The sequence below is a fragment of the Scyliorhinus torazame genome, chromosome 15, assembly GCF_047496885.1.
Source record: "Scyliorhinus torazame isolate Kashiwa2021f chromosome 15, sScyTor2.1, whole genome shotgun sequence".
NCBI classification, from domain to species: Eukaryota; Metazoa; Chordata; class Chondrichthyes; order Carcharhiniformes; family Scyliorhinidae; genus Scyliorhinus; species Scyliorhinus torazame.
In genome coordinates, this window is record NC_092721.1 from 187,294,954 (window position 1) to 187,367,042 (window position 72,089).

General features: G+C 51.3%; 1 long non-coding RNA gene across 1 annotated transcript; it reads left to right on the plus strand.

Annotated features, from left to right (window-relative positions):
* The first annotated feature begins 7,804 nt into the window (after nucleotides 1–7,804).
* LOC140391464 (uncharacterized) lies at nucleotides 7,805–50,854 on the plus strand. Its single transcript, XR_011935084.1, has 2 exons — nucleotides 7,805–7,914; nucleotides 50,546–50,854. It is a non-coding gene; the product is annotated as an uncharacterized lncRNA (long non-coding RNA).
* The last annotated feature ends 21,235 nt before the right edge of the window (nucleotides 50,855–72,089 follow it).

Here is a 72,089-nt window from a genome sequence, read left to right on the forward strand (position 1 = left end):
AGGATAAGGCTGGAGAGGGTGGGATTTGGGTAAATAAATTTTGAAGACACTCTTGGTCTGCTGCTAGTTCACCGATGACCCGAATAAATAATGACCACACCACAATAGACATAGGAGTTGTTAGACGTTTTAGTTGCTGTGATATGAAGAATCTAAAGTTCTGTTCCTTTTTCACAAACACACATTTATTTCCTTCCAACAGCCTTCGCACAAAACTCTAACTATACATCACCTGACAGAGGCCACCTGAAGCCCCTTTACATATCAGTGTCAATTAATGGATACTTAACATAAATGAGGCAACTAATTGCAATGTCTCTTAACCCATTACTTAACAGGAGTAAATGGTATTTGAAAAGTACAGTCAGGTTTCTCTTAAAGGGCTGCCAAACCTTGCTAAAATTAAAAGAGCTCTGATGACCTAAAGCTAAATAGACCCATATGAGCCAAAAATAAGCCTTTCAAAATGCTGTACATGTTCGAATATCTTTGCCCGGAACCCAAAGGTTGCTTCAAAGACATGGAAGCAGGAAACAGTGTCCGTGGCATATTATGGCACTCAATCCAGCTGTTGGATGGCTGGCGTGGTCGATCCACTGTTGCGTGAGATGGGTGCGAGCACGAGTGCTACATTTGCCACTTTAGCGCGCTTCTACAAAGCACAGCAGAGACATCCTGAAAGGAAGTGGCAGCCAGGGTCAACAATGTGTGCAAGATGGATGCAGACGAAGAAACATCCATTCAGGAAGCTGGCAAAGTTACAAATAAGTAAACAGATTATTCACCAGATACATGGACCGTGTTTGCATGTCACGGGAAAACGGTTACTGGGGGCTGGATTCTCCCGCCCTACCCGCCGCAAGAACCCCACGGGCGAGCCGCGTGCAATGGAGAACTCCATTGACCTCTCTCCGGGCGCCGGGCGGATGCGACGGAGAATCCCGCCCTGGATAACTTTTGCTGCCTCGTGCCAAGCCTTCCAACTCTTTCAAACCGTAACCTGCAAAGCTACGGGTCAGGAGCTGGGAAAGGGGAGTAAAACGAGTGGCTGGTTTCTCGGTTTTGGCCAGCTCACGCATGATGGGCTGAATGACCTCTTTATGCACCGTAACTTTTCTGTGATTCCTTGGTTTATACAACGGGAGTTTACAATTGAGAGTTTACAAAATACATGCTACCATCTTTAAAAATATGCACTCAACAAAGAACTGGAACCCAAGCGTAGCTACATGATGAATGATCCTTCTGCAGCTTATTCCACCACTCTTAAAACCTCAAGTCAGCACATGTCAAGACTACACTGTTTGCACAACATGATGTCATTAATAAAGGGTGAAACAGACCTGAATTCAGGGAGGTCTCAGAAATGACCGGTCCTTGACCATTGTGTTAGTCGGTATTAGGGGTATTACAGTACCATGAATAATGCTGTAAGACCATTGGTGTGGGAGGTACTTGAGACTGCTATTTCATTGGTGAAGCCTGCCTGCTGGTTCCGCCCAGTAAGGTGGAGTATAAGAGCCTGTGTCTCCCTAGCAGCTGCATTCTATACCTGCGCTGCTGAGGGAAACATCTAGTCCAATAAAGCCTTCAATTGTCTCCAATCTCGCTTCAGGAGTTATTGATCGAGCATCAACCATACTTGACAAATAATGAGATTCTGGTGGGACATGGCCGGTAGATCGCGCCCATCTGCTCCAATACCTTCTGTCCCCAGCTATGAAACAATGGAACTCCTCAATCCCTCAAATTCTCCTCTTCCTGCAGATTTTTGGCTTTTAAAACCCCCATTTGGCAACGGGCTGGTTTAGCACAGGGCTAAATCGCTGGCTTTGAAAGCAGACCAAGGCTGCCAGCAACATGGTTCAATTCCCGTATCAGCCTCCCCGAACAGGCGCCGGGATGTGGCGACTAGGGGCTTTTCACAGTAACTTCATTTGAAGCCTACTTGTGACAATAAGCAATTTTCATTCATTTCACCTATCACCCTTAATTCCTGAAAGACTACATCGTTTTACTGCCTCGTTTCAGTCTTGCGGGAGTCCTGCATTATGAGCGGCACGGTAGCACAGTGGTTAGAACTGTTGCTTCACAGCTCCAGGGTCCCAGGTTCGATTCCCGGCTTATGTCACTGTCTTTGAGGAGTCTGCGTGTTCTCCCCCCTGTCTGCGTGGGTTTCCTCCGGGTTCTCCGGTTTCCTCCCACAAGTCCAAAGATGTGCCGGCTAGGTGGATTGGCCATGCTAAATTGTCCTTAGTGTCCAAAAAGGTAAGGTGGGCTTAAGTAGGGTGCTCCTTCCAAGGGCTGGTGCAGACTTGATGGGCCGAATGACCTCCTGCTACACTGTAAATTCTATGTAAATTCAATGAAAGAAAAAAGTCCTGAAACCTTGTCTGCTCACTCCCTTCCTCATTCATCTTCTGGTTTACTTCCCTCACTCATGGGACAAATCTTGCATTCAGTGGCACACGGTGGACATTTCTCTACTTCAAAACTTTAAACCTGTTTTGTCGAACATAAAACAAATGTGCTTTGATGAAAAGGTACCTTGATGAGCCTGACTCAAAGGGAACCTCAATTAACACTGGCACACCACTGAGAGTTGTGACTCTTTATTAGTTATTTTAATGGCTTGCTGGCAGTGAATGGTATGATTCGTAATTGGGACTTCGCTTACTTCTAACGATTGCTTAACCCAATTTTTCTTTTGTGCTGATTTATTTCATTAATCAGAAGTCAAAAGGTTTCCAAATACTAATCCCTCACTAGTACAAAATAGCATCGCTTTAGCACTAATTGGCAATCCCACTTAAGGCAGGTCATGGAAGTGACTGGTTTGGTGTATGGTAAAGGCATGCTGGCACAGTGAGGGGTGATTTTGAGAGGTTAAAATTGAGGTGCGTTGTTGGCACAATGCAGAAGGTGATATATTATGCATCAATCTTTGGCTTACTGAATCTGGGACGGTTTGATGCTGAGAAAGATGCCAAAAATCGCACATTATCAATCCCTCAGCGCTGTTCTCTCCAACCGAATGAACACAAAACTGGCAAAAGATCTAACAAATAGCATTGATGAGTTGTACTCGTATTTCGAATTTAATCATGATCTAAATCAGAAGGATATCACTGGTACTTTAATCACAATCTTAGTACATATTGAATATTAATATCAATATTAATATTTAAAATGCAATGTGGGTGTGCACTATTCAAATGAGATCAAATTTAGGCTATGATAGATTCCACGCAAAGGGAACCAGTCGATTTGTGTTGACATAGGGTTTCCTCTGCCCCCCCACCCCCCTACTTTTTGTAGCCATAAGCACCCATTTTGTGTCAGGTAAATGAGGGCTGTGCCATGGAGCGTAATCAAGTTATCTTCCAATTCATGTCACTGATGAGCATGGTCTCTGCTATTGGAAGTGCACATTGGGTTTTGAGATTTGCTGAATTCGCTCCAGCATCTCTTCTGGTGAAGGTATGACTTTAAGAGATAGGTGACAATAAACTGGGACAGAGTCATCTCAGTAACTCTGCAGTCTTCACTCGGGGAATTAAGCTATATGTTACTTTAATAATTGATGGCTATCTTTACGTAAAAGCTTCACTGTAACAATATTTGGATTTAAAAACCTTGAGCAGAATTCAACCAAAAGATTTTGGGCACAATTCTCCCAAAAGGGAACAATGTGAGCGCGATTAGCCGTGGGTTTCCTGGCATTGGCAGTGCTGAGAGGATTCTCCCATCAGAATGTGAAACCAGGTAGCTTTTGTAAATCGGAAAACCTCGGCTCCAAAATGTTCTGGACACTGGACCGATGGAAATTTTTAAGACTGCGATTTTTGCAAGGGTATTAAGTGATCAAAAGGTGCGCAACTGGAGAAAGGTACATTTTGCTACGATTCATTTCAATGCACTGTTCCTGTTATAGAAAATAATTACCATTTATTTAGCACCTTGCCTGACCTTAGGAAGTCCTGGAGTGTTTTACAGCCAATGAAGTCCTTTTGAAGTACAGTCGCTGTTGTAATGTCGGAAACGTGGCAGTTAATTTGCGCACAACGTTCTCGCACAAACAACTATGTGTTAATGAGCTAACCGAGTGATGCTGAGTGAAGGATACACATTGGCTGTTCCTCTGTAAAGTACAAAGTCTTACAACACAAGGTTAAAGTCCAACAGGTTTGTTTCGATGTCACTAGCTTTCGGAGTGCTGCTCCTTCCTCAGGTGAATGAAGAGGTATGTTCCAGAAACACATATATAGACAAATTCAAAGATGCCAAACAATGCTTGGAATGCGAGCATTAGCAGGTGATTAAATCTTTACAGATCCAGAGATGGGGTAACCCCAGGTTAAAGAGGTGTGAATTACATCAAGCCAGGACAGTTGGTAGGATTTCGCAGGCCAGATGGTGGGGGATGAATGTAATGTGACATGAATCCCAGGTCCCGGTTGAGGCCGCACTCATGTGTGCGGAACTTGGCTATAAGCTTCTGCTCGGCGATTCTGCGTTGTCGCGCGTCCTGAAGGCCGCCTTGGAGAACGCTTACCCGGAGATCAGAGGCTGAATGCCCTTGACTGCTGAAGTGTTCTTCGACTGGAAGGGAACATTCCTGCCTGGTGATTGTTGCGCGATGTCCGTTCATTCATTGTCGTGGCGTCTGCATGGTCTCGCCAATGTACCACGCTTCGGGACATCCTTTCCTGCAGCGTATGAGGTAGACAACGTTGGCCGAGTTGCACGAGTACGTACCGCGTACCTGGTGGGTGGTGTTCTCACGTGTAATAGTGGTATCCATGTCAATGATCTGGCATGTCGTGAAGAGATTGCCATGGCAGGGTTGTGTGCTGTCGTGGTCACTGTTCTGAAGACTGGGTAGTTTGCTGCAAACAATGGTTCGTTTGAGGTTGCGCGGTTGTTTGAAGGCAAGTAGTGGGGGTGTGGGGATGACCTTGGCAAGATGTTCATCGTCATCAATGACGTGTTGAAGGCTGTGAAGAAGAAGACGTAGTTTCTCCGCTCCGGGGAAGTACTGGACGACAAAGGGTATTCTGTCGGTTGTGTCTCATGTTTGTCTTCTGAGGAGGTCGGTGCGGTTTTTCGCTGTGACGCGTTGGAACTGTCGATCGATGAGTTGAGTGCCATATCCCGTTCGTACGAGGGCATCTTTCAACGTCTGTAGATGTCTGTTACGCTCCTCCTCGTCTGAGCAGATCCTGTGTATACGGAGCGCTTGTCCATAGGGGATGGCTTCTTTAATGTGTTTAGGGTGGAAGCTGGAGACCTCTGTAAAGTATTCGAGCTTCGGGAAAGCTTGTGTTAAAACATGGACAAGAAAGAAGAGAAAAATGAGCTTACATTTAATGAAAATCAGTGCCAGGAGCATACAAAAACCGCAGGAGGGTTAGATGGGAAATATATAATCAGTATTTAAACATATGAGTTTTATTTGCTAAAGACCAGGGAGCCTGATGTCGGTAGTGGAGAAAATTTGAGAATTCATTATCAAAGATTTTATAGCAAGCACTTGGAAAACAGCAGTCGGATGGGACTGTAGTTATGAAGGGGAAATCAAGTTTGACAGATCTACTGGAATTCTTTGAGGATGTAAGCAGTAGAGTTGACGAAGGGGAGCCAGTGGATGTGGTTTATTTGGACTTTCAGAAGGCTTTCGACAAAGTCCCACATAAGGAGCGGGATTCTCCCCTACCCGGCGGGGCGGGGGGTCCCGACGGGATGGAGTGGTGGGAACCACTCAGGCGTTGGGCCGCCCCAAATATGCGGGTTTCCCCACACCTTTAGGGGCCAAGCCCTCACCTTTGGGGGCTAGGCCCGCGTCGGAGTGGTTGCCGTCCCGCCGGCTGGCGTGGAAGGCCTTTGGCGCCATGCCAGCCAGGGCCAAAGGGACTCCGCCGGCCGGCGGAAGTCCGCGCATGCGCGGGAGCGGGAGCGGCTGCTGATGTTATCCTCGCGCATGCGTGTGGGGGGGGGGGGTCACCTCCGCGTCGGCCATCGCGGAGGCTATGGCCAACGCGGAGGGTAAAAAGTGTCCCCACGGCACAGGCCCGCCCGCAGATCGGTGGGCTCCGATCGTAGGCCAAGCCACTGTGGGGGCACCCCCCGGGGCCAGATCACCCGGCGCCCCCCCCAGGACCCCAGAGCCGGCTCGCGCCGCCTGGTCCCGCCGGTAAGGGAGGTGGTTTAATTCACGCCGGCGGGACCGGCATTACAGCAGCGGGACTTCGGCCCATCGTGGGCTGGAGATTCGCCGGGGGGGGGGGGGCGCTGACCGGCGAATCTCCGGTGCCGGAGAATTCGGCGGCCGGCGGGGGTGGGGTTCACGCCGCCCCCCGGCGATTCTCCGACCCGGCGGGGGGTCGGAGAATCCCGCCCAAGATAATAGTGTGGAAAATTAAAGCGCACGGGATTTGGGGTTATGTATTGAGATGGATAGAAAACTCGTGCATAGTCAGAAATAAATTAGTCCTTTTCCGAATGGCAGGCAGTGACCAGTGGGGTATCATATGGATCGGTGCTAGGACCCCAGCGATACACAATATATACGAATGATTTAGATGAGGGAACAAAATAATAATAATAATCTTTACTGTCACAAGTAGGCTCACATTAGCACTGCAATGAAGTTAATGTAATATCTCCAAATTTGCAGATAACACAAAGCTGGGTGGGAGGGTGAGCTGTGAGGAGGATGCAGATCAGTGTGATTTGGGCAGGCTGAGTGAGTGGGCACATGAATGGCAGATGCAGTATAATCTGGATACATGTAAGGTTATCCACCTTTGATAGCAAAACAGGGAGGCAGATTATTATCTGAATGGCCATAACTTAGGAGAGGGGAATGTGCAATGCCACCTGAGTGTCCTTGTACACCAGTCATTGAAGGTAAGAATGCAGTTGCGGCAGGCAGTATAGAAGGCAAATGGTATGTTGGCCTTCATAGTGAGAAGATTCAAGTACAGGAGCATGGATGTTATACAGGGGCCTTGGTGAGGCCACACCTGGAGTATTGTGTGCAGTTTTGGTCTCCTTATTTGAGGAAGAATGTTCTTGCTCTAGAGGGAATGCAGGGAAGGATTACCAGACTGATTCCTGGGCTGGCGGGACTGATGTTAGGATTGTATTCACTGGAGTTCAGAACAATGAGGGGGGGGGGATTTCATAGAAACCAATAAAATTCTAACAGTACTAGGCAGGGTAGTTGCAAGAAGGATGTTCCTGATGTTGGAGGTATCTAGAACCAGGGGTCACAGTCTGAGGATAAGGGTAGGCCATGTACGACTGAGATGAGGAGAAATTTCTTCATCCAGACAGTGGACGACCTGTGGAATGTGCTACCACAGAAAGCAGTTGAGGCCAAAACATTGTGGGGTGGATTCTGCGTCCCGTGATGGGAAGGAGAATCGGGCGTCAGGGGAAAATCGGGATCTGCGACAAGCACGGATCTGAAGTGAGTGAGTTCTCCCAGTGAGACAGAGAAGACAGCCAGAGTGAGACAGCAAAGAGTGAGTTTGGGAATTTGAATCGAGGTGGGAATTGAATTGAATTAAATTGAATCAGTAAGGCAGCTCCTTTTAAATATCAGGAGTTTAAATTAATTTATATTAAGCTAGTATTGGGCATTGGGCAGTGTAGCTTAACAAGGGCTGCCCCACCCACTCACATAACTGGTTGGCAGTTAAGTGTCAGTCACTTTAATCTACTTTGATCTAAAAGCAGGTGGGGGAGGGGAGTCAATTCAGGACAGTTTAAAAAGAGCAACTTGTAACTCACTCCCAGTGAGACAGAGAAGACAGAGCCAGGAGTGAGACACAGCGAAGAGTGAGTTTGGGAATTTGAATCGAGGTGGGAATTCGAAGCTGGGTGGGGAGGAAGTGCTTTTTGTGACTGGTAAGTAGTGTTTCTGTTTTTCTGTTTCTTTTCATTGGTATATATATATATATTTTTTTTCTTCATTGTTTATTTATTTAGTTAAATTTTTGGGGGGGAAATTGAAATTGTTCAAGTTAACCGAAGGTTTAAGACATGGCAGGAGATCTCAGACCCGTGTCATGCTCCTCGTGTGCGATGTGGGAGCTCAGGGACACGTCCACTGTCCCTGGCTCCTTCACGTGCAAGAAGTGTGTCCAGTTGCAGCTCCTGTTAGACCGCTTGACGGCTCTGGAGCTGCGGATGGACTCACTTTGGAGCGTCCGCGATGCTGAGGACGTCGTGGATAGCACGTTTAGCGAGTTGGTCACACCGCAGGTGAAAGGTACTGAGGGGGATAGTAAATGGGTGACCAAAAGACAGAGCAAGAGTAGGAAGGCAGTGCAGGTGTCCTCTGCGGTCATCTCCCTGCAAAACAGATATACCGCTTTGGATACTGTTGAGGGAGATGGCTCACCAGGGGAAGGCAGCAGCAGCCAGGTTCATGGCACCGTGGCTGGCTCTGCTGCGCAGCTGGGCAGGAAGAAGAATGGCAGGGCTATAGTGATAGGGGACTCAATTGTAAGGGGAATAGACAGGCGGTTCTGCGGACGAAATCGAGACTCCAGGATGGTATGTTGCCTCCCTGGTGCAAGGGTCAAGGATGTCTCGGAGGGGCTGCAGGACATTCTGGGGGGGGAGGGTGAACAGCCAGCTGTCGTGGTGCACGTAGGCACCAACGATATAGGTAAAAAACGGGACGAGGTCCTACAAGCTGAATTTAGGGAGCTAGGAGTTAAACTAAAAAGTAGGACCTCAAAGGTAGTAATCTCAGGATTGCTACCAGTGCCACGAGCTTGTCAGAGTAGGAATGTCAGGATAGAGCGGATGAATACGTGGCTCGAGAGATGGTGCAAGAGGGAGGGATTCAAATTCCTGGGACATTGGAACCGATTCTGGGGGAGGTGGGACCAGTACAAACCGGGCGGTCTGCACCTGGGCAGGACTGGAACCGATGTCCTTGGGGGGGTGTTTGCTAGAGCTGTTGGGGAGAGTTTAAACTAATGTGGCAGGGGGATGGGAACCGATGCAGGAAGTTGGAAGGTAGTAAAACAGGGACAGAAATAAAAGGCAGTAAGGGGGAAAGTGTAAGGCAGACCAGCCATAGTCAAAAATCAAAAAGGGCAACAGTACAAGGTACAGTGACTGAGGGGAGCTCAGTGAATAGGACCAGGAATACTAAAAGAAATAAAACGGGAAGTGAAAACATTAATGGTAAGCGATGCGGCAGGTTGTTACAGGAAGATGTGGGTTCGACGACAAGGAAAATTAGGAGCAAGGTTAAGAGGAAATATAACTTAGGAGAGGTTACTGATCGAGGTGTTAAGATTAAGAACAGAGGTAAAAAAAGCCAACATAAGTGTACTTTACCTGAATGCTCGTAGTATTCGGAATAAGGTAAATGAGTTGATGGCGCAAATCATCGTGAATGACTATGATTTAGTGGCCATTACTGAAACATGGTTAAAGGATGGTCACGACTGGGAGTTAAATATCCGAGGGTATCAAACTTTTCGGAAGGACAGAGTGGATGGTAAGGGAGGTGGTGTAGCTCTGTTATTTAAGGATGACATCCGGGCAACAGTAAGGGATGACATCGGTGCTATGGAGGATGAGGTTGAATCCATTTGGGTGGAAATCAGGAATAGTAAGGTGAAAAAGTCACTGATAGGAGTAATCTATAGGCCACCAAATAGTAACATTATGGTGGGGCAGGCTATAAACAAAGAAATAACAGATGCATGTAGAAATGGTACAGCAGTTATCATGGGGGATTTTAATCTACATGTTGATTGGTTTAACCAGGTCGGTCAAGGCAGCCTTGAGGAGGAGTTTATAGAATGTATCCGCGATAGTTTCCTCGAACAGTATGTAATGGAACCTACGAGGGAACAAGCGGTCCTAGATCTGGTCCTGTGTAATGAGACAGGATTGATTCAGGATCTCATAGTTAGGGATCCTCTCGGAAGGAGCGACCACAATATGGTGGAATTTAAAATACAGATGGAGGGTGAGAAGGTAAAATCAAGCACTAGTGTTTTGTGCTTAAACAAAGGAGATTACAATGGGATGAGAGAAGAACTAGCTAAGGTAGACTGGGAGCAAAGACTTTATGGTGAAACAGTTGAGGAACAGTGGAGAACCTTCCAAGTGATTTTTCACAGTGCCCAGCAAAGGTTTATACCAACAAAAAGGAAGGACGGTAAAAAGAGGGACAATCGACCGTGGATATCTAAGGAAATAAGGGAGAGTATCAAATTGAAGGAAAAAACATACAAAGTAGCAAAGATCAGTGGGAGACTAGAGGACTGGGAAATCTTTAGGGGGCAACAGAAAGCTACTAAAAAAGCTATAAAGAAGAGTAAGATAGATTATGAGAGTAAACTTGCTCAGAATATAAAAACAGATAGTAAAAGTTTCTACAAATACATAAAACAAAAAAGAGTGGCTCAGGTAAATATTGGTCCTTTAGAGGATGAGAAGGGAGATTTAATAATGGGAGATGAGGAAATGGCTGAGGAACTGAACAGGTTTTCTGGGTCGGTCTTCACAGTGGAAGACACAAATAACATGCCAGTGACTGATGGAAATGAGGCTATGACAGGTGAGGACCTTGAGAGGATTGATATCACCAAGGAGGTAGTGATGGGCAAGCTAATGGGGCTAAAGGTAGACAAGTCTCCTGGCCCTGATGGAATGCATCCCAGAGTGCTAAAAGAGATGGCTCGGGAAATTGCAAATGCACTAGTGATAATTTACCAAAATTCACTAGACTCTGGGGTGGTCCCGGCGGATTGGAAATTAGCAAACGTGACACCACTGTTTAAAAAAGGAGGTAGGCAGAAAGTGGGTAATTATAGGCCAGTGAGCTTAACTTCGGTAGTAGGGAAGATGCTGGAATCTATCATCAAGGAAGAAATAGCGAGGCATCTGGATGGAAATTGTCCCATTGGACAGACGCAGCATGGGTTCATAAAGGGCAGGTCGTGCCTAACTAATTTAGTGGAATTTTTTGAGGACATTAACAGTGCGGTAGATAACGGGGAGCCAATGGATGTGGTATATCTGGATTTCCAGAAAGCCTTTGACAAGGTGCCACACAAAAGGTTGTTGCATAAGATAAAGATGCATGGCATTAAGGGGAAAGTAGGAGCATGGATAGAGGATTGGTTAATTAATAGAAAGCAAAGAGTGGGGATTAATGGGTGTTTCTCTGGTTGGCAATCAGTAGCTAGTGGTGTCCCTCAGGGATCAGTGTTGGGCCCACAACTGTTCACAATTTACATAGATGATTTGGAGTTGGGGACCAAGGGCAATGTGTCCAAGTTTGCAGACGACACTAAGATAAGTGGTAAAGCAAAAAGTGCAGAGGATACTGGAAGTCTGCAGAGGGATTTGGACAGGCTAAGTGAATGGGCTAGGGTCTGGCAGATGGAATACAATGTTGACAAATGTGAGGTTATCCATTTTGGTAAGAATAACGGCAAAAGGGATTATTATTTAAATGATAAAATATTAAAACATGCTGCTGTGCAGAGAGACCTGGGTGTGCTCGTGCATGAGTCGCAGAAAGTTGGTTTTCAGGTGCAACAGGTGATGAAGAAGGCAAATGGAATTTTGTCCTTCATTGCTAGAGGGATGGAGTTTAAGGCTAGGGAGGTTATGCTGCAATTGTATAAGGTGTTAGTGAGGCCACACCTGGAGTATTGTGTTCAGTTTTGGTCTCCTTACTTGAGAAAGGACGTACTGGCACTGGAGGGTGTGCAGATGAGATTCACTAGGTTAATCCCAGAGCTGAAGGGGTTGGATTACGAGGAGCGGTTGAGTTGACTGGGACTGTACTCGTTGGAATTTAGAAGGATGAGGGGGGATCTTATAGAAACATATAAAATTATGAAGGAAATCGATATTCACCAAAGAGAAGGAATTGGTAGATGTTGAGTCTGGAGAAGGGGGTGTAGATAGCCTGGGTCACATTGTGATCCAAAAAGACGAGGTGTTGGGTGTCTTAAAAAATATTAAGGTAGATAAGTCCCCAGGGCCTGATGGGATCTACCCCAGAATATTGAAGGAGGCTGGAGAGGAAATTGCTGAGGCCTTGACAGAAATCTTTGGATCCTCGCTGTCTTCAGGGGATGTCCCGGAGGACTGGAGAATATCCAATGTTGTTCCTCTGTTTAAGAAGGGTAGCAAGGATAATCCCGGGAACTACAGGCCGGTGAGCCTTACTTCAGTGGTAGGGAAATTACTGGAGAGAATTCTTCGAGACAGGATCTACTCCCATTTGGAAGCAAATGGACGTATTAGTGAGAGGCAGCACGGTTTTGTGAAGGGGAGGTCGTGTCTCACTAACTTGATAGAGTTTTTCGAGGAGGTCACTAAGATGATTGATGCAGGTAGGGCAGTGGATGTTGTCTATATGGACTTCAGTAAGGCCTTTGACAAGGTCCCTCATGGTAGACTAGTACAAAAGGTGAAGTCACACGGAATCAGGGGTGAACTGGCAAGGTGGATACAGAACTGGCTAGGCCATAGAAGGCAGAGGGTAGCAATGGAGGGATGCTTTTCTCATTGGAGGGCTGTGACCAGTGGTGTTCCACAGGGATCAGTGCTGGGACCTTTGCTCTTTGTAGTATATATAAATGATTTGGAGGAAAATGTAACTGTGTCGTCTGCAAACTTACTAATCAGACCAAAGGTTGGTGGAATTGCGGATAGCGATGAGGACTGTCTGAGGATACAGCAGGATTTAGATTGTCTGGAGACTTGGGCGGAGAGATGGCAGATGGAGTTTAATCCGGACAAATGTGAGGTAATGCATTTTGGAAGGGCTAATGCAGGTAGGGAATATACAGTGAATGGTAGAACCCTCAAGAGTATTGAAAGTCAAAGAGATCTAGGAGTACAGGTCCACAGGTCATTGAAAGGGGCAACACAGGTGGAGAAGGTAGTCAAGAAGGCATACGGCATGCTTGCCTTCATTGGCCAGGGCATTGAGTATAAGAATTGGCAAGTCATGTTGCAGCTGTATAGAACCTTAGTTAGGCCACACTTTGAGTATAGTGTTCAATTCTGGTCGCCACACTACCAGAAGGATGTGGAGGCTTTAGAGAGGGTGCAGAAGAGATTTACCAGAATGTTGCCTGGTATGGAGGGCATAAGCTATGAGGAGCGATTGAATAAACTCTGTTTGTTCTCACTGGAACGAAGGAGGTTGAGGGGCGACCTGATAGAGGTATACAAAATTATGAGGGGCATAGACAGAGTGGATAGTCAGAGGCTTTTCCCCAGGGTAGAGGGGTCAATTACTAGGGGGCATAGGTTTAAGGTGAGAGGGGCAAGGTTTAGAGTAGATGTACGAGGCAAGTTTTTTATGCAGAGGGTAGTGGGTGCCTGGAACTCTCTACCGGAGGAGGTAGTGGAAGCAGGGACGATAGGGACATTTAAGGGGCATCTTGACAAATATATGAATAGGATGGGAATAGAAGGATACGGACCCAGGAAGTGTAGAAGATTGTAGTTTAGTCGGGCAGTATGGTTGGCACGGGCTTGGAGGGCTGAAGGGCCTGTTCCTGTGCTGTACATTTCTTTGTTCTTTGTTGTTTGTTCTTTGATAGGATAGATGCGGGCAGGTTGTTTCCACTGGCGGGTGAAAGCAGAACTAGGGGGCATAGCCTCAAAATAAGGGGAACTAGATTTAGGACTGAGTTTAGGAGGAACTTCTTCACCCAAAGGGTTGTGAATCTATGGAATTCCTTGCCCAGTGAAGCAGTAGAGGCTCCTTCATTAAATGTTTTTAAGATAAAGATAGATAGTTTTTTGAAGAATAAAGGGATTAAGGGTTATGGTGTTCGGGCCGGAAAGTGGAGCTGAGTCCACAAAAGATCAGCCATGATCTCATTGAATGGCGGAGCAGGCTCGAAGGGCCAGATGGCCTACTCCTGCTCCTAGTTCTTATGTTCTTATGAACGCGTATCTCCGAACCCCTGCTTACACGGGATCGAGGTTCAGGACCGGGAGCCAGTGGGAGGATGTTAATGAATGCAGATGGGTCTTAGTAACCCATTTCCATCCATTTAGTGGGCCTGGCACCACAGCCTCCGCCTCCCCGTGATTCTCCGGTCCCCTCAGCCAGGAGCCACATGGACACAGATGGTGTTTATCACCTCGCAGTGGGCCAAGGGGGTAACCGCTAAGGATTGTTGTCCCCAAGGTCCATCCGAAGGCCATCCTCCCTGCGCCCCCCAACAATGCACTACCTGCCCACCCCTCCAATAAAAGCCCCCCCCCCCAGGGGCCCCCATAATAGGGAGAGCCCCCCAGGGACCCCATGAATAGGGAGATCTCCCCGGGACCCCCTAACTAAAGGAACCCCCCCACAGGGACCTCCTGACTAGTGGGAACCCCCACGGAGCCCCCCCCTCCCCCCGCCGAGTAAAGAGGCCCTTGTCTTGAATCCTCATCTGTAACACTCACCTGGAGGCCCCACTTGAGTGATTGTAATGCACTTATCTCTTTTTGACCCCTTGAGATGTGTCTCCCCATTACAGTGGTCCCTGGGGTGGGGGCGGGGGGCTCCCTATTAGAGGGGTCCCTGGGGGCCTCCTTCATTCGGGGTGTCCCTGGGGGGAGGGGGGTGGGGGAGGTTGGGTCACTCCCATATTTGGGGTAAGGAAGGGGCACCCAGGCAATCTGGGCGTGGCGGGGGGGGGGGGGGGATGCTTTGTAGTGTGGCGGGGTATTGGGGGCTGATTTGCCCTGCGAGGCGGGAGGGCTCGCTGCGGGACTTTGATATTGGGCTGCCCGCTCAAAATGGCGGCTCGACACCGGGGGTTCCCTCGGGAATCCCTTGTATTCCTCACCATGTATAAATTTGCACGGTGAGGGATGCGGAATTGCCTCCCAATCTGCACTCCCAGGGGGATCGTAAATTTGGTTGTAATTCTCCCCCGGCGGGAGGACATGGGGCGGGGCGGGATTCTCTGTTCCGCCAGTCCCATTGTCCGGCGCGACGCGCCCCCCACTGGCAGGGGAATTCTCCTTTCCCACAGCTGGCCAATGGGGTTTCCCATTGTGGTCACCCCCATGCTGTCGTGAAACCCGCAGGCTTGGGTGAGCTGCTGGGAAGCGGAGGATACCGTTGACGGAGAATCCAGCAGATAGTCTCCCAAAGGGAGAATTCGCTGATGTATGTTTCGGAGAAGCAGTTAGATATAGCACTCAGGGTGAAGGGGATCAAGGGATATGTAGGGGGGGGCGGCAGGGGTGGAAAAGCAGGATCAGGCTATTGAGTTGGGGGATCAGCCATGATCATAATGAATGGCGGAGCAGCCTCGAAGGGCTGAATGGCCTCCCCCTGCTCCGATTTTCTGTCTTTCAATGAAGCAATCTTGAGTATAAATAGAATACAGTACTGAAAGGTGAATTGTGTTTTCTTTATTGCATCCAGCATGAGTTATGGGGCCTTTCGCACTCCTGGGATTAAACTATATTATACAGTTATTTACTGAGAAACCTCAGTGTATTATAATTGCTTAAATAATTCTGTTCCAGCCTTTATTAGATTACATCCTTGTCATGTGCCTTTATTGATAGAATGGCACAGCTGTACAGGTTTATTGTTTAGACATGGAAGAAGGGCAGTTTCTAGACTCTGGTGCCTTCTGACATGATCAGAGTGATTTTGAGCCGGCGTTAGTCGCCAGTGAGAATGGTGACACAGGCAAAATATTTGGTGTGAATCAGAAGCCGCGATTCTCACCGGTGGGATCGCGGTTTCCGATTTTCCAGGCCCCACGGCGGCAGTGGGATGAGAATCCCGCCGTGGAATGTCATTTTAATACAATCGAACCCTCCCATCGGGACTTCCCCCTTACTGAATATCTGTCGACCACCAGCGCGATTTACAACTGCTGTATAAAAATATGAGAACCTGCCGACGTCACCTCCGAAGGGGATATTGCTCAGGTCGCCATTACCATCTAGGGTGGCAGCCGCAAAGGGGGCACCGGAAAGGATGTGTGGACCCAGATATGTTCAGCCCGAGGCCGGGGTGTTTGGGGAGGTTCATTGTTGGCATCTCGAGGGGTGGGTTCGCTCGCAGGCCTTAGCGCCCCTTCATGACTGTGAGCCTCGAGGTTTGAAGGGGTCTGGTGGCTGGTTTGCAGGCAGCGTTTCCAGTGTCACCCTTGCTGGTCTTGTGGCAATACCACTGCTGAGGGATTACCCTTCCAGAGTGGCTGCTGCCAAGTGGATGGGAGGCTCTTGGATGGGGTAAGGCTTCATGGGCAGAGTGGGGAACTCTGGATGGAGTGTTTTACAGCCTCATGAGGCTTGAAGACCCTCGCACAGCTCAAAACCCCAACACCTTGGTCGCATTGAATCGTAGATTCATAGAATCCCTACAGTGCAGAAGGAGGCCATTCGGCCCATGTCCGTACTGACCCTCCGAAAGAGCACCCCACCCAGGCCCTATTCCCGTAACCCCACCGAACCGTTGGACACTAAGGGGCAATTAAGAATGGCCAAGCCAGCTAACCGGCACATCTTTGATCTGTGGGAGGAAACCGGAGCACCCGGAGGAAACCCACGTAGACACGGGGAGAAAGTGCAAACTTTGCACAGTCACCCAAGGCCGGAATCAAACCCGGGTCCCTGGCCCTATGAGGCTGCAGTGCTACCACCTGTGCTACTGTGCCGCCCGCACTGTGACATCAGAGGGCGTGAGCTGTATGGAAGTTTCAAGGCCCCTAGTTATGGAGGCCAGACTGTCAAGGATTAGTTTCTGGGTGGCTGGCTGGTCCAGTTGGAGAGCTTGTTTAATCTGCAGTCCATGTGAGCTGGGTGTGCATCGCCTGCCACAAGGTCAAAGTGATTGCCTGATCGGCTCCCTGATCAGCTCCCTGACCCTTCCTTGATGAATTAATTGTGCCAATTAAGTCAGCATTTCAATGCATGTGTGCCACTGATTGGTGCCCTACTTTTAACCTGCCCCAGGCATTGAACTGCAAGACTCATACTCACGTCTACATAAGAGAGGAGACACGGATGTGGCCCCTAATGCAAGGTGTTATGCTGATGTCTCTCTTCACTCACCCCATTTCAGGGGGATGATGGGGAGCATCATCCAGGTCCCCTGAGAGGTAGAACGTTAGTCTATTGAATGTCCCCGACTGTCCTAACACCTCACGCTTGGGACGGGAGGGCTTGGTGAGGGACCACTGAGACTCTCAAGGGTCGAAGTGCTCATTCAGCTGGAGTAGAGAAGGACAACTGTAGGGGAGTGGTTATTGTGCAATGGGGGAGGGAGTAAGGCTCAGTGGAGAGGTGCTCTCATAGGGGGAAGTGAATGGGTGGATGCATTAGATGCAGAGATGTGAGGGCCAGGAATTTGTCAGCAATCCTCAGTGCTCACTTGGATGGTCTCCTCCTTTCAGTTTTTGATTTTGGAGATTCATGGAGCCTGTTGAGTTGGCTGTTATATTGATTGCGATCGAACAGCAGCAGCAACATTGACCTGCCTCTGCACGCCCCGGCGCCCTGCAGAGGATGGCGACGCTGAGATCACTGCCCCATCAAGAGCAAGGTCGCAGATGATGCAGCCTCGGAGGAGACACTACCAGTCAAGGGTATTCCGATGTCAAACTTTCCACCTCCAGATGTCGGAGGTCCAGTGCCGGAGAATACAGCATCTGTCCCGGGGACAGTGGGCCAAATATTTCTGGTGATGCAGGAGTTTCCACCACCTGCACCGGGAGATCACCCATTGCCTGTGGCTCTGAAAGTCACTGCTGCTCTGAACCTTCATGCCAACAGCTCGTTTCAGGGCTGTACAGGTGACCAGTGCGGCATCTCCCAGTCAGCTGTGCCACATGCATAAGGGAGGTCACAGGTGCACTATTTGTGAGTACCCACATATACAACAACTTTGGACTGGGACCAGGTGAGCCAGGATGCCAGGGCCAAGGGGCTTCACCCGCATAGCAGATATGTCCCTGGTGCAGGTTGTCATTGACTGTGGCCACGTGGCTCTGTGGTCTCAATGGTGGCATGGGCCACCAATTATGTGCCGCAAGGGATATCGCTCCCTCGATGTCCAGCTCATCTGTGACCACCCGATGCGCATCATGCAGGTGTGTGTGGTCGTTTCCCGGGCACCATCCATGATAGTTACATCTTATGGCGTTCGCAGATCCCAGCTGTTTTTGCGGAAGAGCAGCAGCTGGAGGAATGGCTCCTCCGGGGGAAAAAGGCATCCCCTCAGGAGGTGGCTGTTGATGTCCGTGCGGAGGCCACAAACACCCACTGAAGCTCACGACAACAAGGCTCGTGTGTCAACGCATGTGCTAATTGAGCAGGTGATTGGAATGCTCAAGATGCGGTTCCGGTGCCTGGACCACTCTGGGGGGACCTCTCCCATACATCCCCCAGAGGGTGTCCCACAACATTGTGATCTGTTGCGCACAGCTCAACCTGGCAATGCAGCGGGACGAGGAGGAGATGGAGGACCACCACATCTCCTCAGATGAGGAGGTGGAGGAAGGGCCTCAGGTGATGGTCGGGGCCCACAGAGGCGAAGGTCTAGGGATGCCCTCATTGCATCTTGGTTTTGGGACGACTAGGACTAGGGAGTGAAGAGTTCTCCCACCATGTGGCCTGACTCACTCATGTGATGCCTGTAGGAGGTCACCGTTCCTGCATTCATGTGCAGGATGCTAAAGCCATTGGCTGGAAGCTGCAGGAGAATGATAACTTACACTGGATCCGGGCATACTTTCAGGTTGCCTGGTGCTGCAGTGCTGCCCTCCTTGGTGTGCGAGACTGGAGATGTGTCTCTCACAGGGAGGAACATGTCAGATGGGCTGGACACTAAAGGACTCCTGGGTGAAAGGCCCTGACTGTGCAAATGCCGATCCTCTTTTCTTCCTTCAGGTGGCCAGGGACCCCTGGGCTCCTCCATGGGATAGAGGGGCAGCTGGATTGAGATCCAGGAACTCCGCCGTCCTCTGCGCTGACACTCATGGATTCACATGAAGATGAAGCCCTGCACCATGGAGCTCATGCCCTCAGTCACCTCCTGCCATGGACTGCACTTCCTGCACCAAGATCTCCACTGTGGATGGCACCCTTGCAGCGTTGACCTTGATGCATTGGAGTGATGACACCATCTGTTCAGACAGAAGGTGATGGGGCTCCTCCAGTTGGCCTGCAGTCCAAGTATGGATGCTGTCACCCCTTCCTGATGCCCAGGACTCTGCCTTTGCAGCTCCAGCAGTTCTTGGCTGACCAGACCCAGGGGTAAGTCATCGGCCAGGGGCTCAGCAGAGTCCTGGCCCTGGCAGCCCTCTGAGTGCCGGTTCCCTGGGACGTTCCTTCCTCAGCCTGCTGTGGATCTTCAACGGTGAGGTGCTCACCAAGGTGTGAGTATCTGCGCTAGTGGAGGGTGTGGGTAGCAGCTGTGACGCCTCCTCCGTGCTTGTCTCCGAGATGTCTCCCTCAGACTTTCTTGTGTCTGTGGTGTCGGGAGACTATGAGGATGGTCCGGGTTGGTTGATTGACTCACCTGCTCGGGAAGCAAGATGGCATTAGTGCATCACAAGGGATAAATGAAGTTTAACTCACGTGAGGTTTGCATAATGGCTGCATGTCTTGATGGCTCTCACGTTAGTCTGCTGCCCCCACTTTGCCCTCTGCACAGGTACAGTGCTGCTGATCGCCTGCCAGCTCAAGGACCCACTCCTCATTGGGTGTTAATCTCAGCTCCAGCATGGCTCGTGCCTGCTCACGTGGGGTTGTGCTGGACTTATCTTGAAAGCATAGAATCATAAAATCCCTACAGTGCAGAAGAGGCCATTCAGCCCATAAAGTCTGCACTGACCCTGTGAAAGAGCACCCCACGTTAACATTTTCCTGCATCGTAAGTATGTGTTTATGACTTAGTCTGCAATTGCTTTTAAGTGTTGCTTCGTTTGCAGAGGCTTTCCCTGAAGCATTTGAGTTCAGTTGGAACCAGGGGCGGGATTCTCCGACCCCGTGCCAGGTGGGTGATTCGCCGGGGGCTGGCGTGAATCCCGCCCCGGCCGGCCGCTGAATTCTCCGGCACCGGATATTCGGCGGGGGCGGGAATCATTCCGCGCCTGTTGGCGGGGCCCCCCCCCCCCCCCCCCCCCCCTGGCGATTCTCCGGCCCTCAATGGGCCCACTGCTGGAATGCCTGTCCTGCTGGCGAGAATCAAACCACCTCTCTTACCAGCGGGACTAGGCAGCGCGTGTGGGCTCCGGGGTCCTGGGGGTGGGGCGCGAGGCGATCTGGCCCCGGGGGGTGCCCCCACGGTGGCCTGGCCCACGATCGGGACCCACCAATCCGCGGGCGGGCCTGTGCCGTGGGGGCACTCTTTTCCCTCCGCCTCGGCCACAGCCTTCACCATGGCCGATGTGTAAGAGATACCACCCCTGCGCATTCGCGGGGATGACGTCAGCAGCTGCTGACGCTCCCGCGCATACGCGGACTTCCGCCGGCTGCCGAAGTCCTTTCAGCCCCGACTGGCGTGGCGCCAAAGGCCTTTCACGCCGGTCGGCGGCGGGCAAACCACTCCGGCGTGGGGCTAACCCCTCCAAGGTGAGGGCTTGGCCCCTAAAGGTGGGGGCGGCCCGACACCGGAGTGGTTCCCGCCACTCCATCCCACCGGGACCCCCAGCCCCGCCGGGTAGGGGAGAATCCCGGCCCAGGTAACTGAGAGCAAGAGGCTTTCCACAGAACCTTCCAGTATATACAGGACAATGCAGAGGGGCAGAAAGCAAGTCCAGAAAGCTAAAGAACAGAAAGATCCAGAAACCAGGGAATGAAAAGAGGAGTCCGAGGAAGACTGTAGACATAGGGACAAAGAACCGGAATCTGATCAAGATACTGTTTAATGCAGTTAAAGAAAGGGGCGGAGAGAGCAGACAGAGCTACAATTCAATTGGAGAAGTTGACTGGTGAGAAGCGTAAATTAATCCGAAAGTTGGTAACATCAGGATAGAGCTGGTGAAGCAATGGTGTTCTGTTGGCCTGACTGGGTACCTGAGAGATTGTGTGGAAGCTTGTATACGTGTGGTGATCCAGGGCAGAGGAATACTGAAAGGAAAGGTTGAAACCCTGGAGTTGGATCCTTGGTGAGGGCATCCCAGCTTTGAGTGGGAGAAGATTTCAGAGTGTGTTCTTCGAGAGTGGAGTTTGGAGACCTTTGTGCGAAAGTCAGAGTTCCAGTCAGACCAGTTCGCTCAGAGTATGACAAGTGTTTGGGGGATTTGATGAGGAATCTATCAAAGTTGTTTGGATGGCATTTGTCACTTCGTTTCAGAGTGTGGTGCGTCAGACTGCAGTTCTCCTATTGGTTTACATAGACTGTGTACTCACTGGGAACATTAGAGTATAAGGTAAAGTTTGTAACGTGTGCCATCTTTAGAAATCTGTATATTGCTGTAAAGGTAGAGCTGGGGTGAAGGAGTATTTTAGTTCATCTTTTCTTGTTTAATGTTTTATTGTTTTGTTAAATTTTCCGGATGGCCCTCCTGCCATTCCAACTTCTTTGCAATTTTTGGTGGGAAAGGCGCAGTTTGGTCCATAGAATCCCTACGGTGCAGAAGGAAGCCATTTGCCCCAGCGAGTCTGCATCGACCCTTCAAAAGAGAACCCTACCTAGGCCCATTCGCCTACCCTATCCCCGAAACCGAACCTAACCTTCACATCTTTAGATACTGAGGGGCAATTTAGCATGGCCAATCCACTGAACCTGCACACCTTTGGACTGTGGGAGGAAACCAGAGCACCCGGAGGACACTCACGCAGACACGGGGAGAACGTGCAAACTCCACACAGTCACCCAAGGCCAGAATTGAACCTGGGCCCCTGACACTGAGGCACCAGTGCTAACCACTGTGCCGCCATGTCGCCAATGGTCTATCTGACCTTGCCCTAGTCGAGATACCTGGGTGGGCAGTTAGGTTGACTTTTATCTCTCTGAGGTGGTCCTTCTTCTCAGGTCAGATCAGAAGCAGAAGTCCTGCCAACAGCCAATCAACATCCTTGGGGCGTTAAATGATTGAAGGGTCATCATAATCAGGAAAGGAATTCAGAAAAAATCTTTGCCCAGAGAGTGATTAGAATATGGAATTTGCTGCCATGGAGCTACATGGAGCAACTGAGGTGGGTGGCAAAGATGCATTTAAGGAGAAGCTCGTACAAGAGGGAGAAATGAAAAGAAAGGCTTACTGATAAAGCTAGTTGAATTAGAGTGGGAGGAGTTTGTGTGGAGCATAAACATTGACACAGGCCACTCGAGCCTGTTCCTCAGGTTCTTATGCCACTCAATGACATTGCTGGAAGGAACCTGTCCTTCTACCAGGACCAGCTCCCAGAATGCCTGTGTACCTGCACAGGAAGCTGTTTCTTCTTTAATCTCTTGAGTGTGCTTTGGAATGGGTTGATGGAAAAAGAAAGGGACTCATCAATACTTCCGGCTGAATGTTGAACTGGTAAACCCCACAAATACTTCCTCCCTCGCACTCACCTACACAAATTGCACAATTTTCGTGCCTCAAGAACGAGAAGGCAGAGACTTAAAGAGATTTGCAAAACAAACAAATGGGCTGTGAGGAAAAACGTTTTCACGCAGCGAGTGGTTGGGGTCTGGCATGCACTGCCTGGAAGTGTGGTGGAGGCACGTTCAATCGAGGCATTTGAGAGGGTATTAGGTGATTACTTGAATAGAAACAATGTGTGAGGGCGGCACATGGCACAGTGGTTAGCCCTGGGTCACTGTGTCTCGGCCCTGGGTCACTGTCCGTTTGGAGTTTGCACATTCTCCCCGTGTCTGATGTGTTATGTACTCTGGTATGACACAGGCTGCAACTCGATGCAGCTTTGACCAAAAGATACTCCAGACTTTGAAGTAAGTTCAATGTGATTTATTGAACCATTAGCACAGTTCTCCATGAGTTCGACTCTCCTGCTAATCTTGCTATAGTAACTCAGTCTAACTAACCAGTCTGCCCTAAGCCACGTGGTGGGTGTGATGCTTCTGATCTGCCCCTGTCCTACTCTCTAAGTGTCGCCTGTGGAAAGGGTGCCTCGTGCCTTTTATAGTGAGATATCACCCCTGAGTGTCCTGCCTGCTCATTGGTCATGTCCTGTTCTCTGTGTTCATTAGCTGCCTGTCTGTACCTGTCTATATATCATTATCTGCATGTCTGCATATCATGACAGTGTCTGCGTAGGTTTCACCCCCACAACCCAAAGACCTGCAGGTTACTTGGATTGGCCACGCTAAATTGCCCCTTAATTGGGAAAAAAAAAATTGGGTACTCTAAAAAATAAAGAAAAAATAAACAATGTACAGGGGAAAGTCAGGGGAATGACACTAAGTCATGATGCTCATTTGGAGAACCGGTGTAGACACGATTGGCCGAATGGCCTCCTTCTGCGCCATAACAACCCTGCGATCCTGTGATTCCACAATGTAGGTTTCTGGAGTTTGATGTTTCAGCAGTATTCAGAGAGAACTCTTACCACAGACATCATTGGATATAAACCCTGAGGTTATGAAAGGCCCCTATACAGGGCAGCATGGTGGCACAGTGGGTTAGCACTGTGGCCCCACGGCGGCGAGGTCCCAGGTTCGATCCCGGCTCTGGGTCACTGACCGTACGAAGTTTGCACATTCTCCCCGTGTTTGCGTAGATTTGCCCCCACAACCCAAAATGATGTGCAGGTTAGGTGGATTGGCCACGCTAAATTGCCCCTTAATTTGGAAAAAAAATGAATTGGGTATTCTAAATTTAAATAAAATGAAATGCCCCTGTACAAATGTGAGTGTTTTCTTCCTTTGTGACCCATTGTCACACGTATATTTGTAACCAACATAAAATTTTTACAGGTTTTGTATGGTCCTAGTTGCGTGTCAACCTTCACCAAAAGCAAGGCGGTGGTAATAATCTGCATTCTCTGGCGGTATGGACTAAAATGTCTTCAGTGAGGTAGCCCTTCAATAATGTAAAGTATATCCATGATTGTAATTATGAAATAAAATACCTTTTCCACAGCAGTACATGTTCTGTGCTGTTGTATTCAATATTCTGTGTTGTAGTATTCAAAACTGCAACAAGATTAGACAGGGATAAATAAAGAAGTTAATTCACTCCTAACCTTTGCATTTTGAAATGAGACTTGGAATTTCCGACAGCTTTTTGAGTAATTGCATTGCAAAGCTTAGTTTTTCACCGGAATCAGGTAGACGACCAGTCTGATGCACGGCCAATGCTATTTTACTTCATCTCGGCTGAAGCTTTACCTTCCTTATTTTCGTCCTCTCCTTCAAATCTTATTTGCGCCCAACCCCTTTTTCTCTCGCTGTCACTTTTCTTTCTCTGTTGGTCCTTCCTTGAACTTTTTCTCCCCCTCCTCTCTCTCCTCCTTTCTGTTCCCCTTCACAACTTTCCCTTTCTCTCTCCCTTCACATTGGAATGACTGAGGTTGAGGGGTGACCTGAGAGAAGTCTAAAAGATTATGAGGGCCATGGACAGAGTGGATAGCCAGAAGCTTTTTCCCTTAAGACCATACAATATAGGAGCAGAATTAGGCCACTCGGCCCATTGAGTCTGCTCCGCCATTCAATCATGGCTGATATTTTCCTCATCCCCATTCTCCTGCCTTCTCCAAATAACCCCTGATCCCCTTATCAGTCAAGAACCTATCTATCTCTGTTTTAAAGACCCTCAGTGATTTAGCCTCCACAGCCTTCTGTGGCAAAGAATTCCACAGATTCACCACCCTCTGGCTGAAGAAATTCCTCCTCATCTCTGTTTTAAAATATCGTCCCTTCAGTCTAAGATTGTGTCCTGTGCTTCTAGTTTTTCCTACAAGTGGAAACATCCTCTCCACGACCACTCTATCCAGGCCTCGCAGTATCCTGTAAGTTTCAATAAAACCCCCCCTAATCCTTCTAAACTCCAACGAGTACAGACCCAGAATCCTCAACCGTCCCTCATATGGTAAGCTCTTCATTCCAGGGATCATTCTTGTGAAGCTCCTCTGGACCCTTTCCAAGGCCAGCACATCCTTCCTTAGATACGGGGCCCAAAACTGCTCACAATACTCCAAATGGGGTCTGACCAGAGCAGATATGACAGTGACTTTTAAGGGGCGTTTTGACAAATACATGAATAGGATGGGAATAGAGGGATATGGTCCCCGGGCAGCATGGTCGGTGCAGGCTTGGAGGGCCGAAGGTCCAGTCCCTGTGCTGTAATTTTCTTTATTCTTAGTTCCTTGTTCTTTCTGCCTCTCCTCTTCCAATTATCTCTCTCAGCTCCTTCACTTCTCGTTCGTCATTTCTCAGCCCACGCTTCTTAATTTCTGTCTCTCCTCCAGCACATCTCACTCTCTATCTCCCTCCTTCATCTTGTTCTTTCCCTCTGTCGTCACTTTCCTATCTCTCCCTCCTTGTGACCAGCCTGAGCAGGGGAATGGAAATTTCCAAATCATAACCACATACTCAAGAATTTGACTCTTAAAATCCAAATCCAATCAACTATTTGAGCTGTGAATTGCGACTGGTAATTATGAGTCAGTGATACAGCAATAACATCACTAAATAATGGACTAAAAATCCAGCAGCCCAAGCGAGTGTTTCCGGGGATGTGGGTTCAAAGATTACCAGGGCACGTGGTGGAATTTAAATTTGTTTGATTAATAATATTGAAATCAATAATGGGGACCATAAAATCATCATCGATTGCAGCAAAATCCCATCTGGCTAACTCATGTCCTTCAGGGAAGGAAATCTGCCCCTTTTACCTGGCCTGGCCTACATGTGACTCCAATCCTAAGGCAATGCGGCTGCCCCCTTCTGAAATGGCCGAGTATGTTACTCAGTTCAAGAGTAATTAGGGATGCTGGACTTGCCAGTGACACTCACATCCCCCGAAAAAAATAACATGGGATGAAATTTCCCAGTCATTCCCGCCTACGGGATCTTCCGGCCAGAAAACCGCCGCCACAGATTCCCCAGGGGTGGAGGGTGAAAACAATGGGAAAACCCATTGAGGGCGGTGGGAAGATCACCCCTCCATTGTCGCAAAACATGCTGCGAGGGGCGGGGTGGGGGGGGGGGCGGGGGAAGGGGGGGGGCGATGAAAATTCCTACCCATATTCTTCAGATCCTTAATATATATATTTTGTACCGAGAGAAGCACATCGTGGAACTGAAGCAACTTCGTCACCCCCTTGCCCAGTTTTAAACTTTGCAAAGGGTTAGCGCTGTAAGTGTGTGCAGTTTGTTTAAAGAAAAAATGGCTGGGGAGCCAGAGATGCAGCGGAGGGCACAGCGTTGCCTGTGTGCAGAGTGCAAATATCCACTCAATCTGTGTGACAGAGGGTGGCTGGGGGAAAACGGCCACTTGGCTGATTGCTCCGTCGGTGGGTGACCAGATTGGTGTCAGCTGGGAGTGCCCCGGAGGCCGCTGTCCTCCGGGACCGCAGCAAATGGAAGCCACGCACACAAAGGAAAAGCAGCCAGCAGCAGGTGGCCTCCACTGAGGTAATCAGGATCACATTCAGCTCACAAGAGGAAAGAAATCAGTCTCAGTTTTCAAGCCCGCGTCGACAGGAGCTTGAAGCAACCTCATTAACGCTGGAGGTAACACGTGAGGCACAGTGTCTGCACTAATTGTCCCATCCTAATTCAGAGGTAGATGAATTACAATACCACCACTCGGGGTAAAGCAAGCACCTATCATAAAAATCATGTCACTACTATGCAGATGTCACCCACTTTGCATAACTTTCGGTATCATTTTTGTTCTCTCTTTCTCTCATAAGACGAGGCGCTGCTTGCATAATTGATTTCCCGTTTTGATTTGGCTTTAGTCAAGCTATCAACTGCAGGTCATTCAAGATGTTTTTTTTTTCAACACAAAAGCTTTCTACTCCATTCCTTTGACTGCTGCCAGGCTTCCATGTAAACTGGCTTTTTTTTTTTAATGAGCCCTCTTTTATTTCAATGGAGAAAGGAGCCTGCTTTTAAAAGCAAATTGACTAGCAAAGAAAAGCAGAAATTGTGGGAGGGTTTTCCTCTAACTGGGATTCCTCTCCACACGCTCCTCCAGCTCCAATACCGGCCTTTGCTGAGGACATTGACCGATCTCCCATACTCTCTAGTCCAGCCACGAGTGGCTACTTGATGATAGATCCATCACAGCGGAACCTGAGTTTCGTTCAATGACTGCACATATGCATCGGATCACTGGATAACAACCAATAATGGAGAACCTGTTGATTTGGGAGGAGTTATCCAAGGATTCTATGGGAAGCAAGAGATGAAATTGCAGAGCCGTTGGCAATGATCTTTTCGTCCTCACTGTCAACAGGGGTGGTACCAGGGGATTGGAGAGTGGCGAATGCCGTGCCCCTGTTCAAAAAAGAGACTAGGGATAACCCTGGGAATTACAGGCTTACTTCGGTGGTAGGCAAAGTCATGGAAAGGGTACTGAAGGATAGGATTTCTGAGCATCTGAAAAGACACTGCTTGATTAGGGATAGTCAGCACGGATTTGTGAGGGGTAAGTCTTGCCTTACAAGTCTTATTGAATTCTTTGAGGAGGTGACCAAGCATGTGGATGAAGGTAAAGCAGTGGATGTAGTGTACATGGATTTTAGTAAGGCATTTGATAAGGTTCCCTATGGTAGGCTTATGCAGAAAGTAAGGAGGCATGGGATAGTGGGAAATTTGGCCAGTTGGATAACGAACTGGCTAACCGATAGAAGTCAGAGTGGTGGTGGATGGCAAATATTCAGCCTGGATCCCAGTTACCAGTGGCGTACCGCAGGGATCAGTTCTGGGTCCTCTGCTGTTTGTGATTTTCATTAATGACTTGGATGAGGGAGTTGAAGGGTGGGTCAGTAAATTTGCAGACGATACGAAGATTGGTGGAGTTGTGGATCGTGAGGAGGGAAGTGGTCGGCTGCAAAGAGACATAGATAGGATGCAGAGCTGGGCTGAAAAGTGGCAGATGGAGTTTAACCCTGAAAAGTATGAGGTTGTCCATTTTGGAAGGACAAATATGAATGCGGAATACAGGGTTAACGGTAGAGTTCTTGGTAATGTGGAGGAGCAGAGAGATCTTGGTCTATGTTCATACATCTTTGAAAGTTGCCACTCAAGTGGATAGAGCTGTGAAGAAGGCCTATGGTGTGCTCGCGTTCATTAACAGAGGGATTGAATTTAAGAGCCGTGAGGTGATGATGCAGCTGTACAAAACTTTGGTAAGGCCACATTTGGAGTACTGTGTACAGTTCTGGTCGCCTCATTTTAGGAAGGATGTGGAAGCTTTGGAAAAGGTGCAAAGGAGATTTACCAGGATGTTGCCTGGAATGGAGAGTAGGTTTTACGAGGAAAGGTTGAGGGTGCTAGGCCTTTTCTCATTAGAACGGAGAAGGATGAGGGGTGACTTGATTGAGGTTTATAAGATGATCAGGGGAATAGATAGAGTAGACAGTCAGACTTTTTCCCCGGGTGGAACAAACCATTACAAGGGGACATAAATTTAAGGTGAATGGTGGAAGATATAGGGGGGATGTCAGAGGTAGGTTCTTTACCCAGAGAGTAGTGGGGGCATGGAATGCACTGCCTGTGGAAGTAGTTGAGTCGGAAAAATAGGAACCTTCAAGCAGCTATTGGATAGGTACATGGATTACGGTAAAATGATATAGTGTAGATTTATTTGTTCTTAAGGGCAGCACGGAAGCATTGTGGATAGCACAATTGCTTCGCAGCTCCGGGGCCCCGGGTTTGATTCCGGCTTGGGTCGCTGTCTGTGCATCCTCCCCGTGTGTGCGTGGGTTTCCTCCGGGTGCTCCAGTTTCCTCCCACGGTCCAAAGATTAGGTGGATTGGCCATGATAAATTACCCTTAGTGTCCAAAATTGCCCTTGGTGTTGGGTGGAGGTGTTGACCTTGGGTAGGGTGCTCTGTCCAAGAGCCAGTGCAGACTCAATGGGCAGAATGGCCTCCTTCTGCACTGTAAATTCAATGATAATCTATGATTAATCTAGGACATATGTCCGGCACAACATCGTGGGCCGAAGGGCCTGTTCTGTGCTGTATTTTTCTATGTTCTATGTTATTAAAGATGCTATCGCAGGGCATGTAAAAAAAATTCACAGTAATCAGGCAGATTCAACATGGTTTTGCGAAAGGGGAAATCATATTGAACCAGTTGGAGTTCTCTGAACGATTCACACCAGCTGTTGATAAAGGGGAACCGGCTGATGTACTGTACATCTTGCCTTTATCATTTCTCATCTCTGCCCAACCTACTTCTACACCCTGGTTTCCTGCACTTAGTTCAGTCATCTCTCCCTAATGCTAATACTATCATTAATTAACCGAGGCAACCCTCCACCTGTTTGTAACTTCCTGTCCTTACTTTATATCACATACCCTTCAATAGTCATGTCCAAATCTATGTGATCCTGTAGTCAAATCTCTGTCATGTCTATCAGATCGTACTTGTTAATTTCTATTTGCACTATCAGTTCATCTGTTTTAGTTCGAATGCTACATGCATTCAGATGCAGAGCCTTAAGTTTAGGCCTTTTATTATTTTTGTAGCATCTCGCCTTATCTGCTGATTTGCTTTTAGATTTGTGCTCTCTGTCCCTTCCTCGCAAATGGAGTAAATTGTGGGCAAATGTGAAATTGCCCATTTTGGCAGGAAGGGTAAAAAAGAATAATGTTACCTAAAGGGTGAGAGATTGCAAAGCTTCGAGATATATATAATCGCTTATTGTCACAAGTAGGCTTCAATGAAGTTACTGTGAAAAGCCCCTAGTCGCCACATTCCGGCGCCTGTTCGGGGAGGCTGGTAGGGGAAGTGAATCCGGGCTGCTGGCATTGTTCTGCATTACACGCCAGCTGTTTCGCCCACTGTGCGAAACGGGGTGTCCTCATGAATGAATCACAAAAAGCAGATATGTAGGTATAGCAAGTAAGAAGGGAGGCTAATGGAATGTTATTTATTGCGAGGGGAATTGATTACAAAAGTAGGGAGGTCAGGCTTCAGTTATACAAGGATTGGTGAGACTATGGGCACGATTCAACCAAAAGAAAACAGCGTCCATTTTTGGGCGCGTTTAGCGGGTGTTTCTCGGCGCCTGCAGCGCCAAGGGAGATCCCACTATTCAACGACACTTTGCCTTTTTTTTGCCTCGGCGGGTAACGCTCGAACGAGGCCGCACTTGCATCATTTACTCCCAGCCTGGGCCACCGCTTTTAAAGCCAGCCCCGATCTTTCGATCCCCTTCACTGTGGACTCCGGACCTCCTCACTGTCTACCTCTTCTGGGTCCTCATGTCCTCCTCACCCCACCTCTTATGGGCAGGGTGGCACTGCCTGGGTGCCCAATTGGCAGTGCCAAGGTGCACACCTTGCAGTGCCAAGGTACCTGGGTCTCCAGTGTGGCAAGTTTGGCCACTACGCAGCCCTCTGCAGATCCGCTCCACCGCTCAGCACCCAGCGATCCCAGCTGCGGCGCAGAAGTATCCGCTCAATACAACAAGGCATGTCAGATTCTGATACCGACAGCCCAACGGACCCTGATGCTGACTACCTCAAGTCTCCATATCGGGTGGGCATCATAACCACACATGAAGCGGAATGGCGTGAGCTGGAGGCAAAGCTCACCACAGCCCCGGTTCTAGCGTTCTTCGACCCAAACAAGGAAACCAAGATATCAACTGATGCAAGCCAGGACGGCATTGGGGCGGTGCTCCTCCAACGAGATGACTCCTCGTCCTGGGCTCCAGTAGCATATGCCTCCAGGGCCATGACGCCCAATGAGCAACGGTATGCCCAAATCGAAAAGGAGTGTCTGGGTCTCCTGACAGGAATAGTCAAGTTTCATGATTACGTTTACGGCCGGCTGAAATTCACGGTGGAAACGGACCACAGGCCTCTAGTCCACATAATCCAGAAAGATTTAAACGACATGACACCTCGGTTACAGCGAATTCTTCTTCGACTCCGCCGCTATGACTTTGAACTTGTCTACACGCCAGGCAAAGAGCTGATCATTGCAGTTGCCTATCCCGGTCCATCACCACACCGTGTGAACAAGGTGACTTCATCTGCCACATAGAAGCGCAAGTGCAATTGTGTGCACCAACCTCCCAGCCTCTGATGAATGGGTGGTCCAAATTCGTGAGGAAACGGCCAAGGATCCTTTACTGCAGCGTGTGATGCTGCACCTTACCCATGGCTGGCAGAAGGGACAATGTCCCCAATTCTTTAATGTTAAAGACGAGCTGACGGATGTGGAGGGAATCCTTCTGAAACTCGACAGGATCGTTATTCCTCAAAGCATGCAGGCTATGGTGCTGGGCCAACTCCATGAGGGTCACTTTGGAGTCAAGAAATGCCGACGCAGAGCTCGGGAGGCGGTTTACTGGCCGGGCATTAACCACGATATTGACAACACGGTCCTCAACTGCCCCACCTGTCAGAAGTTTCAACCAGCTCAACCCAAGGAAACACTAACAGCACGAGATTGTGACCTCTCCGTGGTCCAAAGTAGGTGTAGACCTTTTTCACGCCTAGGGGCGTGACTATGTACTCCTGGTCGACTACTTCTCCAGTTACCCAGAAGTGGTGAAACTGTCCGACCTCACGTCGAAAGCGGTCATCAAAGCCTGCAAAGAAACGTTCGCCAGGCACGGGATACCGCTCACGGTAATGAGCGACAACGGTCCATGCTTTTACAGCCAAGAATGGTCTGATTTTGCATAGTCCTACAACTTCCGTCACGTTACCTCCAGTACCCACTACCCGCAATCAAACGGGAAGGCCAAGAAAGGGGTCCATATTGTAAAGCGATTGCTGTGCAAAGCTGCAGACTCATGCTCTGACTTCAATCTGGCAATGCTGGCATACAGGGCAACCCCACTGTCCACTGGGTTGTCTCCAGCGCAGATGCTAATGAATCGCACTCTGAGGACCACAGTTCCAGCCATCCATGTTCCAGACCTTGACCACCTCACGGTACTGCAAAAAGTGCAGCAGTCCCGGTCCCAACAGAAGGCCACATATGATGCTCATGCTCCAGCCGATCATGTTCGTGTCCAGTTGCCTGAGGGTGGTTGGTCAGCCACAGCTGTTGTCAAACAAGTTGCCCCGAGGTCTTTCATGGTTCGCATGGCTGATGGCTTCCTGCTACGGCGCAACAGACGGGCATTACGAAGAGTTCCACGCCCACCACCTGACCGCAGTGCTCCGCCGGCTATCATGCTTCCTCCGGACGTAACCTGCCACGAGGCCACCGATCTGCCAGCGATCCTGCCGGCCCACGTGACCACCGCAATGGCAGCGATCCCACCTCTCTAGGTGCAGGTGGCTCCTGATCCACCTCTGCCGTGATCGACAAGAATTCGTCACCCGCCACAAAGACTGAATCTGCAGACTTAACTTTTGTAAATTCTGTGACTGAATCCATCGACTTAACTCTTGTAAATATTGCTTAGTTTGCCATGTATCTGCACTATAGACACCTTCCCATGTATATACGTTTGTTCAATCACCGTTTGTATATAAAAAGGGAGATGTCACAATATCCACTCATGTATATAATAAGATACAGGCAGTGATTGACACACAGGATGACCAGTAAGCATACAACACAGCACAGCCAATCACAAGACAGGACACTACCACTATAAAGCCAGAGGGCACTAGTTTTCCCGCTCTCTCTGGACCCAGCTACTGAGACAGTCAGGGTCCACGAGTTAGCAAGCGCAAACACCATGCGTTAGCTAGTAAGTCTGGTCAGGCTATTACAAGGTCACTAGTCAGATCAGTATAGTGTCAACCCACAGCTGAATATGTACAGCAGTTCATGTAGTTGAATAAAACAGTGTTGGATCTTCTCCTGTGTTAGACGTCTGTTTCTAACTTCTCTGCATCGAGTGCAGTCCACATCGAGCCAACCTGCCTAACACATCACCACCTTGCCTGACTATATACAAACGGTGATTGAACAAATGTATATACATGGGAAGGTGTCTATCCCTGACTACCTGATGCACTGTGCGGAGTCTGCACGTTCTCCCTGTGTCTGCATGGGTTTCCTCCGAATGGCCTTCTTCTGCACTGTAAATTCTACGATAAATCTATGATAGCCAGGCGTCTCAAATGGTCTGGGAGACCCCCCCCCCAAGGTGCCGTTGCACCTTGTTCACGTTTTTGGGAACCAGTGCTAAACGGCACCCTGGCGAGGTATCCCTGGTGTTGCCGTTAGGTCCCGGGCGGCAAGAGAATCCAGTGCAGACATATGGCATGGCTTAATTAAATATGCTAATCTCGATCTCACCCAGCGAGGCCTCTCGCAAGATTCAATGGCCTCGTCGCATCACCAAGTTGGGCACAAAAAGGCTGGTAAGTCATGCCCCACATCTGAACTACTTTGTATAGTATTGGTCTCCTTGTTTAAGGAAACATGTAAGTGCATTAGGAGTGGTTCAGAGAAGGCTTACTAGACCAGTGCCAGGAATGAGTGGGTTGTCTTCGAAGAAAAGATTGGGCAGGCGAGGTTTGTATCCGCTGGAGCTTAGAAGAGTAAGAGGCAACTTGATTGAAGCCTTTAAGATCCTGAGGGTTATTATGAAATGAAATGAAATTTGCTTATTGTCACAAGTAGGCTTCAAATGAAGTTACTGTGAAAAGCCCGTAGTCGCCACATTCCGGCGCCTGTTCGGGGAGGCTGGTACGGGTATTGAACCCGCGTTGCTGGCCTGCCAGGGTCTGCTTTAAAAGCCAGCTATTTAGCCCTGTGCTAAACCAGCCCCATACAATGTAAATCTGGGGCGAGATTCTCCGACCCCCGCCGGGTCGGAGAGTCGCCGGGGGCTGGCGTGAATCCCGCCCCCGCCGGTTGCCGAATTCTCCGGCACCGGAGATTTGGCGGGGGCGGGAATTGCGCCGCGCCGGGTGGCGGGTCCCCCCCCTGCGATTCTCTGGCCTGGATGGGCCGAAGTCCCGCTGCTAGAATGCCTGTCCCGCCAGCGTGGATTAAACCACCTCTTTTACCGGCGGGACAAGGCGGCGCGGGCGGGCTCCGGGGTCCTGGGGGGGGGGGGTGCGGGGCGATCTGGCCCGGGAGGGTGCCCCCACGGTGGCCTGGCCCGGGATCGGGGCCCACCGATCCGCGGGCGGGCCTGTGCCGTGGGGGCACTCTTTTCCTTCCGCCTTCGCCACGGTCTCCACCATGGCGGAGGCGGAAGAGACCCCCTCCACTGCGCATGCGCGGGGATGCCGTGAGCGGCCGCTGACGCTCCCGCGCATGCGCCGCCCGGCAATGTCATTTCCGCGCCAGCTGGCGGGGCACTTCCGCCAGCTGGCGGGGCGGAAATCAGTCCGGCACGGGCCTAGCCCCTCAAGGTTAGGGTTCGGCCCCCCAAGATGCGGAGGATTCCGCACCTTTGGGGCGGCGCGATGCCCGACTGATTAGCGCCATTTCTGGCGCCAGTCGGCGGACATCGCGCCGATACTGGAGAATTTCGCCCATGGACTGGATGTTTCCTGTTATGGGAGAATCTAGAACTAGGGGTCACTGTTAAAAAATAACGGGTCACTGATTTCAGACTGGGATGAGGAGAAATGCTTTGGAACTCAAAAGGCAGTGGAAGCAGAATTTGAATATTTTGATGGCAGAGCTAGGGTATTTCTTAAATAACCAGGGGGTGAAAGGTTGTCAGGGTTGAGGTTACAATCAGATTGGCCATGACTGTATGAATGGCCAAGCAGGTTCTAATGGCCAAGTGATCCTAATTTGGATCTTCGGCACTGAGGACGATAGCTGTTGGCCATTTGGTTCCCCTGATGGTGTATTGAGCTCAGGATTGAATCTGGGATGGTTTATTGTGATGAGTACAGTGACAAAGCATTTATGTTATGGGACTAGTAATCCAGTGGCCTGGACTAATAATCGGAATTCAAACGCCACCACGACAGCTGAAATAAAAAGCTAGGACCATTAATGGTGGCCATGACTCTATGGGATAGTTGTGAAAACCCATCTGGTTTGCAATGTCCTTTAGGGGAGGAAATCTGCCAGCCTTTGGTGGTCTGGCCTACATGTGGCTGTAGGCCTACATAAATGTGATTGATGCTTAACTGACCTCTGAAATGGCCTCGAAAGACAACCAGTTGGACAATGTGGGATGGACAATCAATGGCAGGCTTGGCAGTGATGTTCATAACTCATGAATAACGGGCTGCGATTTAGCCACTGCGCTAACCACACTCGTGGGACAGTGTTTCCACTGATATTTATTTTTTAATGGTCAGCACCTCCCTGAGACAGCCCCGCAGAGGCTTGGCCGTCCAGCGTGAAATTGTGCTCCTGGGAGACGACAGTGGACGAGGTCGCGTTTCACGCCCGCTTCCGGGTGGCTGGGATCGCATTGCATACTCACTTCTGAGCAGCCGGAATGTGTTTCATGTGTGCCGAGCGTGTGGACCTGAAGGGTAAATAAATAAGGCCCATATATAATGTAACTTACTGTATTTTTACAAAACTTAAGAACAGGTTGTGATACACACACATGTATGCATATGCACACACACGTGCACATATATGCACATGTGAACACACAAATGTATGCACATGCGCACACACATTCACATATGTGCACGTGTGCACACATACATATATGCACATACACACACACATATATGCATGTGTACACACACACATGTATTCACATGCGCACACACACACAGATATATGCACGCGTGCAAACCCACACAAATATATGCACATGCATACACACACATAAGGCTGCATTCTCCGCAGCCCCGCACCAAAATCGTGTTTGGCGCGGGGGCGGAGAATCGACTTTTACGCCCGAATCGGGCCCGGCGCTCACCCGTAAATCACGCTGCACGGCTGGTTCCCGACGCCGTGCTTCTAACCACGTCGGGCCGGCCGGGACTCACGGGCGGCGGCTGCGGACTCAGTCCACGGCCGCTTGGTGGGGGGGGGGGGGGGCATGGGGGAGTCTATCACAGGGGGGGGGGGGCCTTATGGGCGGCCTGGGCAGCGATCGGGCGAGTCAGATGGAGCAGCGTGGGTCCGTGGTCAGAGTCCTCCATGGAGCTCGGCGCGGCAGCTGGAGGCTGCTGCCTCGGACTCCGAATCGGAAGTTCGCGGGCTCGTATCCGCAGCCAAAGCTGCGTGAAGTTCCCCGGGCCCCTGCTAGGCCCCTGCAGGTAAATGAATTGCTCTCTATTTTTTTCAGTACAGTCTGGAATAAAACGCCAGCGTTTTTACGCCGGTATGGAGACACAGCCCATAGAGTCCAGTGTTAATTATAACAGTTGCACACTGGTCAAAGGACACAGTCTACAAAAAGTGACCAGAATTATCGCAGTTGATCATTTCTAGTGTCCTATCCTGGAGCAGCTCGTCTTTCCTGTACTATCCTGTTCTCGTGTCCCATCCTGTCTTTTTGAAAACACAGTCGCGGACGCATTAGGAGCAAAGAGCAAAATTTGTTTTTCGGCAGGTTTCAGCTTTTCTCATCTCAAAACTCACCACCCCTCCAGGTTATCCTGAAGATCCCGTCGGCAAACTTTTTACTGACTGTTAGAGACAAAAGAAGAAACTCCTTTGAATTCCCAGAAAAACCTCAAGTGACACCTTTCTGGGTGTCTATTCAAATCACTGGAGTGTCCAACCTCAAACTGGGTCAGTAGCAGCTCGAATAATATGTTAGATAATGAAACCACTCAGGAGGCTCCCTTTAATAATGGCGAAAGTGCAAAACTGCTTCATGCGACTGAACGGAGGATGTCAGTACACTTCCACTTTCAGCTGGCAACACAGAAGATCCTTTTAATTTATTCCCTAAACTTCACATTTAAGTTGAATGGCATGAACAGCAGATGGCAGGAAGCTATATTGGTATCTTATTTTAAATAAAAGTAAAAACATCTTGACCTCTTGCTCCTTCTTGTATCTGGGGCGAAACTCTCCCCCAACGCCGCGATGTCCGCCGACTGGCGCCAAAAACGGCGCCAATCAGACGGGCATCGCGCCAGCCCAAAGGTGCGGAATGCTCCGCATCTTTGGGGCCGAGCCCCAACATTGAGGGGCTAGGCCGGCGCCGGAGGGATTTCCGCCCCGCCAGCTGGCGGAAATGGCGTTTGTTGCCCCGCCAGCTGGCGGAAATGGCGTTTGTTGCCCCGCCAGCTGGCGCGGAAATGCGGCGCATGCGCGGGAGCGTCAGCGGCCGCCGACAGTTTCCCGCGCATGCGCAGTGGGGAGAGTCTCTTCCGCCTCCGCCATGGTGGAGGCCGTGGCGGAGGCGGAAGGGAAAGAGTGCCCCCACAGCACAGGCCCGCCCGCGGATCGGTGGGCCCCGATCGCGGGCCAGGCCACCGTGGGGGCACCCCCCGGGGTCAGATCGCCCCGCACCCCCCCCCCAGGACCCCGGAGCCCACCCACGCCGCCTGTTCCCGCCGGTAAATACCAGCTTTGATTTACGCCGGCGGGACAGGCAATTTCTGGGCGGGACTTCGGCCCATCCGGGCCGGAGAATTGAGCGGGGGGTCCCGTCAACCGGCGCGGCCCGATTCCCGCCCCCGCCCAATCTCCGGTACCGGAGACGGGGGCGGGGGCGGGATTCACGGCGGCCAACGGCCATTCTCCGACCCGGCGGGGGGTCGGAGAATGACGCCCCTGGTGTTGAAATGAACTGAAAAATGAAAATCGCTTATTGTCACACGTAGGCTTCAAATGAAGTTACTGTGAAAAGCCCCTAGTCGCCACATTCCGGCGCCTGTTCGGGGAGGCTGGTACGGGAATTGAACCGTGCTGCTGGCCTGCCTTGGTCTGCTTTAAAAGCCAGCTATTTAGCCCAGTGAGCTAAACCAGCCCCGTTGTGGTTGGTCTCTCATGCCTTTTGAAGGAATCTTTGTACTTTGGTCTCATTCGGATTGTGCTCATCGTGACATTTTTGCCCTCCTTCCAGTCGATTGTGCAGCCTGTGTAGCCGATGATTTGTGGTTCAGCAAAGAATGATTTAAGCAGCCGTGCGTCCAACTGATATTACTTTAGTGATCACCTCATTTGTGAAATACTCATTCGGCCAGAATGTGAACTCCAGAGTGAAGCTCAACGGCTTTCCATCCTCTGTCTACATGTCACAGATGCTGTAATATGGGTTCATCATCTCGTAACGTGCCACTGAGCCTGTGCACGTTTCTGAAGACTGTTAAGCAGAATTGTGGAATGCTCACTGGTAGTTCCGTCTCCTTGTCTGATTTGTCGTTCTCCACTAGGATTTCTTCTGAATCCCCACACACCGTAACGTCTTGCAGGGATCCACAGTGCTCAGGTGACCAGCCAACTTCACGGACACGCAGTCGCTTGACTAGATTCAGGGATTCACATGATTTTCTACCTAGTACTGCGTCCACATCCATGTCTACAATGTGATAGAGTAATGTGTGCTTCCTGTCTGCCACTGAGAGGACTAGTTCACAAACATTGAAAGTTTCCATAGTTCTTGTTCCGAAGTCTGTCATTAGCCCTACAGCCGATCAGCAAAGTTCCGCTGCACGTTTAGCTTTTGCAAAGCCGATCGGCTCGAGGTTGGCTGTCGCTTTAGGGTCAAAGTCACAACGAATGAAAGAATTGTTCAGTATCACCATTGATTTTAATACAGACGTTAAGGTTTTCGGAGCATTCTTATTATCTTCAGTCTCACTTAAGATTTTGTTTTCATCTTTGTTGTTCGGACTTGTCTGGTTCCTCGCCACAATGAGATCGATGAAAACTGTTCTTCCGTGTTTATCTCATTAACTGCATGCACCGCTCATGCATGATCCATGGTAGAATGCGCAAAACATTGTTTTGCAAAATGCCCAACATGGCCGCACCTGGAATAAACTCTTCCAAAGGCCGGACATTGCCATGGGGCATGTCTAGTGCCATACTTTTGGCACAAGATGGCGGCAGCGGCTCCTTTTCGGTCGCCTAAAATGGCCGCCCGCACTGAAACCACGTTTCTTCATGACATGCGTCATAGCACTAATGGCGCTGGCTTCGTCTTCCGAGTTGGCGGCAAAATGTTTTGAGCAGAGTGTGCCTATTCTCTGTGCAGCTATCTTGCTTGCCTGGCAAATCTTCGCCACCTTTTCCAGCACCAAATCTTCCTCCCGCAATAATATCGCCAAAAGCATATCGTGAGCTACACCAAAGGCAATTTGGCCGTGGATTAACGAAGATTTCAGATCGCTGAAGTTGCATGACTGGGCCTTCAGCCTCGTGTCCATGACAAAACTGTCAAATGATTCACCAGATCTCTGGGTACGCCTGCAGAACGTGTCGCTCTCAAACGTTTCATTCTTCTGAGGGGAACAATGTTTATCAAAGTGCTTCATCCCTTCATCAAATTTATTGTGATCCTCCTCATCATCAAACACAAACGAGTTATACAGTTCGAGTGCTTGTGGAGCTGCCACTGCTGACAGCAATGCGATTCGCCTTTCATCAGGCTGGGCCTGTAGGCCCAGGGCTGAAACATAAAGTTTGAACTGCTGTTTGAACAGCTGCCAGTTCTCATCTACGTTACTGGACATCTGAATCTGGTGGGGGGACCTCAGTCCTTCCATCTCTAGCTTCAGCATCTTCTAGCGCATTGGGTCACCTCAGGCTGCAGTTCACCAGATCTGTCTTCAAGCCGAATACCGACTGTTGTCACTGCCGAAGCTATCTTTAAATCCTCAGCATTCGTGGGACCATGTTGCGTTTGGTCCTTTGTATTTCATGAAGGAGTCCACCAAACATTTTGACTTGTCCAAACTAGAATCTTTTATTGAGTCTCGTGTGGTAAGGTAGCAATCTGTTACAGAGCACAATGTCATGGAGTCTACTTATTACTCCTCTGGAACTTACACCGAGCACTGACCATTCACTTGCATGTCTTATTACCCTCTCAATCTTCTTCTGAAGATGGCCGGATGTGTCTCCCCTTCTATGGGAGTCACTGGTCATGTGACCTTGGTTTGGAGACCGCATGGTGCGTCAGCACTGCCACCTACTGGTTGGAGGTTGCGCACCATCCATCTATGATATAGCCCTTAGGCATATCATCTGGTACAATGCGCAATCCTCCATTTGAGGGGATTCCTCATTCTATAGATCCTACTTTATTATTAACTGCTGGAGGATGCAACAGACTGGTACCTGTTGTGAAAAAAAGTTGAAGGTTGTTGCCAACTCCAAATCCTGATTGCATCATGTGGTAGTCTGTGTTAGAAGGATTACGGCACCTGGTAATCCTGGAATACCATTGGTGGAGAATGTACTTGTTTCCATTGGTTAAGCCTGTATGTTAGCTCCGCCCTGCAAGGTGGGGTATAAGTGCCCATGCCACCCCAGCAGCTTTCTTCTGTACCTGTGCTGCTGGGGGAAACATCTAGCGTATTAAAGCCTTCAGTTGTCTCCAACCTCGCTTCTGGAGTTCTTGATCGTGCATCAATTTAATACGCTCGTTTTTAAAGAATGGAGCTCCGAATCAAGACGGAGTGTCTGCAACTTAGGCCCCATGCGGCAAACTCAGCAGCAACCTTTAAGCACTGGCTGGCGTGCTTCAACGGATATCTCGGGACGGCCGAAGACACACCCGCGGGAGAACAGAAACTACAAATTCTGCACTCTAGGGTGAGCCCAGAAATCTACACCCTCATCAAGGACGCGGACGATTTCAATGCCGCAATGGAGCTGCTGAAAGGACATTATATTTGCCCTGTAAACCACGTCTACGCCCGACATTTACTAGCGACGAGGCGACAAATCCCTGGGGAATCACTGGAAGAATTCTACCGTGCGCTCCTGGTGTTGGGGAGAAACTGCAGCTGCCCGCAAGTTTCAGCAAATTACCACACACAACTTTTGATTCGGGAATCTTTCATTGCAGGTATGCTGTCCTCCCAGATCCACCAGCGGTTGCTGGAGAAAGAGACACTAAGCCTCAAGGAGGCACGGGCCCTTGCCGGCTCCCTGGATGTGGCCTCCCGAAATTCCTGCGCTTATGTCCCCGACCGCGCGGTAGCCCCCTGGGCAGCGTGGAACCCCCCCCCGCGGCCGACCCCGAGGCATCTCCCATCCCCCCACAAGCTTGTGCTGCGAGACGGCCTGGCAACCCCGGGGGGCCTCGCTGCTATTTTTGCGGGCAAGCCAAGCACCCCTGACAGCGTTGTCCGGCCTGTTCATCCATCTGCAAGAGATGCGGCAAAAAGGGCCACTTTGTGGCGGTATGCCAGGCCCGGGCAGTCGCTGCGGTCTCCGGAGGCGAATATGGACCGCAATCACAACCCTCTCCATGGACCCCGTGCGGCCAGCGGGCGCCGCCATCTTCCTCCTCCAGGGCCACGTGTGGCCTCCGGGTGCCGCCATCTTGTCCCACAGACGCCACGTGCGATGGATGGGCGCCGCCATTTTGTGCACCCCCAGCCATGTGCGACCAGTGGGCGACGCTATCTTGGATGGACTCCCAGAACCCCAGTTCGGCTGACCACACACCGCCCGAAGAGAACATCCAACTGCTGCCACGATTAGCCACGGTGACTCTGGACCAGTCTCAGCCCCGAACACTCTCGACTGCTATGACGACGGTGCTTATCAATGGGCATGAAACGTCCCGCCTAATTGACTCTGGGAGCACGGAGAGCTTCATACACCCCGACACGGTAAGGCGCTGTTCTCTCCCCGTCCACCCCGTTAATCAAAAAATCTCCCTGGCCTCCGGATCTCACTCAGTAGAGATCAAGGGATTTTGTGTGGCTAACCTCACGGTCCAGGGAAGGGAGTTCAAAAACTACCGACTCTACGTCCTTCCCCACCTCTGCACGGCTACACTCTTAGGGTTGGACTTTCAGTGCAACCTCCAAAGTCTAACTTTCAAATTCGGCCGCCCTATAACCCCCCCTCACCGTCTGCAGCCTCGTGACCCTCAAGGTCGATTCGCCTTCCCTGTTTACAAACCTCAGCCCGGATTTCAAACCAGTCGCCACCAGGAGCAGATGGTACAGTGCCCAGGACCGGATCTTTATTAGGTCAGAGGTCCAACGGTTACTGAGGGAAGGTGTAATTGAGGCTAGCAACAGCCACTGGAGAGCTCAGGTAGTGGTTGTAAAGACCGGGGAGAAGCATAGGATGGTCATAGACTACAGTCAGACCATCAACAGGTTTACGCAGCTTGGCGCGTACCCTCTCCCCCACATATCCAACCTGGTAAACAGGATCGCGCAATACACGGTTTTTTTCCTTTGTGGATCTTAAGTCCGCCTACCACCAGCTCCCCATCTGCACTAGTGACCGCAAATACACTGCTTTCGAAGCAGATGGGCGGCTCTACCACTTCTTAAGCGTTCCTTTCGGTGTCACTAATTGGGTCTCGGTCTTCCAACGAGAGATGGACCGAATGGTTGACCGGTACGGTTTACGGGCCACATTCCCCTACCTCGATAATGTCACCATCTGCGGCCATGACCAGCCGGACCACGACACCAACCTCCGGAAATTCCTCCAGACCACAAAAATCCTTAATCTCACGTATAACAAGGATAAATGCGTGTTCAGCATCAACCACCTAGCCATCCTCGGTTACGTAGTGCGAAATGGAGTTATAGGCCCCGACCCTGAATGCATGCGCCCTGTTATGGAGTTCCCCCTCCCTCACTGCTCCAAGGCCCTGAAGCGCTGCCTAGGTTTTTTCTCCTAATATGCCCAGTGGGTCCCCAACTATGCGGACAAGGTCCGTCCCCTGATCCAATCCAGTTTTTCCCCTGTCGATAGAGGCCCTCCGGGCCTTCAGCCGCATCAAAGCAGACAGTGCAAAGGTCACGATGCATGCCATCGAGTCCCTCCCCTTCCAGGTCGAGAGCGACGCGTTCGACGTAGCTCTGGCGGCCACCCTCAACCAAGCGGCAGACCCATGGCCTTCCTCTCACGCACCCTCCACGCTTCCGAAATCCGCCATTCCTCAGTCGAAAAGGAGGCCCAGGCCATAGTAGAAGCTGGGCGACATTGGAGGCATTACTTGGCCGGCAGGAGATTCACTCTCCTCACTGACCAACGGTCGGTTGCTTTCATGTTCGATAATGCACAGCAGGGTAAGATTAAAAAAACGACAAGATCTTACAATGGAGGATCGAACTGTCGACCTACAACTATGAGATCTTGTACCGTCCCGGGAAGCTAAACGAGCCTCCTGATGCCCTATCCCGCAGCACATGTGCCAACGCACAAGTGGACCGCCTCCGAGCCCTCCACGAGGACCTCTGCCACCCGGGGGTCACTCGATTTTTCCATTTCATCAAGACCCGCAACCTGCCCTACTCCATCGAGGAGGTCAGGACAGCCACCAGGAATTGCCAAATCTGCGCGGAGTGCAAGCCGCACTTCTACAGGCCAGAGAAAGCGCACCTGATTAAGGCTTCCCGTCCCTTTGAACACCTCAGTATGGATTTCAAAGGACCCCTCCCCTCCACCGACCCCAACACGTACTTCCTGAACGTGACTGGCAAGTACTCCCGCTTCCCATTCGCCATCCCCTGCCCCGACATGACCGCAACCACCGTCATAAAAGCCCTCTATAGTATCTTTACGCTGTCCGGTTCCCCGTCTACATACAGTGATAGGGGGTCCTCCTTTATGAGCGACAAACTGCGTCAATTCTTACTCAGCAAGGGCATTGCCTCGAGCAAGACGACCAGTTACAACCCACGGGGAAACGGACAGGTAGAGAAGGAAAACGGAACGGTCTGGAAGACCGTCCTACTGGCCCAGCGGTCCAGGAAACTCCCAGTCTCCCACTGGCAGGAAGTCCTCCCGGATGCTCTTCACTCCATCCAGTCACTGCTCTGTACCACGACCAACCAAACACCTCACGAACGTCTCCTTGTCTTCCCCAGGAAGTCCTCCTCTGGGACCTCACTCCCGACCTAGCTGGCAGCTCCCGGACCCATCCTGCTCCGAAAACGCGTGCGGGCGCACAAATCGGACCCATTGGTCGAGAGGGTCCATCTCCTCCACGCTAACCCTCAGTACGCCTACATGGCGTACCCCGACGGCCGACAGGATACGGTCTCCCTATGAGACCTGGCGCTGCTGGATCCCCACACACACCCCCACCACCAGTCCCACCCGCCCTCCCACCGGCGCACCCCACAGCCGCCCACTTCCCAGGTCAGTCGGTCCTTCCACCGGCCCCGTCTAGGGGTGATGACGCGGCCATAGAAGCCGAAACCACGCTCCCGGAGTCACAGACGCCCGAACCTCCACCGGCATCACCACCAAAGCTACGACGATCGCAGAGGACGACCAGGGCCCCCGGCTAATTGCTTCATTTTGAAATGTAAACTGTTGTAAATAGTTAAGATGTAATAAGGCAAAACGCTGTACGGAGGTATTACGGTACCTTCATAACTGCCACTTCTACCACTTTACCACGTTGTAATACGAAACCACCACCCTCGCCAGACTTTTTTTAACAGGGGGTGAATGTGGTAGTCTGTGTTAGAAGGAGTACGGTACCTGGTAATGCCGGAGATACCATTGGTGGCGAATGTACTTGTTCCCATTGGTTAAGCCTGTATGTTAGCTCCGCCCTGCAAGGCGGGGTATAAGAGCCCGTGCCGCCCCAGCAGCTTTCTTCTGTACCTGCGCTGCTGGGGGAAACATCTAGCGTATTAAAGCCTTCAATTGTCTCCAACCACGCTTCTGGAGTTATTGATCATGCATCACATCAGCAGAACTTCCCAACCACAGGATGATGCTGACATATTGAACAGCGAGTGGATTGAAGAATGAGGTGATGTTTAAGTGCTTTAAACACCTTCAAGTCCCCTTATTAAGGGATAGCCACAGATTAAGACTCTACTTTAGTGAGCAGACCAATTGTGGTAGCTTTATTCCAGCCGGCCTTTCTCGATTGTCCGATTCATTCTGAAAGAATGGAGTTCTGGTGCAGCGTAAGATTGAGAAAGTGATTTCACAGGTTGACGCTCCAACCCGTGACACTACAGAGTTGTAGGACAAGGACAGAAATACATTTTGTTCCACACTGTGATTTCCTGCTGTCAGCTACGTAAATACTGTGGCTACAAGAGCAGTTTAGTGGCTGTGAATTCTGCAGTGAGCGTCTTGCCTCCTGACTCCCGAAAGCCTGCCTGCCACCTCCGAGGCGGGTGTGTTTCGGAATACCCTCCACTTGCCTGGCAGAGTGTGGCTTCTACAGCACTCAAAAATCTCAACACCATTTTCAGGAAAAGTTGCTGTGGTTTTGTCCTTGAGCTGTTCATTGCAGTTCATAAAGCCTCTTTTTTAAGTAGACACATTTGCTGTTTAAATTGACTCCGTTTTTTGAGTAAACAGTCCTTGTTTGCTGTAAAACAGACTCCTTTCTGAGTCAGACTGTAAGTTCTCCCCCACCTCCAGTCCATTGACTAACACCATGACACTTACTAGCTGACACAGTGGATTGGATTGGGTTGGATTTGTTTATTGTCACGTGTACCGAGGTACAGTGAAAAGTATTTTTCTGCGAGCAGCTCAACAGATCATTAAATACATGAGAAGAAAAGAGAATAAAAGAAAATACATAATAGGGTAACACAACATATACAATGTAACTGCATAAGCACTGGCATCGGATGAAGCATACAGGGTGTAGTGTTAATGAGGTCAGTCCATAAGAGGGTCATTTAGGAGTCTGGTGACAGTGGGGACGAAGCTGTTTTTGAGTCTGTTTGTGCGTGTTCTCAGACTTCTGTATCTCCTGCCCGATGGAAGAAGTTGGAAGAGTGAGTAAGCCGGGTGGGAGGGATCTTTGATTATGCTGCCCGCTTTCCCCAGGCAGCGGGAGGTGTAGATGGAGTCGATGGATGGGAGGCAGGTTCGTGTGATGGACTGGGCGGTGTTCACGACTCTCTGAAGTTTCTTGCGGTCCTGGGTCGAGCAGTTGCCATACCAGGCTGTGATGCAGCCTGATAGGATGCTTTCTATGGTGCATCTGTAAAAGTTGGTAAGGGTTAATGTGGACATGCCGAATTTCCTTAGTTTCCTGAGGAAGTATAGGCGCTGTTGTGCTTTCTTGGTGCTAGCGTCGACGTGGGTGGACCAGGACAGATTTTTGGAGATGTGCACCCCTAGGAATTTGAAATTGCTAACCATCTCCACCTCGGCCCCGTTGATGCTGACAGGGGTGTGTACAGTACTTTGCTTCCTGAAGTCAATTACCAGCTTTTTAGTTTTGCTGGCATTGAAGGAGAGATTATTGTCGCTACACCACTCCACTAGGTTCTCTATCTCCCTCCTGTATTCGGACTCGTCGTTATTCGAGATCCGGCCCACTATGGTCGTATCGTCAGCAAACCTGTAGATGGAGTTGGAGCCAAGTTTTGCCACGCAGTCGTGTGTGTACAGGGAGTAGAGTAGGGGGCTAAGTACGCAGCCTTGCGGGGCCCCGGTGTTGAGGACTATTGTGGAGGAGGTGTTGTTGTTCATTCTTACTGATTGTGGTCTGTTGGTCAGAAAATCGAGGATCCAGTTGCAGATTGGGGAGCCAAGCCCTGGGTTTTGGAGCTTTGATATGAGCTTGGCTGAGATTATGGTGTTGAAGGCGGAGCTGTAGTCAATAAATGGGTGGTGCCAATAGATCATCTGGAGGGAATGTTGAAGGCTACACACTGGAGGTGTGAGAATAGCTATTCTAGTGTTTTATGTGATGACTTTGGAAGATCAGATTGTATTTAAGAGAAACTTTCTCTCCAGAGATTAAATAGATGAAATGGGATCCACGACACAGCATTGCACATGACCTGTATAGGAGCTGCCGTGTAGGACCAAATGGCCTTTTCTCACTTCATCCTTTCTTGAAGCATGGCGGAAAACATTTGATTGAAAAATACTGACTGGTGAAACTTTGAGCTACTTATTCGAAGGGCCTATTTCAGAACTCCCCCTCCCGAATGGATGAGACAGCTTTCCCTCAAAAACTTAGTGCCTTGCATTGAGTGGGAAGGAGTCAAGGGTTAACAAAGCAAAGTTGAATCATGGATTATACCTGGGGCACCAAGATTTATCTGGTTCTTTGTGGTTCAGAGCTGGCAGAATATCAATGCTTGCTGCAGGCAAGCTTTCGTAGAGATCCCAAATTCAGGCTCACAGGAAGTGAAGGGGTATCACGACACAGCAACAGCTAATCACATCTTTTGCTCGGTTTTGATTACTGGGGGAATGGAGAAGACCTGTTCTTACCTCCATGAGTTAGAAAATTGGGAATTTAAAAGAAATGTTTCCAACAGATTGGCAAATGTTTTAAACATCCCACTTTATTGACGTAGGTTTCCCTCTACCAACACCATCAAGATGAATAACAGATGAACCGATTAGTTGTCTGATTGTTGTGGATCTTGTTTTGTAAATAACGGCTGCCTCACTGAACTGACTGAATATAAACAAACTCATTTAACATGGCGTGCTTTTGGGTGCTTCTGAGGAAGTTGATTATAAATACAAAGTGGTTGTTTTTCACCGGAACAGACACGATGGGACAAAGTGCCTTTTCTGTGCTGTGGGCTTCTGTGAGTCTATGACAAGCTTTCCAGTGTGCAATCGTCACCTGTGGTCCTTCCTAAACCAGAGTTTCTCCAGAGTGTCTATTGACACTGCTGTGTCAGCCATTTGCTTCCAGGGTATTCTGCTCTGTAGATTTCTTTCTTATCGAGTCATGTTTCCTGACAAATAGTGTTTGATGGCACCTTAATGTATACCTGCTTTGTGTTATTGCACTGCAGCCTTTAATAATAATCTTTATTGTCACAAGAAGGCTTACATTAACAGCGCAATGAAGTTACTGTGAAAAGCCCCTAGTCGCCATACTCCGGCGCCTGTTCGGGTACACTGAGGGAGAATTCAGAATGTCCAATTCACCTAACAAGCACGTCTTTCAGGACTTGTGGGAGGAAACCGGAGCACCCATGAACGAGGTGACAAGATGATGCCTGGCACACAGTCCCACTACTGTATGAAGCTCTGATTAGACCCCATTTGGGAATACCACCTTAGATCTGGGCATTAACCTGCAGGAAGGCTCACCTGACCTTGGAGTGAGTGTAGTGCAAACTCACCAGAATGATACCAGGGCTAAAGGAGTTAAGTAATAAGCTTGTATTGCCTTGAAGACAGAAGATTAATGGATAATCTAATTGAGGAAGATGGAAGGGTTGATAGGATAGATAGAATGGAACTATTTCCTCTGGTCAAAGAGTCCAAGTCAAAGGGGTGGGATGGGGTGTGTCCATAACCTTGAACACAGTAAGAAGTCTTACAACACCAGGTTAAAGTCCAACAGGTTTGCTTCGATGTCAGAAGCTTATAGCCAAGTTCCGCACACATGAGTGTGACCTCAACCGGGACCTGGGATTCATGTCGCATTACATTCATCCCCCACCATCTGGCCTGCAAAATCCTACCAACTGTCCTGGCTTGACACAATTCACAACTCTTTAACCTGGGGTTACCCCATCTCTGGATCTGTAAAGATTTAATCACCTGCTAATGCTCGCATTCCAAGCATTGTCTGGCATCTTTGAATCTGTTTATATATATGTTTCTGGAACATACCTCTTCATTCACCTGAGGAAGGAGCAGCACTCCGAAAGCTAGTGACATCGAAACAAACCTGTTGGACTTTAACCTGGTGCTGTAAGACTTCTTACTGTGCTCACCCCAGTCCAACGCCGGCATCTCCACATCATAACCTTGAAGTTAGAGTTACAGAAGGTAGTGGAAATTTCGGACCTTCTTTCCCCCAAAAGTGCTGCTGAGGTGAGGGGTCAATTAAAAATGCCAAGACAAGCATTGATCATTTTTTCTTAGGTAAGGGTATTAAAGGTTATGGAGCCAACCCGGGTAAATGAGTTTGCCTAATTGAATGGGGTAACTGGTTCAAGGGGCTGTCTGGCTTCCTCCTATTCCTATAAACAATGTTCCTCTGCAGAGTGACCATACATCTCATTTTTAAAAGAGCATGTTTAAGCCCTATCACAAGTGTCCTGACCTTTTCTTAAATTCTCTTATATTTTCACCTCCTGATGTCTATTGTATTTCATAACACGCAATTGCGCCAAATGCCTACTGTTCCTGAAACAAAACTAAGAATAAACATAGGACAGTGTCATGTTGCTATATTATTATAAAATGATTTAGGAACTATCGTGTAATGTGCGTTTATACATGTATATCCACAATGCCACATCACTCACAATAGTCAGTGTGCCAAATCAATTCTGTATTATTGTGCCACATGGAGATAGACTCGGCCCGAGGCATATTTTCTCTCTCAGGACAAGTGCCTAATGCTGCTGAAGAAAGTCTTCAATGAGCCTTGTCCGTAATTGTGATTTTCTTTTGTTATTAAGCAAACAGCCCTCTTTTGGAAGACAGTAGAGGCAATCGAGAAATTTGTTGGTGAAAGGTGTTGCGTCACATATTCATACCCTTCAAGAGAACTTAGTGGAGGTGCTCGGCCTGTGTTTAGCACAGGGCTAAATCGCTGGCTTTGAAAGCAGACCAAGGCAGGCCAGCAGCACGGTTCAATTCCCGTAACAGCCTCCCCGAACAGGCGTCGGAATGTGGCGACTAGGGGCTTTTCACAGAAGCCTACTTGTGACAATAAGCAATTTTCATTTTCATTCGGGAGAAGGTGTGTCAAATCAGACACAAGGACCCTGTTGGCTTGAGACTGGGGAAATTAAGGAACAGGAATTTTGCAGAATATTTGCTCAACTGCTCTGATTTAATTGGAGCACTGGAAACCTGCCTTTGAGTGCACAGAAAATTTTGCGTGGGCACTTTCGAGAAGCCTGACAGTGTGGGAGAATACATGGCGGTGTGGGAGAACACTTACCACTCAAGAATTCCCACCCTAAATTTGATAGATGAGGGTTGTCTTTTTGATGATTGGGCAAATGCAAAACCAATAAGCTCCTGTCGCATGTCTGACTGGAACACTCAGAAAGGACACCTTGCTGATCGGCGGAGGAGTGTTTTTCAAGTGATGCCCAATAAGGCAGTAGAATACTCAGATCTGGTTAAGACAGGCAAGTCTATTTTGTGTCTGCCAGGCACCGCAGTCCCAATGGAATACGTCTTTTCAGCCACATGCAGTTTGGTCACATTAAAAAAAAATCACATTCCAGTGATTCTACTATTCTGTTTGTGCGAGTGAATTTTGACCAGTATTACATTCTTTGGAAACTGCCAAAAGGCAAGTGGACCATTCAAAAAATGGCTTCAAGTGAGAAACACATTCTTCAAGAAACATTGCACAGTGGAGGACAACATGATGAGGGCAGGGCAGGCACTCGTAAAGAGCAGCAACCACGTAATTGTAAGTATTTCCTTACATTTTCGTTTATTCATTATCAATGATATTTTGTTTCTTTTTAACAGGCACTTAATCTTGAGATATAAAGGTCTGGCATAGAAAGAATTAACGTGGAACTGGGTACCTTACCATTCACACTGAACACATGACCCGAATCCAGAGAGCAGTCTTGGACTGGACAGAGACGTGTATAGAGGCAAGCATGGAGACAGCTCCCAGCTCAGACAAAAGATCAGCCATGATCTCATTGAATGGTGGAGCAGGCTCGAGGGGCCAGGTGGCCTTCTCCTGCTCCTAGTTCTTATGTTCTTTATGTATACTGCATATATCCGTATATAGTTCACAGTACTAAATAAACACTTCCTGTTTTGTGACTCAGAACCTCTTTGTGAAACCTACTCAACAGCACACAAACTCTTCCAACAAATCTATGTTTGAACATTTGCACAGCGTTGTCCTGGTTGATTGTCATTGAGCTCACGTGAAAACGAGTAATTTCAGCAGGGGTCCTAAATTCCGCACAGGGAAATATTATCACCGTATTCCTGAGCTGTTTCTCTATTGCCAATACCCCGCTGAAATCCTCTCCATCGTGTAAATTTGGGACCTGAAGTTCTAGCCTATTGCAGAATCATGCCATTTTGCAGTGCATCTGCAGTATCAAGGTTTTGTAAGAGATGTAATCAATTCCTGCTGCAATTCCTGTAAAAAATGCCATTTCACATAATTTACACCATATTTTCCAGGCCTGTTCTGATGGTGGATTAATTATAAAGTGGTAGATCGCCAGCAGTGAGTTACAAAGCAGCTCAGTTAAGCAGATAGGATGGAAGTTCTAAAGCTGGAGCAATGAAATGCCAACATTCTGAAAGAATAATGAATGTCATGCTTTCCTCTTTTCTATGAGCCATTTATTCCTCTCCCTAATGATAACAGATATAAATATTTGGGTATCTTCTCTGTTGGTGCATTCCCCAGTTTATAACGGAAGTTTACAGATTAAGGGGGTGATTCTCCGAGCCCCACGCCGGGCTGGAGAATCGTGTCAACCGGGCCATGACGCCCCGACGCCGGCGCGCGATTCTCCGAGGTGTGGTGAATCGGCACCATTTGCGCCGGCTCGTTTGACGCGCCGCGGGCCGCCGGAATCAGCGGGGTTGCCGATTCTCCGGCCCGGATGGGCCGAGCGGCCGCGCGGATACGACAGAGTCCCGCCGGCGCCGTTCACCCCTGGTCGCTGCCGGCGGGAACTCTGCGCGAAGGGTCGGGGGTCGGCCTGTGGGGCGGGGATAAGCGATCCTTCACCGTCGGGGGCCTCCGATGGGGTCTGGCCTGCGATTGGGGCCCACCGATCGGCGGGCCAGCCTCTACCCCCCCCCGGGCCTACTTTCCTGTGTGGCCGGCCCCTGAACGCCAACGCCATGTTGAGTCGGGGCCGTCACCCTGAAGAAGTCCCCCGCGCATGCGCGGGTTAGCGCGGTGCCCATTTGGCGCCGGCATGAACCGCTCCAGCGCCGTTCGGTGATGGCCAGAATCGGTCGTCCCTGTGCCCATTTCGCGCCATCGTGAAACGCGACGGCGTTCACGACAGCGCAAACACTTGGGCTCCATTTTGGAGAATCGCCCCACAATTGCCTGGTCTGTGCAGAGATCGTCCAGAGCAGTGGTGAAACATATATCAGCTCCAGCTAGCAACAGAGATGAGAAAATTCATCACCGCCTCCAGTGTGCCAGCTCAGCCTTCGGCCTACTGAGGGTAAGAGTATTTGATAACCAGGATCTCAAACCCAAGACTAAGGTGAAGGTTTAATGGGAAGCAGATTTCCTTGTTCCTACATGTATCTGAGACTTGGACAAGCACCTGAAAGCACTGGAGAAATACCCCTGGAAATGCCTTTGTAAGATCCCCCAAATCTGGTGGCAAGAAAGGGAGGGTGCAGCAGCTATGTCCTCTCCCAAGCCAACCTGTCGAACATGGTGGCGCGAATCACTCAAAGCCAGCTCACATGGACGGGCGGGACATTTTATTCATATGCCTGACCCCAAAGCAATTACTCTACCGGGAACTCGGTCACAGCAGGCGATGTAGTGATCTCTGTATCTGTATATACATAAGGGGTTAATGTATAGTCATTACAGTTAAATGATCACTAGAGGGCAACACGAATAAGGGGTATAAAAACTGACTCAATCTGCTTTCCCAGCTCTCTTCAGGTGTGTTGTGACTAGAGAACAGGGGCAAAATTCTCCCGAAACGGCGCGATGTCCGCCGACTGGCGCCCAAAACGGCGCCAATCAGACGGGCATCGCGCCGCCCCAAAGGTGCGGAATGCTCCGCATCTTTGGGGGCCGAGCCCCAAAATTGAGGGGCTAGGCCGGCGCCGGAGGGATTTCCGCCCCGCCAGCTGGCGGAAACGGCCTTTGTTGCCCCGCCAGCTGGCGCGGAAATGACATCTCCGGGCGGTGCATGCGCGGGAGCGTCAGCGGCCGCTGACAGTTTCCCACGCATGTGCAGTGGAGGGAGTCTCTTCCGCCTCTGCCATGGTGGAGACCGTGGCGGAGGCGGAAGGGAAAGAGTGCCCCCACGGCACAGGCCCGCCCGCGGATCGGTGGGTCCCGATCGCGGGCCAGGCCACCGTGGGGGCACCCCCCGGGGCCAGATCGCCCCGCACCCCCCCCAGGACCCCGGAGCCCACCTACGCCGCCTTGTCCCGCCGTTCAAAAGGTGGTTTAATCCACGCCGGCGGGACAGGCAATTTATCGGCGGGTCTTCGGCCCATCCGGGCCGGAGAATCCAGCGGGGGGGGGGGGGCCCGCCAACCGGCGCGGCCCGATTCCTGCCCCCGCCGAATATCCGGTGCCGGAGACTTCGGCAACCGGCGGGGGCGGGATTCACGCCCGCCCCCGGCGATTCCCCGACCCGGCGGGGGGTCGGAGAATGACGCGCCAGAAGTGTAGGGCGTCATTCTCCGCCGGCGGGAGTCTCCGTTTTGCCGGCGCCCGGGGGTTTCCCGACGGCGTGGGGCTGCCCCACAATGGGAAACCCCATTGACCGGCCGGTGTTACGGAGACTCCCGCCGGCCGGTCGGGGCAGATATGCAAGTATAATATTCATAGTTTAATCTAATTCTATCTTGTTTAATTTAACTGCTAGTAAAAGTATTAAAGAATCAAACTCACAAGTTAATTGATTAGTTACTCAATAAATTATTTGTTATCGCTGGACGACTTTGAGTATTCATCATCATCAAAGTTAAGAACTTCTCGGCATAAACAAATGAGTAACATATATTACTTCAAGTAATATAACATGCTACCAGGTGTAGTAATGTAATATAACAGGCGACTCCCAGGAGGACAGCGGAAACACTTTAGGAATGTCCTCGAAGCATTCCTGAAGAGATCAGGGATGTCCCTGGCTTGTGGCCACTTCCAGTGTAAAAGGTTCATTTGGGAAGGCACCGAGCACATCGAGAGACTTCATCGGGAACATGGAGAGACAAAGTGCAGGTGTAGGAGAGAGTACGCAGACTTCCAGGTAACCCATCTTTTCACACAGCGCCTGTCCTGCAGGTAGCACATTGGACTCCACCAGCCATTTCAAAACACATTGAAGTGGCGCAGAAACTAGTACATTCTTGATCCCGAGGGAAATCCTGAGAAGAAGGAACCTACATTCAACGGTGTATTCTTTGATGGCTTGCTTCATCCTTATCAATGAGATGTAACATCATTTCTCATGGATATCTTGGGGAATATAAATCTATTACCTCCCATTATTCTTCAGTAGCTTCCCAATGTTAGACTTTGCCTAGAGGTACTCGGGCACCGTTAAGCCAACATTTGGTTCTGGTTCTTTCCATGGCAACCTGCCATTTTAGTGGAGCAAAGTCATCTGGGAAATTATCTTGTAAAGCAAATTATAAGGTGTAAGACTGAATTCAGGGAGTGAGCTAGATGGCTGGCGTGTGGTGCAGAATAATGTCAACAGCAGGCATCAATCCCTTTACAAGTTGAGGTGGTTTTTGGGGACTGTCTGCTCGCCCCATCCCATCATGTTATTATGGCTCTTGAGTCATGATTAGCAACCCTGGGGGAAAGATTATGTTAAAAGGAGAGAGAGCAAGAGGGAGAGAGAGAAGATTCCATTTTGCATATTTATAGCAAACGATAAACAGGTTTTATTACTGCAATTTATAATGTTATAGTCCAAGTCCAAATATAAGAGAGAAGTCAACCCCCCACCCCCCCCCCCCGCCACTCCCTCCATCCCCCACCCCCCACCCCAGGACAGCACTTTGGGTTTCGATTGGGAAATTAGTGGCTAGACGACTCGCTCACCATTCAACAAAGGGCAGACTGTTGATGATGGAAGGCCAGTAAGGGAGCTTCCTGCACGACAGGGACTGCAGCCTGACATTGTAGGTAAAGAGAAAGAGCGGGTGCCTTCATCTTCAGGCACCCTTGTCAGCAACGTCAAAACAAGCAAATAAAGATTAAAATGGCCACCGTTGCGGGGGAAAAGCCCTTCATCGACAGCATTGCCTGCGGCTGCGGTTGTGGCAAGCCACATGGCAGTCGGTGAGGTGAGATGGGGAGGAGGCAAGGTCACCTCCAGGCAGCTGCCACGCTCTCAATGCCATAGGAGGCCCAATTCCAGTCAGGCAATAATCGGTATTAAATCTAGCTCAGTTGACTGCCAGCGGAAAGCCCTTCCATCCCTGATCTGGCCTCTGGGGAAATGGCTCATGGGGCGCGAGAGTGCTGGTAAACCAAAATTAGCTGCCTATCTGGTTCCATTCGTGCCCAATCGGCCTACAGAAATCCTGTCCCAACTCAGTCGAGAAGTATGTTGTGACACACTGACTATAGATGTCACTGAGTTCTGGGGCGAAATTCTCCGTTATCGGCGGAAAGTCCGCCGATCGGCGCAAAAAACGGCGCAAATCCCACTTGCGTCACGTCATAAAAATGGGACGATAGTCTCCGGCCCGAAATGGGCTAGCAGCGACGTAACGGGATCCGCGCTTGCGCAGTGGTTCACGCCGTGCAGCGTCATACGCGCTGCACGGCGTGACGGCTCATAAGGCCGCGCAGCTCCCCCCCACCCGACCAGAACACCCGACCGCAACACCCGACTGGATGGCTGGCCGTCGCTCAGCCCCGAGGTTCGAGTCACGCGATGTGGAGGCGCTCCTGGACGCGGTGGAGCAGAGGAGGGACGCCCTGTATCCCGGGCACGGCCGCAGAGTTGCCCCACGCCACAGCCGGCGTCTGTGGAGGGAAGTGGCAGAGGCCGTCACCGCTGTGGCCCTGACACCACGGACAGGCACCCAGTGCCACAAGAAGGTGAACGACCTCGTCAGAGCAGGCAGGGTGAGCCTCCCCCATATCCCCCCTCCCCCATATCCCCCTCCCCATATCCCCCCTCCCCCATATCCCCCCTCCCCCATATCCCCCCCTCCCCCACTACCCAGGACACCACTATCCAGGACACCCCTACCCGGGACAGCACTACCCGGGACACCCCTACCCGGGACAGCACTACCCAGGACACCCCTACCCGGGAAGACAAAATACCGGACAGTGACTCAGAGTGGATGGGTGGAGACGAACCCCCACCCCAAAGTGCCATGGAGTCAGAGTGGGACGAAGAGCACGACACAACGCCACTGCTGTCACCAACACCCTCCACCATCGCAGAAACACTCACCACGGTTGGGCACTTTAGTGATGAGGCGTCTGGTACACTCACTGGTGCCCACAACACAGCCGTCCCGGTACAGCAGGTGGAGGTAGGAGCAGCAGAGGGACCGGGCGGTCGGAGGGCAGCCCAGGCCAAGCGAACATCTGCCGCCCAGATGGATCCCGGGTTCCTGCAGTTACCACACCCACACATAGATCCGATGCAACCACCGACACGGAGACGAGCGAATAGGGTGACGGGTGGCTTGCGGCGGCTGCGGTCGCAGGTGGAGGAGTCCACCCGCGTCCAGGAGCTGGGAGTGGTCCCGGTCATGCGTGCCACCCAGGCTGACACCGCACGGGTGGCGTCCGCGGTGGAGGCAATGGGTGCGACGGTGTCAGACATGGGGAACGGTTTGCGAGGCCTGGGGCCTTCCGTGCAGGCGGCGTATGTGGCCCAGGAAATGGCTGCCCTCTCACAGGAGGCCATGAGCCAGTGCCAGCGCCAGATGGCAGAGGCGCTCAACGCCATAGCCCAGTCTCAGCAGGCCATGGCCCAGTCTCAGCAGGCCATGGCCCAGTCTCAGCAGGCCATAGCCCAGTCTCAGCAGGCCATCGCTGAGGGCATCGGCGCCAGTGGCCATGTGCGAGCCGGCGTCGCACTGTCACAGACAAGGTTTGACAACCCCCTGGGCTCCATGGCTGCAAACCTGCAGACCCCTGTCGATACCAGCACGGGCCTCCAGGACTGGCAGCGCCAGATGTCGGGGGCGCGTCGGATGGCCAGTCCGTTCCCATCCCCCACCCATGTAGAGGCCTGGGGGCCATCGGGCACCCCGAGGGAGGAGGAGGTGGTGTGGTCCGTCCCGGCTCCCTCTGTAGGGGAGGTCCCGGTACACCGCGACACCTCGGACTCCCCCCCTTCCATCCCAGGTGCATCGGGTGGGCAACGGGCAGGACAGGCTGGCAGCTCGCCATCCCAGTCGCCCGGGCCGCAGCCTGGCCCATCTAGGCCAGGACGCCCCAGGAAACGGCCGCCAAAGGGATCCAGTGTCAGAGGGCAGGAATCACAGGAGTCCACCTCCAGTTCTGCTGTACCGTCTGGGGAACCACGTAGACGTAGTCAAAGGGCCCGTAAGGCCAAACAATTAGACACTGAGTAAGTTGGCACGGGTGCAGGGCATAGATGAGCTTTAGGGGCTAGGGCACGTGCATGAACTCCTTTGGTTATTAAAGTCAATGTTACACCTACCGAAGCTGCCTTTGTGCTCTGTCCAAAGTGTGCGGGCGTGTCATGTACGTTGAGCGCAAGTGTGTGTGTGACGGGTGGTCTTACCTCAGCCCCAGGTGAGTTTGCCCCCTTCCCCCTGGGCCGCCATCAACATCCCCCGGGCAGAGGACGGGACCGTGCGCTGCAGTGTCACAGCCGCATGCAGGGATGGTCCGGGTGGATGGTGGTACTGTGGCCATGGGTCAGACATAGTCCAACGATGTAGAGCCAGGAGCTCATCGCAGGGCGGGTTGTCATCATCCTCCATGGCCTGCGATAGACACGCGTCCACCCGCAACTGGGTGAGCCCGGCCCGTTGTGCCGCCGGTGGATCGGCAATTGGGGGTGGGGGGGTGGTGTGCATGCGGGTGGGGTGTGTGGGGTTGGGGAGGGGGGTGAGGGTGCTGGGTGGGTGGATGGGTGGGGGGTGTGGGTGGTCGGCTGTTGCCATGGTGTGCGGTCTGTGGCCATACTACCCGATTCCCACGCCCATCTAGTCAGTGAAGCGGGCGGCTATCAGTCTGTCCCGTGCCCGCTGGGCCAGCCGGTAACGGTGGACAGCCACCCGCCTGTGTCTACCCCGTCTGCCCTGACCATTGCCTCCATCCCCCTCATCTGGGGAGGACTGTGCCTCTTCCTGCTGCTCCTCCACTCCGCCCTCCTCTGCCTGCGGCACATCGCCCCTCTGCTGGGCTATGTTGTGCAGGACGCAGCACACCACAATGATGCGGCCGACCCTATCTGACCGATACTGGAGGGCGCCCCCAGAGAGGTCCAGGCACCTGAAACGCATCTTCAGCACGCCAAAGCACCTCTCGATCACTCCCCTTGTCGCTACATGGGCATCATTGTAGCGGTTCTCCGCCTCATTGCGTGGCCTCCGTATAGGCATCATCAGCCACGATCGCAATGGGTAGCCCCTGTCGCCCAGCAACCAGCCCCTCAGCCGGGGATGGCGTCCCTCGTACATGCCGGGGATGGATGACCGCGACAACACGAATGAGTCGTGTACACTGCCTGGGTGACGGGCGCAGACGTGCAGGATCATCATGCGGTGGTCGCAGACCACCTGTACGTTCATCGAATAGGTCCCCTTCCTATTAGTGAACACGGCCCTGTTATCTGCAGGTGGCCGCACGGCGACGTGCGTCCCATCAATCGCGCCCTGGACCATGGGGAACCCGGCAACGGCAGAGAAGCCCACGGCCCGGGCATCTTGGCTGGCCCGGTCCACGGGGAAGCGGATGTAGCGGTGTGCCATGGCATAAAGGGCATCTGTCACTGCCCGGATGCACCGATGCACCGATGTCTGCGATATGCCGGACAGGTCCACACTCGGTGCCTGGAATGACCCCGTTGCATAAAAGTTCAGGGCCACCGTAACCTTGACGGACACGGGGAGAGGGTGTCCCCCGCCAGTGCCACGCGGTGACAGGTGTGCCAGCAGGTGGCAGATGTGTACCACGGTTTCCCGGCTCATCTGGAGTCTCCTCCTGCATTCCCGGTCCGTGAGGTCCTGGTATGACTGCCGGGGCCGGTACACACGGGGCGCCCTCGGGTGCCTCCGTTGCCGTGGGGCCGCGACGTCCTCCTCCCCCTCCTCGTCCTGTCGGTCAGGTGTGCCTCCAGCCTGGGCGGCTGCCGCCTGCCCCTCTGCGGAAGCCTGCGCCGCCTCTCTGGCACGCTCCTCCTCCTCCTCCTCCTCATCCAGGGCAACATAGACATGAGCGGCTGCCACCACGGCGGCCAACATCGCTGGATGGTCTGAAAATATGACGGCCTGGTGGGGGGGAGGGGAACGACGACATGTCATCATTGCCCATATCCCGTCCTCCCCCCAGCCAGGTGGCATGGACCGCATGGGTCCAACTGTTGGAGGCTGGCACCTGGCCAGGTGGACCAACTCATTTGCCCTCCCATCACCCTCCTTGGCACGGACCCCCTCCCCAACCCCCAACCTCCACCCCGGCACGGGCCCCCCCCCAACCTCCACCCCGGCACGGACCCCCCCCCAACCTCCACCGCAGCACGGACACCCCCCCAGCCCCCACCCCAGCACGGACCCCCTCCCCAACCTCCACCCCGGCACGGACCCCCCCCAACCTCCACCCCGGCACGGACCACCTCCCCAACCTCCACCCCAGCACGGACCCCCCCCAACCCCCAACCTCCACCCCGGCACGGACCCCCCCCCAACCCCCAACCTCCACCCCGGCACGGACCCCCTCCCCAACCTCCACCCCAGCACGGACCCCCCCCAACCCCCAACCTCCACCCCAGCACGGACCCCCCCCCCCCAACCTCCACCCCGGCACAGACCCCCTCCCCAACCCCCAACCTCCACCCCGGCACGGACCCCCCCCCAACCCCCAACCTCCACCCCAGCACGGACCCCCCCAAACCCCCAACCTCCACCCCAGCACGGACCCCCCCCCAACCCCCAACCTCCACCCCAGCACGGACCCCCTCCCGGCACTCCCCCGGAGCCCAGCCTACTCTAACCACCACCACCACCCCCCCCCCCCCCCCCGCCGCACACACACACAAGCCGAGACACACCTCTCCTCACGCAATCAGTCTGCGGCCACGCCATTTCCTGCCCAGAGCCAACCCCCCAGGCCGTCACTCACCTCCTCGCTGGTTGGCGTGAGCCTGGAGCACCGGGTCATGCCGATGAAAAGGAGGTTTGATGACCGTTCACGTCGACGGGACTTTGGCCCATCCGGAAGGGAGAATATCGGCAGGCCGAAAATCGGCTGCCTTGCGCAGACCCGTGACATTCTCCGCGGCAGCGGCGCCATTAACGCCCCGTCGACTTTTCTCCCTTCGGAGACTTCGGCGGGGGCGGGGGCGGGATTCACGGCGGCCAACGGACATTCTCCGACCCGGCAGGGCGTCGGAGAATGACGCCCCTGGTCACCGCATGCACTCACTGGAAATGCCTGATTCTGATAGCCCTTTAATGAATGCCATAGCTAACACAGCGGAAGAGATGGTGGAGTCACTTTCCATCTTGATTATGTTACGAAGGGACTGTGAAGAAATGGAGCTGTGGTGCCACTGCCAGTTAGTCATCCAAAAGCGGTTTGGTCTTTCTTGATTTTGCAGGCGGCAAGTGGAGCAGCAACATAAACACTGGAATCTGGGGCGGGATTCTCCGACCATCCCCCGCCAGGTCGGAGAATCGCCGGGGGCTGGCGTGAATCCCGCCCCCGCCGGTTGCCGAATTCTCCGGCACCGGATATTTGGCGGGGGTGGGAATCGCGCCGCGCTGGTTGGCCCCACGGTGGCCTGGCCCGCGATCGGGGCCCACCGATCTGCGGGCGGGCCTGTGCCTTGGGGGCACTTCTTTCCTTCCGTCTTCGCCATGGTCTCCACTATGGCGGAGGCGGGAGAGACCCCCTCCACTGCGCATGCGAGGGGATTGCCGCGAGCGGCCGCTGACGCTCCCGCGCGTGCGCCGCACGGCAAAGTCATTTCCGCGCCAGCTGGCGGGGCACCAAAGGCCTTTCCCGCCAGCTGGCGGGGCGGAAATCAGTCCAGCGCGGGCCTAGCCCCTCAAGGTGAGGGCTCGGCCCTTCAAGATGCGGAGAATTCTGCACCTTTGGGGCGGCGCGATGCCGGACTGATTCGCGCCGTTTTTGGCGCCTGTCGGCGGACATCGCGCCGATTGTGGAGAATCCTGCCCCTGGTGCCTCAAACAACTGTTTGGCACACGCAGAGTGTGATGTAAGTGCAAGCTCTGTCATTTGCGAAGGTTTTATTAACATTCAGTATTCATGTGGGAAATTATTCCTAAAGGGCTATGGTTCAACTTTCCCAGGAGAAGCCTTGGCTCCATTGGCTGCACTCCTATTCCTGGTCTGGAGGGCATGAGTTTAAGGCTTTATCGAAAGACTTAATCGAGGCTGTCACCTCAGTCCAATACTGTTGAAGATGCTGAAACGTTAAACTGAAAGGTTCGTTGATTTGATTTGATTTGATTTATTATTGTCACATGTATTAGTATACGGTGAAAAGTGTTGTTTCTTGCATGCTATACAGACAACACACACTATACATAGGGAAGGAAGGAGAGACTACAGAATTAATGTTACAGTCATAGCTAGGGTGTAGAGAAAAGATCAACTCAATATGACGTACATCCATTCAAAAGTCTGATGGCAGGAGGGAAGAAGCTGTTCTTGAGTTGGTGGCCTCAGACTTTTGTATCTTTTTCCTGACGGAAGAAGGTGGAAGAGAGCAGGTCCGGGGTGTGTGGTGTCCTTAATTATGCTGGTTGCCTTTCCGAGGTAGCGGGAATTATAGACAGAGCCAATGGATGGGAGGCTGGTTTGCGTGATGGGCTGGGCTACATTCATGACCTTTTGTAGTTTCCTGCGGTCTTGGGCAGAGCAGGCTCTATACCAAGCTGTGATAACAACCAGAAAGAATGCTTTCTATGGTGCATCTGTAGAAGTTGGTGAGGGTCGTAGCTGACATGCCAAATTTCCTTGGTCTTCTGAGAAAGTAGAGTCATTGAGCTTTCTTAACTATAGTGTCGGCATGGGGGGACCAGGACAGGCTGTTGTTAATCTGGACACCTAAAAACTTGAAACTATCGACCCTTTCTACTTCCTTCCCATTGATGTAGACAGGGGCATGTTCTTCTCTACGCTTCCTGAGGTCGATGACAATCTCCTTAATTTCTTGACATTGAGGGAGCGATTATTGTCGTTGCACCAGTTCACCAGATTCTCTATCTTATTCCTATCCTCTGTCTCGTCATTGTTTGAAATCCGATCCACTACGGTGGTGTCATCAGTAAATCTGAAAATCGAGTTGGAGGGGAATGTAGCCACAAAGTCATAGGTGTACAGTATAGTAGGGGGCTGAGGACACAGCCTTGTGGTGCACCGGTGTTGAGGTTGATTGTGGAGGAGGTATTGTGGCCTATCCTTGCTGATTGTGGTCTGTGGGTTCGGAAGTTCAGGATCCAGTCTCAGAGGAGGAGCCGAGGCCCAGGCCACAGAGTTTGGAGATGAGTTTCATAGGAATAATAGCGTTGAAGGCTGAGCTGTAGTCGATAAATAGGAATCTGACATAGGTGTCTTTGTTATCTAGGTGTTCCAGTGTTGAGTGCAGGGCCAGAGAGATGGCGTCTGCTGTGGGCCTGTTGCAGCGGTAGGCAAACTGTAGTGGATCAAGGCAATCTGGGAGGCTGGAGTTGATTTGTGCCATGACTAACCTTTCGAAGCACTTCATGATGATGGATGTCAGAGCCACTGAATGATAGTCATTAAGGCAGGATGCTTGGCTTTTCTTTGGTCCAGGGATGATGGTTGTCTTCCTGAAGCAGATAGAAACCTCAGATTGTTGTAAAGAGAGGTTGAAGATGTCTGCGAATACCCCCGCCAACTGATCCACACTGGTATTCAACTTTTAGTTGGGCCTAAAAGACCCCAGAGTACTGTCTGAAGATTAGCGGAGAAGTACTCCTGGTGTCCTAGCTAATCTTTATTGCTCAAGGATGAGACAGATGGACGTGCGAAACCAATCAAGACAATTGTTCTTCTTCCAACAATACAACAGGAGGGGGCTGGAACGGCACAGCACCACAATCCTTCCATTCCATTGGCACAAATGTCAGTTGCGGAAAAGAGCAAAACTTGTGGCGCATAATCATAGAATCCCTACAGGGCAAAAGGAGACCATTTGGCCCATCGGGACTGCACTGACCCTCTGAAAGGGCATTCTACCCAAGCTCACTCCCCCAGCCCATCCCAATAACCTCACCTCCACATCTTTAGACCCGAAGGGGAAAATGCTATCATGGTCAATCCACCGAACCTGTGCATTATTGGACTGTGGGACGAAACCAGAGCACCCGGAGGAAACCCACGCAGACATGGGGAGGAAGTGCAAACTCCACATCGTCACCCAAAGTCGGAATCGAGCCCGGGTCCCTGGGGCTGTGAGGGAGCAGTGCTAACCACTGAGCCGCACCAATGAATATGGGTGCCAAGGTAGCACAGTGGTTAGCACTGTTGCTTCACAGTGCCAGGGGCCCGGGTTCGATTCCCGGCTTGGGTCACTGTCTGTGCGGAGTCTGCACGTTCTCCTTGTGTCTGCGTGGGTTTCCTTCGGGTGCCCCAGTTTCCTCCCACAAGTCCCGAAAGACGCGCTGTTAGATAATTTGGACAGTCTAAATTCTCACTCTGTGTACCCAAACAGGAGCCCGGAGTGAGGCGACGAGGAGATTTTCACAGTAACGTCATTGCCTACTTGTGACAATAAAGATTATTATTGTTATAAATATCAGGTACCTTAGGGGGAATGGCAAATGTATGTCTTGCACGTTTTATGCAGTTATATACGCTTGAGTTTTAAAGATAATTTGCATCCTGTGACGAATATCTGTTCAACATGAGCTGTCCTGTCATCCTGCAGTACCAACGCCCCCCCCCCCCCCCCAGAAAAAAGAAACCCAGTCCTGCTGAGTATTTCTAGCATGTTCTGTTCCAGTACCAACAACGAGAGAGCTCCTCAGCCAGCTTCAAACAGAAAGGAGCTAATTTATTGAAATAGTTAGCATTTAAGTGCCTAGAGGAATCATTCTGAGTGCCCTGTGTGATCAGATGCTCTGCTGGCCTCTTTTTTTTTTTACTGCCACTGCGGTTATTTGGAGTGCACGGCGCCCAAAAGGAAACACCTGCATCCAACATCTGGCTCTCCTTCACTGAGCCGTCTTTCATCCTCACACACTGGCTCAGGTCAGCTCGCAAACAGGTGTTTCTCCTCAGAATGCCGGCGTCCCCCCCCCCCTCCCCCTCCCTGTGTGTGTGTGTGTCGACGTTGGGATGGATCACACAGAACTAACTTAAATTGAACATGGGAGAGTCACTGCAGCATCTCATTCCCAGAGCTCCCCGAGGCGTTCAATATGACCAGCAGCCCCTTCAATTGAAATTTGAATGTCATATGTTTAAATAAAACCAGCCTGTTTTTACAAGTTTTTTCTTTAAATAAAATATTTGTTGTTGAAAAAAGTGCTTTCATTGGAATAGTGTTCGTTGGAGGCTGGGCAATTAATCTGGTTGTGTGAAATGCGCTGTGTAGGAACAGTAATGAGACATATTTGTGCAATTTTGGGCCTTATGGCGGAGGTGCCCATTATTTACATATTCACATGGAGGAATTATGCAGGGGGGGGCTGTGGAGAAGGTCATTGCAATACAACATTTACAGCCAGGAGTTGCTGCTCAACCTCCTTGGTTGTTTTGAGAAGGTGGTTGGGACAGTCTCTGTACAATTTCCATCAAGCAGCCCTGGCTGGGAGCCCTTCCCTTTCTTGTTCGATTGGAGCTGCCGTATTGTTTTTATTTGACGTCTATATATTTTGCAGGAGTTGTGCGCGGATGTGAAAACATCTCAAAAAATGTTTTACAAAACCTCCTCTTTAATGCTGCTCCAGTTTCACTTCAATGGGCTTCAAGCGCTCGGCAGTACCAGTGTTGACATTTTCAATCTCCAGGTATGAAAATATTTGTAGTTGTGCTGCGGCTGTATTTCCCCTTGATTCTGCGGCCAAGACAATCTGGGGATATGTTTGGCGTGGCTGAGATTTGTTCAGCTAAAGAGCCTTGGGTTTTTGGGGTGGGTGGGGGGGAAGAGGTGAGTTTCCGATGGCCTGATGCTGTTCAGAGCCAAGCACGGCTGTGCAGCTCGGAACAGTCGCCCGTTGTGAACACTCCAGCAAGTCAAACAGGAGGACACGGGGCGGCATGGTGGCGCAGTGGTTAGCACTGCTGCCTATGGCGCTGAGGACCCAGGTTCGATCCCGGCCTCGGGTCACTGTCCGTGTGGACTTTGCACATTCTCCCTGTGTCTGCGTGGGTCTCACCCTCACAACCCAAAAATGTGCAGGTTAGGTGGATTGACCGCGCTAAATTGCCTCTTAATTGGAAAAAAAATAATCGGGTACTCGAAATTTAAAAAGAAAAACAGGAGGATACAAAGATGCCATTTGTCATGTTCCCCCCCCCCCCCCCCCCCCCCCCCCCCCCGATGGCTGCTTTCTCCCACTTGGAACAGGAGCAGTGCAAGTTGGAGATGAGAACTCAGCTATCCAGGCCTCTGGCGATGTGGATCTGAGGGAGAAGGGCCTCATTAGAATCCCTAGAGTGCAGAAGTAGGCCATTCGGCCCATCGAGCCGGCACCGACCCTCTGAAAGAGCACACCGCCACCTCGACCCACTCCCCCAGCCTTGCCCATAACCCCACCTAACCTGCACACCTCTGGACACTAAGGGGCAATTTTAGCATGGCCAATCCACCTAACCTGCACACCTCTGGATCCCATAGAGGGACAAAGCCTTTCCATAGTGGGATAGGGGTGTGGTATCCAAAGAAGTTTAGGATTTGTCAGGTATACATTACTGAAGCCTGCCAATGGTTAAAAATGCCTTCTGTGAATAGAACTGTGGATCTGAGGCCATTCACAGCTATTCAGAACAGTTTTATACCGCAGGGGAACTTTTTTCCATCTGTCAGAGTTTCTGTGTCTCCCTAGCCCTCTGTTATAACCATTTCTGTACAGACATATTGTGGTAGTCTGTGTAGAGGTATTACGGTACCTAGTAATGCTGGAACACCATTGGTAGATAATGGCCCACTGATGCCACGTGTGATAGATGGGCGCCGCCATTTTGTGCACCCACAGCCATGTGCGACCAGTGGGCGCCGCCATCTTGGATGGACTCCCAGGACCTCGGTGCCGATGACCACACACACGCCGTGATTAGCCTCGGTTACCCGGGACCAGGCTCGGCCTCGAACACTCTCAACTGCGACAACAATGGTACTAATCAACGGGCACAAGACGTCCTGCTGCATCGACTCTGGGGGCACGGAGAGCTTCATATACCCCGAAACGGTAAGGCGCTGTTCTCTCCCCGTCCAGCCCGTTAATCAAAAAACCTTCTTGGCCTCCGGTTCCCACTCAGTGGAGATAAAGGGGTTCTGTGTAGCAAACCTCACGGTCCAAGGAAGGGAGTTTAAAAATTACCGGCTCTACGCCCTTCCCCACCTCAGCGCGGCCACACTCCTAGGGTTAGACTTCCAGTGCAACCTCCAAAGTCTAACTTTCAAATTCAGCGGCACTAAACCCCCCCTCACTGTCTGCGGCCTCGTGACCCTCAAGGTCGATCCACCTTCCCTGTTTGCGAACCTCACCCGGATTGCAAACTCGTCGCCACCAGGAGCAGACGGTACAGTGCCCAGGATCGAATCTTTATTAGGTCAGAGGTCCAACGGTTACTGAGGAAAGTTGTCATTGAGGCTAGCAACAGTCCCTGGAGAGCTCAAGTAGTGGTGGTAAAGACCGGGGAGAAGCATCGGATGGTCATCAACTACAGTCAGACCATCAACAGGTTTACACAGCTGGACGCGTACCCTCTCCCCCGCATATCCGACCTGGTAAACAGGATCGCGCAATACAAGGTCTTCTCCACGGTGGATCTTAAGTCCACCTACCACCAGCTCCCCATCCGCACTAGTGACCGCAAGTACACTGCCTTCGATGCAGATGGGCGGCTCTACCACTATCCCCTGATCCAATCCAGTTTTTCCCCTGTCGATAGAGGCCCGCCAAGCCTTCAGCCGCATCAAAGCAGACATTGCAAAGGCCACGATGCGTGCCATCGACGAGTCCCTCCCCTGCCAGGTTGAGAGCGACGCGTCCGACGTAGCTCTGGCGGCCACACTCATAAAGCGGGCAGACCCGTGGCCTTCCTCTCACGCACCCTCCATGCTTCCGAAATCCACCACTCCTCAGTCGAAAAGGAGGCCCAGGCCATAGTAGAAGCTGTGCGACGTTGGAGGCATTACCTGGCCGGCAGGAGGTTCACTCTCCTCACTGATCAACGGTCGGGCACCTTCTCGTTCGATAATGCACAGCGGGGCAAGATAAAAAAACGACAAGATCTTGCGGTGGAGGATCGAACTCTCCACCTACAACTACGAGATCTTGTATTGTCCCGGGAAGCTAAACGAGCCTCCTGATGCCCTATCCCGCAGCACATGTGCCAACGCACAAGTGGACCGCCTCCGAGCCCTCCACGAGGACCTCTGCCACCCGGGGGTCACTCGCTTCTTCCATTTTATCAAGACCCGCAACCTGCCCTACTCCATCGAGGAGGTCAGGACAGCCACCAGGAATTGCCAAATCTGTGCGGAGTGCAAACCACTCTTCTACAGGCCAGAGAAAGCGCATCTGATAAAGGCTTCCCATCCCTTTGAACGCCTCAGTATGGATTTCAAAGGCCCCCTCTCCCCCACCGACCGCAACATGTACTTCCTGAACGTGGTTGACGAGTACTCCCGCTTCCCATTCGCCATCCCCTGCCCCGACATGACCGCAACCACCGTCATCAAGGCCCTCCATAGCATCTTTACACTGTTTGGGTTCCCCGCTTACATACATAGTGATAGGGGTCCTCCTTTCTGAGCAACGAACTGCGTCAATTCCTGCTCAGCAAGGGCATCGCCTCGAGCAGGACGACCAGTTACAACCCCTGGGGTAACGGACAGGTAGAGAGGGAGAACGGAACGGTCTGGCGACTGTCCTACTGGCCCTATGATCCAGGAATCTCCCAGTCTCCTGCTGGCAGGAAGTCCTCCCGGATGCCCTCCATTCCATCCAGTCACTGCTGTGTACCACGACCAACCAAACACCTCACGAACGTCTCCTTGTCTTCCTCAGGAAGTCCTCCTCTGGGACCTCGCTCCCGACCTGGCTGTCAGCTCCCGGACCCACCCTGCTCCGAAAACACGTGCGGGCGCACAAGTCGGACCCGTTGGTCGAGAGGGTCCATCTCCTCCATGCTAACCCCCAGTACGCCTACGTGGCGTACCCCGACGGCCGACAAGATACAGTCGCCCTATGGGACCTGGCGCCCGCCGGATCCCCACGCACACCCTAGCCACAAGTCCCACCATCCCTCCCACCGGTGCACCTTACAGCTGCCCCCTTCTCAGGAGGATCGGCTCTTTTGCCGGCCCCGTCTAGGCCCCCCCGCCCACCGACGCACCCCGCAGACGCTCCCTTCCCAGGTCAATCGGTTTCCTCACCAGCGCCGTCTAGGGGTGCCGAAGCTGCCACAGAGATCGAGGCTACGCTCCCAGAGTTACAGACACCCGAACCTCCACCGGCGTCACCACCAAAGCTTCGACGATCACAGAGGACAATCAGGGCCCCCGATCGACTGATTGCTTCATTTTAAAGTGTACATAGTTAATTGTGAAATTGTAAATAGTTACGACAATAAGACAAAACGCTGTACGGAGGTATTATGGTACCTCCATAACTATAACTATAATTTCTACCACGTTACCATGTTGTAATACCAAGCCACCCCCCCCCCCCCCACCCCCGCCGGACTCTTTTTTAACAGGGGGTGAATGTGGTAGTCTGTGTACCTAGTAATGCTGGAACACCATTGGTAGATAATGTATGTTTCACATTGGTCAAGCTGTATCGTAGCTCCGCCCTGCAAGGCGGGGTATAAGAGCCCGTGCCGCTCCAGCAGCTTTCTTTCTGAACCTGGGGCGAAATTCTCCCCCAACGGCACGATGTCCGCCGACTGGCGCCCAAATCGGCACCAATCAGACGGGCATCGCGCCGCCCCAAAGTTGCTGAATGCTCCGCATCTTTGGCCGCCTAGCCCCGAAATTGAGGGGCTCGGCCGGCGCCGGAGGGATTTCCGCCCCGCCAGCTGGCGCGGAAATGCGGCGCATGCGCGGGAGCGTCAGCGGCCGCTGACAGATTCCCGGCACATGCACGGGAGCGTCAGCGGCCGCTGAAAGTTTCCCGCGCATGCGCAGTGGGGAGAGTCACTTCCGCCTCCGCCATGGTGGAGGCCGTGGCGGAGGCGGAAGGGAAAGAGTGCCCCCACGGCACAGGCCCGCCCGCGGATCGGTGGGCCCCGATCGCGGGCCAGGCCACCGTGGGGGCACCCCCCGGGGCCAGATCGCCCCGCGCCCCCCCCCCAGGACCCCGGAGCCCGCCCACGCCGCCTGGTCCAGCCGGCAAATACCAGCTTTAATTTACGCCGGAGAATTGAGCGGGGGGTCCCGCCAACCGGCGCGGCCCGATTCCCGCCCCGCCCAATCTCCGGGAGCGGAGACTTCGGCGGGGACGGGATTCATGGCGGCCAACGGCCATTCTCCGACCCGGCGGGGGGTCGGAGAATGACGCCCCAGAGCTGCTGGGGGAAACATCGAGCTTATTAAAGCCTTCAGTTGGACTACAACCTCACCTTAGTAGTCATTGATCGTGCATCACATATGAAATAGGAGCAGGAATAGGCCCTTGAAGCCGGCACCGCCATTCAATAAGGTCATGGCTGACTGAATTTGAACCTCAACTTCCCATTTCTGCCTACCACCCCCCCAATAACCTTTCGCCCCCCCTTGCTCCTCAAGAATATGTCGACTTCTTATGGAGCCAGTTGAGGAGGCAATTTAAATTGGATTAAATACCAGTACCACAGGTTTATGTCGCGGGGGGGAACGGATGGAATGTATGGGAAGTGGAGGGAGGCGGGGCTGGAGCAGGTTAGGGATATGTCATCGCAGAGGAGGTTTGTGGGGCTGGACGAGCTGAGAGAAAGGTTTGAGCTGTTGAGGGGAGCGAGTTTAGGTACGTGCGGGTGTGAGACTTTGTGTGAAAGGAGAGGCAGACGTTCCCCCAGTTTCCGGAGTGGCAACTGCTGCTCCCTGATGATTTGGAGGAGGATAGGATTGGGGACATCTCTGGATGGTTGGGGGAGCAGGGCAAGGCACGGGGTAAGGATGAAACGTCAGTGGGAGGAGAAGTTAGGGAGGGAAATAGGGTGGGGACTCTGGTGTGAGGCGATGCAGCGGATGAACTCCCTCCTGTGCGAGGATGAGCTTGATTAAATTCAAGGTGGTGCACAGGGTGCACATGACCCAGGCCAGGATGAGTGGGTTCTTCCAGAGGGTGACCAATGGGTGTGGGCCGGGGCCGGTGAATCGCACTCACATGTTCTGGGGTTGTGAGAAGCTGGAGAGCTTTTGGGAGATGGTGTTCTGGACATTATCCAGGATAGTGGGGTCTGAGGTCAGGTTGGACCCCATGGTGGTGATCTTTGGGGTTTCGGAGGAGCCGGAGTTGCTGCAGAGGCCTTTGCCTTTCTGATTGCCCCGCGAAGGATCCTGTTGAATTGGAGGTCGGATACGCTGCCGAGGCTGGGGGCCTGGCTGGGGGACATGTACAGCTTTCTCCGGCTGGAAAAGATTAAGTTCGAGTTGAGGGGGTCAGAAGAGGCTCTCAAGGTGCGGTGGAGCCCATTCATGACTTTATTTGGAGAGCTGTTCGTCGTGAGGGTGGGGGAAGGGAGAGTTCAAAATTGAAAAAAAAATCTGTTCAAACTATTAACTATGTTTCGATGGACTGTATATTTTGTTGAGCTTGTGTAAGTTAAAAAAAAAAAGTCTACTTCTGCCTTTAAAGATATTCAAAGATGGAGGCGGAATGGTGGTGCAGTGGTTAGCACTATTGCATCACGATGCTGAGGACCTGGGTTCGCTCCCAGCCCCGGGTCACTGTCCGTGTGGTGTTTGCACATTCTCCCCATGTCTGCGTGGATTTCACCCCCACGACCCAAAGATGTGCACGGGAGCTGGATTAGCCACGCTAAATTGCCCCTTAATTGAAAAAAAAAAATTGGTTACTCTAAATTAATTATTTTTTAAAAAAGACATTCAAAGATTCTGCCTCACCCAGCCTTTGAGGAAGAGAGTTCCAATGTCTCCCGACTGTCTGAGAGAAAATGTTCCTCATCACAATCTTAAACGGGCGACCACGTATTTTTCAACAGTGGCCCCTAGTTATGGATTCAGAAACATCCTCTTCACATCCACCCTGTCAATACTCCCGCTGCTATCCTATCTTTATGCCACGATCAGTGCCTCCCATAGTCCATCAGTCTGTCGTTACCACTTCCTCCATCTAGTGATCTACACATTTGTCAAATCTCTCCTAGCTCCCACCTATCCCTGACCTTCTACTTTGCTCCACCTTCATATACAGTATAAAATCCATCCCATTTCTTCCGCTCTTTAGCTCCGAAGGAGCATCATACGAACTCAGAACGTTTCTCTCTCCACAGATGCTGCCAGGTGTGCTGGGTTTTTCCAGCATTTTCTATTTTTATCCCCTCTGGATCTTGTATGTTTCAATCAATTTACAACTCCTCTGGACCCATCATTTCTTTCTTGCATGTTCTACCATCATCCCATTTAGTCTTGCACCATTATTCCTTTTGTCAATGAATCCCTCTTTATCAAACATTACCACAGATCTTCCTCTATTGTTCTTTCCTGCAGCCACCTACCTGCTACAACCCCCGCCTGCCATTTCCACATTTTCCTGGCTCTATTTGAAATGAAATGAAATGAAAATTGCTTATTGTCACAAGTAGGCTTCAAATGAAGTTACTGTGAAAAGCCCCTAGTCGCCACATTCCGGCGCCTGTTCGGGGAGACTGGTACGGGAATTGAACCGTGCTGCTGGCCTGCCTTGGTCTGCTTTAAAAGCCAGCAATTTAGCCCAGTGTGCTAAACCAGCCCCTATATTCGCATAAGAACTGTTC